Source organism: Stenella coeruleoalba, assembly GCF_951394435.1.
Source record: "Stenella coeruleoalba genome assembly, chromosome: 5".
In the NCBI taxonomy this organism is placed as follows: domain Eukaryota; kingdom Metazoa; phylum Chordata; class Mammalia; order Artiodactyla; family Delphinidae; genus Stenella; species Stenella coeruleoalba.
Window position 1 is genome coordinate 142585621 of NC_137150.1, and position 67675 is coordinate 142653295.

At 59.9% G+C, this 67675-nt stretch overlaps 2 protein-coding genes across 9 annotated transcripts; both read left to right on the plus strand.

Annotated features, from left to right (window-relative positions):
• Nucleotides 1–1759: 1759 nt before the first annotated feature.
• Nucleotides 1760–18356, plus strand: PWP2 (PWP2 small subunit processome component). Of its 5 annotated transcripts, none has more exons than XR_013828516.1 (22): nt 1760–1833; nt 3380–3492; nt 4605–4699; nt 4970–5069; nt 5876–6019; nt 6897–7032; nt 7209–7414; nt 7725–7868; nt 8533–8603; nt 8934–9070; nt 9421–9569; nt 9729–9876; nt 10125–10275; nt 10912–11092; nt 12095–12242; nt 12819–12927; nt 13470–13535; nt 14002–14220; nt 14373–14523; nt 14672–14746; nt 14908–15311; nt 16443–18356. XR_013828516.1 is itself a non-coding variant. In XM_079922626.1 (21 exons), the coding sequence occupies exons 1-21, from the start codon at nt 1816–1818 to the stop codon at nt 16480–16482; spliced, it is 2601 nt and encodes an 866-aa protein (XP_079778752.1). In that variant the 5' UTR covers nt 1760–1815; the 3' UTR covers nt 16483–18356. The 5 variants fall into 5 exon arrangements, 3 of the variants coding, with proteins under 3 accessions (XP_079778752.1, XP_079778751.1, XP_079778753.1); XR_013828517.1 differs by having other exon boundaries at nt 14908–15512; nt 16443–16484; XM_079922626.1 differs by lacking the exon at nt 14908–15311.
• A 238-nt stretch (nt 18357–18594) lies between these two features.
• GATD3 (glutamine amidotransferase class 1 domain containing 3) lies at nt 18595–30146 on the plus strand. Of its 4 annotated transcripts, XM_079922657.1 has the most exons (7): nt 18604–19233; nt 19424–19476; nt 20890–21003; nt 21913–22032; nt 24362–24454; nt 27029–27184; nt 28346–30144. In XM_079922657.1, the coding sequence occupies exons 1-7, from the start codon at nt 18790–18792 to the stop codon at nt 28473–28475; spliced, it is 1110 nt and encodes a 369-aa protein (XP_079778783.1). In that variant the 5' UTR covers nt 18604–18789; the 3' UTR covers nt 28476–30144. The 4 variants fall into 4 exon arrangements, with proteins under 4 accessions (XP_079778782.1, XP_079778780.1, XP_079778781.1 ...); XM_079922654.1 differs by lacking the exon at nt 24362–24454 and having other exon boundaries at nt 18599–19233; nt 28346–30145; XM_079922655.1 differs by lacking the exon at nt 21913–22032 and having other exon boundaries at nt 18599–19233; nt 28346–30145.
• Nucleotides 30147–67675: the final 37529 nt, after the last annotated feature.

The window sequence follows — 67675 nt, forward strand, 5'->3', positions numbered from 1 at the left end:
TTGTGCTGGGTTCTGATCCCAGGATGAAATTCTCTAACTACTTACATATTTAGAGGAGAAAAAAATGGAGGGGAAATCCAAAATGTTTATGGTAGTTTCTTATGTCTGGAAATTGAATGAAGTCAAATTTATCGCAGGTTTGTTTTTTACCCCCTAATTACCCAAAAGATCTTTTGCAATCTAAGTTACGTGAGTGCCTCTGTTGTTGTTTTTAACAGAAATGAAGAATATCACCTAAAACTTCGTCTTTTTTTTTTTTTAACTAAAAGGCGGTAATTGGATTTTTGTTTTGCTTAAAATAAGGCTTATGTGTTTGAGACAAGCTAAGCTGGTTTCGTTGGTAAAGGTGTAGCAGCTGTTAAACAATTGTGAAGCCAGGTACTGAGTGTGCATCTAAGAAGCAGAATATGCAGCCACTTTACACATATCTGTGGAAGATGTAAATAGTAGCAAATGAAAAAGAAAATAGGTTATGATTTTGGTGAATTTCATAGGGTCTCCTGTGATTGGAAAAATTATAACTCTTCTGATTGTAATGTGGAAATTGTATTTAATCTGAAAATGACTTCTACCTACAGTTCCATTGTCAGCCCAGCCTGTAGTGGGTCGGGTTCCCATATTCGTCTTAGCTGATGGGGCTGGGTATCCCATAAAGGGTTAGTGGAGAAAAGACACACAGGCTTCTAGTCCATTTTTCTTTAGTGTTTAAAGTTGAGTTATAAAATGAAATGAAACACTCCAGGTGTGTACATAAAATGAAAACTTATACAACTTTTTATAAAAGAACAAACTAGGCTGATCAAAGTGTTTTATTGTCAACTGTGATCTTTAAAAGAAATCTCCTGTGTGATTTCAAAATTTGATTTTTCATGAAAATGCCCCTTTCTCTAAATGTATTCATCCTGTGCGTCCGGCTCTAAGACCCAAAAGCGTTGTTGATGGTTTGCTGGGATTCTGTGGCTGGAAAAGGTGACAAGTTGGTGACTTTGATACTGCAGGTATTAACTCCATTTTCATGGTTTACTATGAAAGTCATTTTTCACATTATTCTGTAATATATTGTTAGACTAAAGCCATTGTATTAAGACTGTTTAAAATGTAAGCATTATAATTCTGAAAATACACATTTTAAGAAGAAACTTGCTGCTGTGAACTTGATTCTTTTGCTGTGGAGTGTGAAAATTGAGTGTCTAAAGTTAAAGAACTTTCTTGTTTTCTTTCCATAATCCTTGTTCTTGACTCGTAAGCACAGATTATTTACTTTTGGGGGAGCATTAGGGATTTTTTTCACAACTTATTACCCAGTAGCTTACTAGAAGTAAGACATTTCAGTGTTCAGAGTTCTCGAGTTTTTTGTGGACCTATTTGCCAGCCTGAAGTTTGACAAGGTAAAACTGCCTCTGTCATGTTTGGTAGCATCGCTAATACAATTTCTTTTCTTCGGAAAAGGTTTTCAGTTTATTCAGTCTCGTTGTTTTGGTCCCCACTTCATAATCGAGGCAAACGGATAAGCGTGGGGTTGGACCTTCTCACCCTCCTCGGTGCCTGAATGGCTCGTCAAGGCCCGGCCCAAGCCCGTGAAGATCCAAGCCTGGACTGCGGTGGGCGGTGCGGGCGGGCAGGAACCCACGCCTCCGGGGCGGGGCCGGCGGGCTGGGGCTCCGCCTCGGGGGCGGGCCCGGCGGGCTGGGGCCCAGCCTCCGACGGCGCAGCTCTTCCGGGCCCCGTGGGGCCGCTCTCCTGCCCCGGAAGTGCTTACTGCGGGCCGGGAGGTGGGGCGCAGAGGCTACAAGCAACACACGTGTGGCGGCCGCAATGAAGTTCGCGTACCGGGTGAGTGCGGGCCGGGGGTGGTGCTGGGTCCTTAGCCCGGGGTTCCGGTGGGGTCGCTGCCCGAGACTGCTCCTTCGGGCCAGGGAGCCGGGCCTGGGCGGGCTGGGTCCGGCAGCACCGGTTGGTCCCTCACCGTGCAGCCTGAGACAGGCCGGGCGAGGGGCCGCAGCGCCCTGGACTGGGACCGAGCGGCGGGCGTGGGCGGGAGGAGCAGGAACGCTGCGGGAGGGTCCGGCTGAGCTCCGGGAGGGCAGCGGAAACCAGCCCGGACGGAAGTCCTGGTTCCCGGAGCCCGCAGCGCGCGACGTGGGGAGGACGCGGGGACAGAGGGAGGGGAGACAGGCGCCGAGCCCCCTGGAGCGCTTCTGCATCTTCCCCACGTCTCGGGACCCTTGGCACAGCGGGCCACCCGCGGGTTTGGAGCTCTGGGCGTTTGCGCGGCCCCGCCCGCTGCTGCCACTCCCCTGAAGGCTGTTCCTCCGCAGGGCCGCCGCCTCCGGCCTTTCCCCCTCCGTCGGGTCCCAGCTCCTTACAGACTTGGTCTGGCTCTGGCCACAGCGCGGGCCTCCAGCAGCTCCACCCCACACCCACGCTGCCCCCACCCAACCTGGTCTTCCCGCTCGGACTGCTTCCCCACTGTGACCCAAACCTCCTGCTGACCGGCTCCTCTCGGGCCCAATTTCCTCCGCGCTCTCCTTTCCTTGGGTCATCTCCCCAGTTCCGACACCATTGCCTTCTGTGTGGAATGGCACCAAAGGCTCACCGACTCCCTGCATCTCCTGTGGCTCCCAGGGTCGCGTGACCTTCGAAAAAGGGGATCGATCATGGTTCACCTCTGCTTAAAACACTGGCTGACCAGGCTCTCCTTGTGGCCTCCTTGTGGCCTCCTTGGGGTTCCCAGGGCCCTGCCTGCCTGCAGCTGCAGATGCTCCTTGTCATCTGGGTTCCAGCTCAGATGGCCCCTCTGAGGGTCCTTCCCTGACCACCCTCTGAAGTTCCTCTCCCTCTCCTGCCTGGAATGCGGGGTTGGCTGTCTGGGCAGCACGGCACCCTTGCAATCACAGCTCTGTCTCCATCGCCCGCCTGCCCGATGTGGAACCTGAGGGTGGCTGATGGTTGAATGAATGAATGAATGGATGGGCTGCAGCAGGTTACCCTGTTCAGGAAGTCTTGAACCCAGGATGCACTTGGGACGCTGTTCCGTTGTCACAGCTGTTCTCTTCCTGCAACGTGGGTCCTGTCCTGTCCTCCACCCGGCAGACACCCTGTCTGGACGCTTCCCCGCGCTCACCATGCCCCTTACCCACCCCAGCGGGAACTCAGGGCCCCTGGGAACTGGGCTCACTTTCTCCTCTCTCTTGCTCAGGGCCTGGCCTTGCGGGTGCCCAGGAAGTGTCCCAGGGGGTGAGAGGTGGCTAGCGGGACCCCAGGAATGATCAGGGAGCCTGCGGGGGTCTCTGCGCCATCTCTTTGGCTGGAGGCCTCGCTTAGCCCTTTCCCGGAGTTGTATTTCCTTTGTGTTAAGACAGCTTTGTTTTCTTTTCAGTTTTCAAATTTGCTGGGGACAGTCTATCGGTGTGGAAACTTAAATTTTACGTGTGATGGAAATTCAGTTATCAGTCCCGTGGGAAACAGAGTCACTGTGTTCGACCTAAAAAAGTAAGTTCACTGAAATGACGTTAACAGCTGTGATCATTGTAGTTGGCAGGTAAAAACACAGTGTTTTCCTCCCCTCTCTTTTTAATAGCGCACCTGTTGCTATTAAGCAGGCGATGGAGACAGAGCCCCGATAGGGGACTGCGGGATTTACATAGTGCCGACGGGTCAGCAGTGGGGCTGGCAGTAGGGATCCTGGTTTCTTCCTTCTCGTCTGTCAGCTGAACCCCATGTAATGAGGTTGTTGCTGTTCCCTTCAGGGTAGTAGCTGCGTGTCGCTTGGCTGAAACGTTTGGGAGGGGGTGCCTGGGGCGTGGGAGCCGCCCTGGACTACGGGCCGGCGGCGTGCTTGCCGGGACCGGCTCTGTGTGCTCAGGTTCACTCTGTCTCCTTATGAGCAAGTACGTGGCTCCATTTCTGTCTTCTCGGGGGGAGGCTGTCACCCCTTTGCAGACATGTGTGGCCTGGGCGAGACCCTCCTGTCGCAGAGGCTGCCTGGGTCTCTGCAGGCCTCCGTTTCTGAGTCTGTAAGATGGGGCCGTAGTCCTTGCTTTCGAGTTGTTTCCTGAAGTGCAGGACCAGCTGCTGGCGGGGTCATCACCGGTGTGGGTAGTGATGGTGCTAGCTAGAGGAATGACCACGTGGGGGCACTATATAATAAAGGACAAAATTAGAATGTAATCCGGCGGTTGTTTACTTTTACTTAGCTCTCCATTTTCCTGTGTTTTTGCATTTCTGCAAAAAGCTTTACCCGCAGGGCATGCTGTCCCTGAGCTTACCCTCCCGTTGGACAGCTGGCTTGTTTCTGGTTTCCTGACTCTATGTTCCCAGGGTCCTCTCAGGATGAGGTCCTGGAAGCAAAATTGACACGTCCGAAACACACTTTTAAGGTTTTTACATGCTTAGCGAAATTTTCTCCAGGACGTTGTCTTACTTCTCCTCCCTCTCGAGGGGGGGGCGGTTGAGGAGTCCGGGGCTCTGGCAGGCCTGGAGGGGCGGGGGGACGGGTGCAGGGGGGCGCTGCTGGTCCGGGCTGGCCCGGCCCCCCACCCCCGCCTGACGGCACAAGAGCAGCAGCTCAGCTCTGGTTTTTTCTCTGGTTTCTTGTTTCCCAGCAACAAGTCCGACACTCTGCCCCTGGCCACTCGGTACAACATCAAGTGTGTGGGGGTCTCCCCGGACGGGCGCCTTGCCATCATTGTTGATGAAGGTAACCGCCCTCGGCCAACAGGTGGCGATGGCATGGGGTGGTGGCTGCGGGCCGGGTGTCCAGCTGACCCGAGGCCGACAATAAGACCCCTGGGGGTCCAGGCCCGCATGGTCCCCTCGGCTGCTTCCGTGTCTGGGGCCCCGGTGGGCCTCGGGCGGGCATGCGGGGTGTCCTCCCTGGCCGTGTGCCGCCGGCACCGCGGGGCTGGGCCTCAAGACCTGATGCCTGCGTGTGACGTGCGGGGCCTCCCTCTGCTCTCCCTTCCCGCAGGGGGCAACGCGCTGCTTGCCAGCCTGGTCTGCAGGGCCGTGCTGCACCACTTCCACTTCAAGGGCGCTGTGCACAGCGTCTCCTTCTCCCCCGATGGCAGGTACGCACCTGCGGGAGGGGCGGGAGCTGTCGAGCTGCAGGCTCCCTCGCGCCTGGTGGGCTCGGACATCACTGCGGCGGCCACAGACGGTCCCCGAGCCCGTGCCCCTCTGGGTCCCCCTCTGGATCCGGGCTGCACAGGCCCCTCCTCTCCTCCCCCAGGGCTGGTGCTCACACCTCGAGTGGCAGGTTCTGTAGATTCTCGTCCAGAACCGTCTCCAGGGAAGCTGTGCCCCCAGACACCGGGTCATGGAGGAGCCCTGGCGCTGAGCGGCACTAACCCGCGGCCTTGACCCCGCTGGGAGGAGCACGTGGGGAGTCCCGGGCCTGCCCTGGGCTCCAGGGCTGTGGGGAGGGGGACTGTTCCCGGCTGCAGAGGCCCAGCTGGCCGGCTGTGCCGTGTAAGGGGCGGCTACCCCATGTACACCCTCAGCGACCCTGGAGAAGGTGTCCTGGGCAGGGGCCGCGCCCGGGTCCTGTCACAGGGCCTGTCTGTGTCTTGCGTTCGGTTCCTCCCGGGGCTGTCTGAGCTTGGTCTGGCCTTGGTGACCACCCCCTGGGCCGGCGGGACAACCTGAGGGGCCTCTGCTCCGGGGCAGAGGTGTGGCAGCGCCCGGGGTCTGTCCACTGCTTCCTTGACTCTGTCCGCCCGGAGAAGGGGGAACTCGGGGCCCGCGAGAGGCAGGGTTAGGGCTTGCCACCTGCAGGGCTGGCCTCGGAGCAGGAGAGCGGCCCTGTCCGGAGCTCTGGGCTGGGCTCGGGGCCCTCACTGGCATTGGATGTTGACGCCACCCGCTTCTGCGGCAGGAAATTTGTCATCACCAAAGGCAACCTTGCTCAGATGTACCACGCCCCTGGGAGGAAGCGGGAATTCAACGCGTTTGTTCTGGACAAAACCTACTTCGGGCCATACGACGAGACCACGTGCATTGACTGGACAGACGACTCCCGGTGAGGCCTGGTCGGGGTGGGGCTGGGCATAGGAGGGGCCTGAGGGGAACATGTAAACAGCACCTTGTTGGGGAACTCGGGGTGACTTGTCGCATCCCCGTCTTGTTTTCAAATGGTCTCTCACGAGCCTCGTGTGGCATGGGGCACAGGCCTGGCTCCTGGGTCTGAGGTCTGTCTGGCCCTTGTCACCAGAAACCAGAGCAGAGTGCGGCCCTGGATGAGGACCGCGATAAGCCAGCATGCTGTGGCCCAGCTTTCGGGGCAGCTTGGGCAGGAGGAGAGCTGGCGGGCATCGCCCAGCCTGGCTGCCGGGCCAGACTGGCCCAGCTGTCCCTGAGAGGGGCTGGCTGTGTATCGGCTGCCCTGGGTTCTGGGCGCCGGGAGTGGGAGGGGAGGCTGGTGGTGGCTGCCACTTCATACACCAGGAGGGCTGTTCTCACGTGGTTGGCCATGGTGCGGGGCACGCAGCCCCCAGGCGCGCAGGGCATCCGCAGGAGACGCGGGTGGGCTCCTCGGGGGTGGGTTTGCGGGGAGGACTGGGCGCCCCATAGCCAAGCCTTCCTGCCCTTCCGCGGGTCCTGGGATCGAGGGCGGGTCAGGGAGGCATGAGGAACAGGGTCCCCAGGCAGCCCCCCACGGGCTCAGTGGTCGGTTCTCAGGCTCCCCTGGGCTGCCCCCCGCCGGGCGACTGCTTTGTTCGGAGGGACAGTGACACACGTGCAGTGAGGCTCCTGGTCCCGGGAGAAGCACAGGTGGGTGCAGCAGACCAGAGCTGTCCCCGCCTGGAGCCTTGGGCGTCTCCCCTGTGCCCGGGGACCCCACGGGGAGGCTGACACCTGCAAGCCCGAGGCTGAGCTGCGACTCCCCTGTCCCCCAGGTGCTTTGCGGTCGGGAGCAAAGACATGTCCACGTGGGTGTTTGGGGCCGAGCGGTGGGACAACCTCATCTACTACGCGCTGGGGGGACACAAGGACGCCATCGTGGGCTGCTTCTTCGAGTCCAGCAGCCTGGACGTACGTCCCCGGTCACAGCCTCGAGTGGGCGCTGGGCCCTCCCCTGAGGCTGCTCCCGGTTCCCTGGGGAGGCTGGGGCCGCGGTAGCCGGGGCAGGCTTGGGAGGTGTCTGTGCGGCCTGGGCCGCCGTGGGCTGGGGGTCAGGGTGACCCAGGGTCTCGCGTCTCCCTCCGCAGCTGTACACACTCAGCCAGGACGGCGCCCTGTGCGTGTGGCAGTGTGACACCCCCCCTGAGGGCCTGAGGCTGAAAGCCCCCGCGGGCTGGAAGGCGGACCTGCTGCAGAGGGAGGACGGGGCGGAGAGGGAGACCACCGTCCACGGGAAGGCCGCGCCGACTGCCGAGGAACAGCAGGGGAAAGTGAAGTACTCGCGGGCGGCCAAGTAGGTCTCCCGCCTGCACGGGGTGGGCCTTGCGCCCTCTGGGGCCGCGTTGTGATTCCTGCCCCGGGGCCCCAGGCGGAGGTGGGCGGGTGAGGAGTCGGGGGTACCTGGGGAAGTGCGGTCCCAGGCAGAGCAAGGGTCAGGAGCTGGGAGCGCAGAGCTGCGAGTGTGAGGACGCAGTAGGTCATCCTCAGGACGAGGGCATTGCCGTCAGGCTGCCCTCTGCACGCCCTGGGGGTCGGGGTGGGGCTGTGAGACCAGGCGGGCTTTCTGGGCCTCTTCCCACAGTTCTCGTGTCCCTGCCTGCTAGGTACTTCTTCAATAAAGAAGGAGATTTCAACCATCTGACAGCTGCAGCATATCACAAGAAGGTCCACCTCTTGGTCACTGGTTTTGCTTCTGGAATCTTCCACCTTCACGAGCTCCCCGAGTTCAACCTCATCCACTCCCTGAGGTCTGCGATTCTGCTCTGTGTGGTCACGTGTGTGCATGCGTGTGTGTGCGCGCACGTGTGCGTGTGTGTGCATGCGTGTGTGTGCATGCGTGTGTGTCTGTGTGTGTGTCTGTGTGTGCGCGCGCGCGCGCACTCTCAGTCCACCAGCGGGCAGTGGGGGAAGGTGGAAGCCGTACTGTGCCCGTCTGGACCGAGGGCCGTGGAGTGGCTGCCAGCCGCACAGATGGCTTCCCAGGACACTTGTGCCTTCCTCTCTCCTGGATTAGAGAGATTGGGGGCGCTGCTGCCCTGCCCCCATCTCAGACGTGCAGTCCCCTCGGCCCCATCCACCCCTCCAGTCAGAGGGAGCTTTGGCTCCACGTGTAGATCACATTGTGTTTATTTCCTGTTCTCATTTTTCTTCTCCTGCATCTTTGGAACGTTGAGAAAACTAAAAGCACTGGTTTCCCAAAGTCACGCAGCTTCGAGCTTTTGAATGTAGGGCGAGAAAACTCTGGGTTTTCTGATGCACTCAGTGAAGTGAATCGTCTGTGTCTAGTAAACGGGTGGGGAGGAAGTGGGTGCTGCTAGCGGGGAGGCCTGGCCCTGTCCTCACTCGCATGGCCACCCCGGGGAAGGAGTGGGGGCCCTTGCTGTGCTGACCGAGCCCCGCGTTTCTCCGCAGCGTCTCGGATCAGAGGGTCTCGTCCATCGCCATCAACGGCTCTGGGGACTGGATTGCCTTCGGGTGCTCAGGTTGGTACCAGGGTTTGTGAGGATAGGAGCGGGACTCTTCCTCCGGGAAGCCTGCCGGCCATCCCGCCTCCCCCCAAGGCGCCGCGCCAGGCCAGCAGCCAGGTGGCTCCCTACGGAGGAGCAGCCGCTGAAGCTTCCTGCACAAGGGCTCCTCTGAGCCCTGAGTCCCGTTGCCGCCTGGATTCTGGCCTCCCTCGGCAGCGCCTGGCCTGTCGCCTGGGCCTCTGGCGTCTCCGTGCTGGGGCCCCTCGTTCACGCGGAGGCTGACGGCACCTGCCTCAGGCCGAGACGGGCGAGCGGTGTCACGAGCGGTCCCCGTGTGCCCCGCAGGCCTGGGCCAGCTGCTGGTGTGGGAGTGGCAGAGCGAGTCCTACGTGCTCAAGCAGCAGGGCCACTTCAACAGCATGGTGTCCCTGGCCTACTCCCCCGACGGGCAGTACATTGTGACCGGCGGGGACGACAGCAAGGTGGGCCGCGGGGGTGGCGAGGGCGAGCCCGCGGGGTCCTGTCCCCGTTCTGCTGGGCTGGCTGAGGCGGGGTGCAGCCCGTGGCCAGGCCCTGACGTGGGGTTCGGCCTGGAGCTCCAGAGCCCACCCCGCCTCATCTGGCTTCCTGAGAAGCCGTTTGCAGACTTGCCCGGTCTGAGTGGAGAGGCTTGGGGTGTCCCTTTTTGGCTCTGTTTTCTGGGCATGTCTAAGGGGTCCGTGGTGCCAGCGGCCGCTCTCAGATGCGGGAGGCTGCCCCCCGCAGCGCCCCAGTCCTCGCTCGCAGGGGCACCCCCGTGGGGTGTCCTGAGCCATGGCGCTACCCGCCACAGGTCAAGGTGTGGAACACCCTCAGCGGCTTCTGCTTCATCACTTTCACGGAGCACTCGAGTGGGGTCACCGGCGTGACCTTCACCTCCACTGGCTACGTCATTGTGACCTCTTCCATGGACGGGACCGTGCGCGCCTTTGACCTTCACAGGTGACCTTCCTGCGGGGAGGCCTGCCCCGCAGCCTCTCCCCATGTGCTGGGCTGTGAGAGCGAGGCTGAAGGTTCTGGGCTCGTCGGTCAGACACAGGGTGAGGCCCACGAGAGCTCGTGGGCCCCCGGGATCGTCCCGACCGGGCTCTCCTCCCGCAGGTACCGCAACTTCCGCACCTTCACGTCCCCGCGCCCCACCCAGTTCTCCTGTGTGGCCGTGAACTCAAGTGGGGACATCGTCTCTGCTGGGGCCCAGGACTCTTTTGAGATCCTCATCTGGTCCATGCAGACGGGCAGGCTCCTCGACGTAAGGGCCGCGAGTCCAGGAGCTGTGCTCTTGGCTGGGGGCTGGGGTGTGGGGAGGGGGCCTGGCTGACCTGAGAGGAGTGGGGGACAGAGTCACATCCCGGGCACGGGCAGCACCGTTTACACGCGTTTTCCTGGGCGGGCTCCCCTTCCTGGCCCACACCGCAGCCCAGCGGCCACAGCCTCTGCACCCCGGGGCGGCCCGCTGGGCGTCTCTCGTCCTCAGAGCTCTTTTCTGAACGGCCGTAGGTTTTGTCCGGCCACGAGGGGCCCATCAGTGGTCTGTGTTTTAACCCAATGAAGTCAGTCTTGGCCAGCGCCTCCTGGGACAGGACGGTGCGTCTGTGGGACATGGCGGACAGCTGGAGGACCACAGAGACGCTGGCCCTCACGTCCGACGGTAAGCGGCTGCCAGGCACCGGGGGGAAGGCCCGGTCTCGGGCGCGTGGTTGGAATAACCCAGGGCTCCGAGCGCCGTGGGCTGTTGGGGTTGGCGGCCTGGTTTTGTCACTTGGCATCAGGCTCCCCCAGGGGAGCAAGCCGGGGGCCCTGCTGTAGCAGCTTCCTGGGCCTGAGGCCCTGTCCTGGAGTCCCACCGCCTGCGCTTGGGGGCAAAGTGTCCTGGTGCGCAGCCGGCCGGGCTGCAGAGCTGATGGGTCACAGCGAAGGCTGCGCTGCCCGTGTCTGGCCCTCACGGAACCCGGTCGTTGGCCCCGCGGCCTGTGGTCTCTGTGGTGGTCTCTGCTTCCTGCCACCCGACCTGGCTCTGGTTCCGGCTTTTAGCCACTGGCCCCCTGCGTCTTCCGGGGGCCTCTGTACCACCCCCGCCTCCAGCTAGTCCATCTCTGGCCCGCCCGTGACCTCCACGTGACGCCTCCCGCCCAGAGCCCTCCACTGGGCCGCCCCTGCTTTGTTATGCCTTGTGCGCGTCCTGTGGCCCCCAGGCCCTCAGGGTGCCGGGACGAGGGCAGCTCAGTGTGGCCCATCAGCCGGAGCCCAGGGTCTTCCTCGGCCCTAATTCCGCGCCTCTTCTCAGCTCTGGCCGTGACCTTTCGCCCTGACGGTGCCGAGCTGGCTGTGGCCACGCTGAACTCGCAGATCACCTTTTGGGATCCCGAAAACGCGGTGCAGACGGGCTCCATCGAGGGCAGGCATGACCTCAAGACGGGCAGGAAGGAGCTGGACAAGATCACTGCCAAGCACGCAGCCAAGGGGAAGTGAGTGCTCGGGGGGGCTGTCCTGGAGCCCAGGGCTCCTCAGCGGGGCCCCCAGAGGGAGCAGAGTGTTGGCGGGGTCCGTGTGGATGAACAGGCTGCTGCATCCTCCCACCCCGAGGACCAGCACCTGTGGCCCGTTTTCAGTTGTCTCAGGTGCATCCCTGCCAGTGTCATTGCCAGGCCCCCTAGTGACTCTGTTTCACTTTTTGAGGACGCCTCCACCCCGACTGTTTGCATCCCCTCAGGGCAGGGGCTTCCACTGTGCCCACATCATTGGCAGTGCTCCTTCCTGCCTGTTCTTAAGAGTCCCCGCTGTTCTGGCGGGTGTGAGCGGGTGCCTCCTAGTTCCAGTTTGCATCTCCCTGAGCAGTGATGACCTTGGCATCTTTTCACGTGCCGATGGACCATTTGTGTGTGGGCTCTGAGCACTTTTTCTCCAGAGCCTCTGCCTGTTCTCATGGGCCGTCTGTATCGCCGAGTTGTAAGAGCTCTTTGTGTACCTGAGACTCGAGACCCCTATCAGATGCACACTTCGCAAGTATCTTCTTCCTCCCGTGGCTCGTCTCCACTTTCTCGAAGGTGTTGTTTGAAGCACGTTTTTAATTGTGACAAAGGCCCACTTACATATTTTTTCCTTTGTCACTTGTGCTCTCGGTGTTGTATCTAAGAATCTTCTGCCTGACCCAAGGTCACCGTCTCAGGTCCTGTGAGCCAGCAGGGCAGTGAGCGCCAGGTTTCTGGTTCTGCGGGCCTGAGTAGACGCCCCTGTGAGCGCCGCCGTGAGCGGGGCAGGCGGGCCCCTCCCCGCGGCCCTTCTGGGAGCCGCCCTGCCTCTCGGAAGCTGCAGCGTTGCCCCTCCTCCAGGGGCCGTGCTGCCCAGAGGAGCCTGGTGACTGGGCCATGGTTCTGACCCTGCGGGGTTTAGGCCAGAGCCCTGGAGGATGCTGGGGAGGGTGCTGTTTGGCCCTCTGGGCGGCAGCTGAGGCCGCGTCCCCTCTGCAGGGCCTTCACCACCCTGTGCTACTCTGCGGACGGCCAGAGCATCCTGGCGGGAGGGATGTCCAAGTTTGTGTGCATCTATCACGTCAAGGAGCAGATTCTCAGGAAGAAGTTCGAGATCTCCTGCAACCTCTCTCTGGACGCCATGGAGGTGAGCGAGCGCCGCAAGGCCGCAGAGCAGGGCCCGGGGGCTGCACGGGACCCCTGTGTGGGCCCTGCTGCGAACGCCCCGGGCTGCCCGGCCTCGCCCGTGGCCCTGCTCACGGCCCGGCTCACGGGGACCTGGGGGGGGCCTCTGGACGGGTGTGCCTGCCGGCGTTCACCTGCTCTGACTCCCCTGCCGGGCGAGGGGCTTCTGCGTGCGGCTGTAAGCCCGCCCCCTCCTGGGTGTTCCGGGGTGGGCTGTCCTCGTCATGTCCAAGGGCACGTGCAGCAGGACGGGCTGTGGCAGGTGGCAGCAGACGGCACCCCACGTGCGGCTCCCTCGCAGGTTCACGCGCGCCCTTCGTTCGGCTGTCGGGTTAGAGAATCCGCCCACCACGGGGCTGGCTGCGGGAGCCCAGGGGAGGCGCCGCCCTGTCCTGTCTCGGGCTCCCTGTGCCCCGTGGGGTTCCAGGCAGGGCTGGCCGCCCCCCCGCCTGTGTTGGTGGCACAGGAGGGAGCTGGGGCAGACGAGCACACGCTCCCTGCACCTCCCGCAGTGAGATGTCCGGGTTTCGCCCTTTAGGAATTTTTGAACCGAAGGAAGATGACAGAGTTTGGCAACCTGGCGCTCATCGACCAAGATGCCATGGAGGAGGGCGGGGTCCTGATACCATTGCCGGGCGTAAAGAAGGGTGAGCAGAGGGTCCTACTGTGTCCCCCTGGCCAGGGCACGGCAGGCCGCCCTGCTCACCGCCTGCTTTTCCTGGGGGATAGCAGGCGGTGTTGCTCTCGTCGGGGCTGCAGCGATTGACGTCCAGGAACTCTGGCGCTGGTGGCCAGGGCGCAGGGTCCCCCCCTGCGAGTGGCTGGGCATCTGGCCGGTGCCCAGCCCTGTGCCTTGCGCCTGTCCCCATGTGGACTTCAGGGCAAGCCCAGTGTCGGGCTGGCAGCCTCCCCGGCCTGAGGGCCTTGAGGGGCTGGAACCACCTACCTCACAGCCTTGGCTGGGCAGGGCTTTTCTCCGGAACGGACAAGCCGGCTGCTGGCTAGGCCGGAGCCCAGAGAGCGCCCGCCCTGACGGCTCGTCCGGGGAGGCCTGTAGCGCCCGTGAAGCAGCACCTGAGGCCCCGACACGGGGCTGCTGCCTCTGCTGGCTCTGCAGGGCGGGCCTCCCTTCGTGGGGCGAGTGGTGAGGGATGTGCTGCCCTGTGACCGGCGGTGCCTCTGTTCCCAGGTGACATGAGCTCTCGGCACTTCAAACCTGAGATCAGGGTGACTTCGCTCCGCTTCTCTCCCACCGGTGCGCCCTGGGTGTCAGGTCATTGATGTGGGAGGGGTGGGCTTGGTCCCTTCCGGGCCTGCGGTGTGCGCGGTGGGCCTGGCAGCCCCCTCCTGGGGCGAGGGCAGCACAGAGCCTCTGGCTGGCTCTGGGCACCGTCGACCCCCGGGGGGGTAAGACGTGGCCATCTCTGTCCCTGCTGGCGGACGGCCGTGGGAGCTGTGGGGAGGTGGGCACCTGCCCTGAGCGCCTGCTCGTGTGCCTGTGGGGCCGACCCAGGAGTGTCCGGTGGAGGAGGGAGAGGACGGGGCTGCAGCGGCTGATCCTCACGGGGTGCTCCTTCCCCAGGGGCCGGCGTCCCCCAGGCTTCCTCCCCCTTGTTGTACTCAGGACCCCGGGGACGTACTCAATACCTGTTCTTCAAAAAATGGGGAAAAGCGGAAATAAACGTTCAGGAAGCCTCTGTTAAGTCTGCTTGATTTCCCAGGGCGCTGCTGGGCGGCCACCACCACCGAGGGGCTCCTCATCTACTCCCTGGACGCCCGGATGCTCTTCGACCCGTTCGAGCTGGACACCAGCGTCACGCCCGTGCAGATCCGGGCGGCGCTGTGCCAGCGGGACTTCACCAGGGCCATCCTCATGGCCTTCCGGCTCAACGAGAGGAAGCTGCTGCAGGAGGCCCTGGAGTCGGTGCCCTGGGACGAGAGTGAGCCCGGGCCAGGGCTGGGGGGGCCCGCGGGGCCGAGGGGGCCCTGCGGCCACACACGGCGGCCAGGTGTCTGCACGTGCAGAGCTGTGGGCGCGTCTCTCCGGACAGGTTCTTTGCGGGCTGAGTGGGACTTCCTCCTTCTCTTCCAGTTGAGGTCATCAGCTCCTCCCTGCCTGACTTGTACGTGGAGAAGGCGCTGGAATTCTTAGCTTCATCCTTCGAAGAGTCTCGCCATCTCGAATTCTACCTCATATGGACTCAGAAGCTGCTTATGGCCCACGGACAGAAGCTCAAGTGCAGGTACGGCCCGCCGCTCCCTCGGCCACGGTCGCTGGGTCAGCTGCCTGTGTGGGTGCACAGGCCGGGGAGGCTCTACGCGCGCACAGCGTGGAGCAGGTCCGGGCGGCCTCGTGGTGGCCGCCCACGCTGAGGGACGTGTCCTTTGCAGAGTGGGGACACTGCTGCCGGCAGTTCAGTTCCTTCAGAAGAGCATCCAGCGCCACTGGGACGACGTCTCCAAACTGTACGTGTCTCGGGAGTGGCTGATGGGCAGGGTGGGGCGTCCACTGTCACCAGCAGGTTCCGGTTGGTTCCACGCCAGGGCCGCCCTCTGTGTTGTCTGATTTGGGGACAGAAGGCCCCAGCGTCGGTCTGACTAACGTGAGCCCTGCGTGCCCTCGGCAGCTGTGACTGGAACCGCTACAACCTACAGTACGCGCTGGCCGTCTCTCAGCAGCGGGGCCTGAAGCGGCCCTCTGAGCCGCCGGGCAGCGGGCAGGAGGCAGACGCGCCCGAGGGCGACGACGACAGCCTGCACCTGCTCAGGAGAGGACCTGGGGCTGGAGACGGGCCGCTGGCCTAGAGCTGGCCGCCTGCAGCCCTGCTGGCTTCGGCTGGGACGTTGGGCAAGGTGGGACCTCCACCGCGGGGGGCAGCGGGGACGCAAGGGCACTGCTGCCAGGACTCGCTCTTCTGCAGGAACCAAACGCGGCCACGGGGTCAGTGCGTGAGCTGACGGGTCCCTGGCAGGCGCGGGCTTGGCACCCAGGGCCCAGGAGCGTCTGCCGTCGAAAGCACCTTGCGGAGAGGTGAATGGGCTCACATGTATAGACTCAAACTTTGTATGAGTTTTTATGTTTTTAATATAAAGCTTTGATAACGTGTATCTCTACAACGTAGGTATTAAGTCTGACCTCTGAATTTGAAATGTTTGTAATGTATCCTGGTGTGATTGTCGTGCTGGGGGATCAGGGCCACCTGCCTGCTGGCACCTCTGTGCCGGGGAACAGGTGAGCAGGGCAGGTGGTTCGCCCTCACGGCCCAGCCTAGGCTGCCAGCCCCATCGTCCCTGCACAGGGTCTGGCAGGGAACATCTGCTTGACTCTGACCTTGGAGAGGGGGCTGGGGCTGGGGCTGGGCCTGGACAGGCTTCCCAGGGAGACCCATCAAACCTGCTGGCCAACTCTGAGAGGAAGACTCCATCCTGCGATGCCCCTCGGGAAGGGTCACTGTGAGGGCAGCCTAGGCCACAGCCAGGCCCCTGGTCCCTTGAGCTACAGCTTCCAGGGTCAGGACACAGGGCCCAGCCTGCAGGTCACCAGAGTGCGGCCACGAGTCACTGGACCATTATTAGTATGGATGGCGGGCAGGTTCTTGCTAGTCTGGTGGGGCTGTGTGCTCTTCTATCTGCTTATGAAACTCATGTGCTATCTTGGGATGGAGTCATTTCCTTTGTAAACATAATGACGTCTATCAGAGCCTCTACTCTTCTTGGGTATCAAGGTAGAAAATAAATACATTGATAGTCGTGTATTTTCAGATGCAAATAACTCATCTGTAAACTATCCCCGTGGTCCTGAAAGGAACTGGGATGGACCCTGTTTTTCTCCTCCTTCCATCTTCCTGCCAGGGGTTGTCACACACCGAGCTTGGGACCCAAACACTCTGACTCACCTCTCAAAAGCGACTGCAGCAGGGGGTGAAAGGCAGTGTTGGGTCTGTCATCCTAACCCCCAGCTGGGGAAAGATACTCTCAGCCCTGCCAGCCCTCTCCCAGGCTCCCCCACTAATGGTTAAAGGAGGACTATATAATATAACCTTGACCTTCCTCTAGAGGCTACCCTAAATACCCACTCCTGAAGCAAAGTTCTCGTGTAATTTGACCTCCCCTTGCACCCCCTACAGTTCACTTAACGATGTACTTAAATGCCTCCCTACAGAGCTCGGACCACCGTTCATCCACAAGCCAGGACACCCTAGCAAGTGGGAGCCACTGAAAACTATAACCTTCCAACTTGTAACTATTCTGTGGAGGAGTCCAAAATGAGTCAGCAGAGGAACTGACCCAAACCAAAGATGGTCTAGCCTTCCAGGGATACTCCCAACTTGCCTGGAGGGCCTTAGAACACACTGGCTACCAAGAGCCCATCAAATGGCAAGGATGGGTTTAAGCACACCAAAATAAGAGTTGGTGTCATAGGCCCCCAACAAAGAGGCCTGCAGCCCACCAGACCCTGCGAGCTGGCCCCGCTCTCACGTCACTCACGTGCCACTAACGCACCTTCGGCCCCAGCCCGTCGGCCTCTGCGGAAACACACGTGGATGACGATGTGGACACCAGGAGGATGTGTTCCTCTGTGGGGCCCGGAGAGCCACAACCTGAAGGAAATGTCCCCAGCAAAGCCCAGTGGGGTCCCGGGAAAAATAAGACGGAATCCAGGGGATATGGTCCAACCTCTTCTGTGTTTATTCTAGTTTTACTTGCCTGTAGGGGGCCGGGTGCAGAGGCTTCCCACCTAACATGTCGGATTAGCGTTCCCAGTGCAAAGCGGCTCTGCGTGACAGCCAGACTGGGTGAGCCGTGTGCAGAAGTGCTGCACCCGCCTGACCCACAATGACTCCACCCCTCCCTCTGCCAGAACCCTATAAAGCAGCACCCCCCCGGGCCTTTCAGGGGAGACCCCGTGCTGTAGAGCAAGCTCCCATCTCTCCATTCTTCGGTCAAAGAATGAAGCTTTCCTTTGCTTCTCAACTGAACTTGGTCTCTGTCTACTGGCGCGAGCGACACTGGGCAGAAGGACACTTATTGGTGCCCGACTCAAGAGGGTCGGTAACGTGTCCGCCCCAGGAGAGCAGACAAAAGGAAGGTGGCCTCAGACTTGATAATCACGGGCACAGGCTTAGCACCAGGATGAGCAGCCCCACGGGGAAGGGGGTACCTATCACGAGGCCACCCTCCAAAATCTACCTGCCTCAGTGGAGGAACTGGCCAAAACGCCAGCCTCTAGTTAGACTGACCAAAGATCATGGTGAGTTCCATAGCCACTGTAGCAACGGATAACAGAACAGCCTTCGGTTACCCCCTGGCACAACAAGGCGGCGCCTGTGTGGCTGCAACACCTGCTGGTGCATGTGGACCAATACCACATACCACCCAGTGTAAAGGAAATAACAGCAACAGGCCAGCTGGTGACACAGCATTGGTAATGGCGCCCCGGAGGCATGGGGTTCTATACAGGGCTTTCTCCTCGGTAAGTCGGCCGTTTACTCCATCCACTGACACTTCCTTTAGTCACAGCGCTACTGATTCTTCTGTTGGGCCTATAGTTCTTAACTTTCATGTCAAGTTTGTCTCTCAAAGACTGCAGGCCACCAGATTATTCCTCTGTCGTGTCAACCCTGAATTGGGGGCATACCAACACCTCCAACAGTCCAGTTTGAATACCCTAGAATGTGTACAGCTAGACGTCAAGCTGTTTCATTCCTCAAGCCCCTGCTGGGCCTTCGCCCTTAGCAGAAAGCGGCTAGAGCGGTAGTCACCCCTCATCCCTCAAGACTGAGCAATGATCCAAAGACAGGCATGGACTGAAATCACCACCTGTGAGTTACAAGGCTACAAGTATCTACAAGGTAGAAACAAAATGACATAGAGAACACCAAGCTCCTGCAGAGGACCAGGGAAACAAACTTGCTGACAGCCCCGCCGACCGAGCGTTGCGCAGGCACACTGAAGGGCTAGAACGAGGAGGGACTACAATAGTGACCTTTAGACGTCACGGGCCAAAACCCCACTGCATGTTACACCCCGCACCGCCAATTTGCACCTGCGACCGGTCAGAGGCGTAACTAGCAGCCCCAGCGCCTGCGCAGGAGAGCTCTTGATACTTACGCTGAAACTTACACTAACTTTCCACCAATCATATCCGAGCTCCCCTCCCCTTCTTGCTCCCTACTTCCTGATAAATAGCCCCTCAGCGGCCCCCGGGGACACAAATCTGAGCTTCGCACCGCACCTCTACGCCCGTTCTTGCGTGGCCCTCCTGTGATAAACCTCTTTCTCTGCAAAGACCTGGCCTCGTATCTGGCCTTCCCTCTGCACAACCAGATGGGTTACAAAAGGACCCACGTCAACAGAAAGGCGAAGAGCAGGAGGGGAGGGGCGCCGGGCCGCTGCAGCGGGAGGGCCTCACTCCGGCCTGGACTCAGCGGCCGGGAAAGGGGGGCGCAGATGAGAACTGGACACTTGGGCACCGGCCACTCGGTGTCGCGGAGTCACGTTGAGGCCTCATGACGACACAAGTTAACTCCAGAGCCCGTATCTCAGCACAGCGCTTCTCGGCAACCGCGACCCTGCGCGCCTCCCGGCGACGCCGCCGCGGGGCGGGACGGGGGCGGTGCCCAAAGCCGCGTGGACCTGCTGCGGAACCAGGAGCTCTTGCCGGGCTGAGCGCGAGCCACGGGCGACTGCGCAGGCGCGGCCCCGCCCACCGGCGCGCTCGCGGGCGGGCGGCGGCAGTGCGCAGGCGCGGCTCCGCTCACCGTGACCCTGCGACCCCGGTGTCCTCGCGCAGGATGGCGGCCCTCCGGGCTCTGGTGGCGTCCAGGCTAGCGGTGACCGCCGCCTTCGCGCCGCGCCCCGGCCTGTGTGCGCTGCCGTTCGGCGGAGCGGCGCAGTCCCCGCGCGCGGCCTTCCACGCCTCCGCGCCGCGCCCCGTGGCCAGGGTCGCAGTGGTGAGCGGACGGGCGGGGCGCCGAGGTCGGCCTTCCCACCCTCCCCGTGCCCGCGGGCGGCCCCTCCGACCCCCAGCGCCTCCCTCGCGCTGACCTCCCTCTCCCCCAGGTCGGCCCCTCCCCTTGCGGGAGGCGGTCGGCCCGCCCGGTGGACCGCGTGACCCCCGTGACCGGCCCTCCATCCCTGCAGGTGCTGTCCGGATGCGGGGTCTACGACGGGACAGAGCTCCATGAGGCCTCATCGTAAGCCCCTGGGCGGCTCGCCCTCGGGAGGGGCGGTCCCCCTTTTCCTGAACCGTTCGGAGAAGCCTTCCTGCTGGTTAGGAAGGCAGAGAGGACAGCTGGACCAGACTCAGGGCGGCGCGAAGGACAACGTTTAAACTCAATGCGTGTAACGTACAGGAAGATATAAAATGAGCTTTTTTGTATCACCTGTGATACTAAACACAGCGCTAACCACTTAACATTTGTTCTGCTGTTTTTCCACACCCACGTGTTGTACACATTGGGATCAAACGGTCCTGCGTGTTGGAAATCAGAGAGCTCTTCTCCGTCTTTACAGCATGATTTTTAAGGGCTGTGCAGTGACCTCGCCGTAGACCGATGTCATTGGGGTAGCCTGCCAGCTGTTGCCAAGTAGTTTGTCCTTTGATCGATTTACTTAAAAAGTTCCTGTGAGCAGGACCGTAGGGGCTGTCAGGTTCAGAGTTAGTTGAAGGGGAGAGTTAGGTGGTGGTTGGGGAACACACCCCTCCCAATTGCGGGGCCTCGCTGGTCCCCGGAGGAGCCTGAGGCTGGTGTCTGGGGGTGGCCGCTGGGCGTGGCCAGCGGGTGCTGGCGGTGGCTGGACAGAGAGTGAACTTTAGAGCGTTCTGGGCTGGTGGGTGGAGAGGGCCAGGAGTTTCCTGATGGGGGCTGAGCAGGGTGGGGCAGGAGAGAGGAGGCAGTGAGGAATAGCCAGCAGCTTGAAACCTCCCGGGCAGAGCAAGGAGTTGTAGGTCGAGTGCCCGCGAGGTTCCGAGGAGCTGAACCCCAGTCCAGGGGTCCCAGCCCTACCAGGGGACAGCTGTGATCTGTCTTGGGGTCTCGTGTCTCCTCTTTCTCTGGAAGTGGGTACTGACAGCACTGCCAGGGACAGGTTTCGTGCCAGTGTTTGGACTCGGACCTGCCGCAGAGCAACCCTTGGTAGATGCTGGCATCCGTAGCAGCCCCCAGGGTTGCGTGGGTGTCTCCTATCCCCATGAGGGGAAGGTTGGGGAGACCAGGAGCTGAACTCACTTTGGAGACTAAAAGCCCTCCTCAACCCCTCGAGGCCATTGTGGATTGGCCCATGGGAGGAAGAACACCCAGAAGGAGCCTGGGAATGCAGACATCCAGGCTGTGACAGTTGCCGGGTCACCCGTCCCTACGGCCTGGTTTGTAAAGGGAGCTTGGGGGCGGCTAGCTGGTCTCCACAGGCCAGTTCAGTGACAGCGAACTCAAATAGAGGGCATTGGGGTCGTTAGCAAGCCAGTCGTGACTTTTTGCAAAGCAAGGAGGTTGTTAACCTATGTGAGAAAAGTATAGCTGTCAGTCACCTAAAACACTATTTTTAAACACCCGGTGGCAGGTAAAGCTGGGCCAGGCACATGTCTGGTCTGATTCCCTCCTGTGCAGGATACTGGTTCACCTGAGCCGTGCGGGGGCCGAGGTCCAGATCTTCGCTCCTGACATCCCTCAGATGCACGTGATTGACCACACCAAGGGGCAGCCTTCTGAGGGCGAAACCAGGTACGGGCCCCTCCTCGTTGTCCTTGAACGTGCACAGGTTGAAACTCCCCAAGAACGTGCGCGCGGTTGCTTCGTCTTAGCTGGGAGCCGAGTCCGCGTTTAAGGGGATCTGGCAGCAGTGGTCCTGACGCTGTGCCGGACCCCAGGACGTCCCTCGCCGTCCAGCACTGTTGGAGCAGTGGAGGAAGGTTCCCCCTGAGTGAGCTCCTCGCGCCTTCGTTCTCACCGAATGCCCGTGCGTTCATTTGGTCTCAATCCTCGTCCACCCGTTTGCACCCACGTATCTGTGAGCAGCTCCCACCAGCATTTCTGTTCCCGAGGGGAGTGCGGCCCTGGCCTCACATCCGCTGAGACCCACCTCCCCGCTCCAGCCTGGCCCAGACTGCAGGGCGATGGCCCCTGGGGGCTGTGGTTCCCAGGTGCCCTCCAGCGGGTGCAGACAGTGAGAGACGGGGCGGTGGGAAGGAGCCGCGGTGCCGTCTCCTGGGGCTGCGGCCCAGTCAGGACCCGGGCCCTGGGCCGCGCAGCCGGGGCTGGGAGGAGCTCCCTCTGCGGCCGGTCCGGGGCTGCCTCACTCGTCCCTCAGAGTTGCTTCTTAACGCTGCCCCCGCGGTTCCATCACCGTCCGTTCCCAGCGCCACATGCTCCCTGGTGGCCCTGCCTGACACAGGAGTCCGGGTGACTAGGCGTGGTGGTTCGGAAGCGCCCATCTGAAAGGGCTCCAGGGGACGTTTCGAGCACAGACCGGCTGTGGTCACTGTCGCTGTGGCGCCTTTTCTGGGGAGCAACCCGCACCGCCTGTGAGCCGGGAGAACAGGTCCTCTTGTCTCGTGGAGGCTCCTTCCTGCCCCGTTCTCCCATCTGTCCACACACTGAACCTGCTGGGGGCCTCTCTCTGCTCTTCCCCAGGAATGTTCTGACTGAGTCCGCGAGGATCGCCCGCGGCAAGATCACCGACCTGGCCAAACTCAGCGCTGCTAACCACGACGCGGCCGTCTTCCCTGGGGGCTTCGGAGCCGCCAAAAACCTGTACGTGTTTCGGCTCGGGGCTCTCCTGCTTTTCCTCTGGACTGTTAGACGGGGATGCGGTGGTGATGGGAGCAGCTCTTGGGGGGTCTGGCCCAGCGACGACGCAGCTGCCCCATGACAGGGAACCCTGGTGGGAGGAGACTCCTGGGACCTGGCCATCCAGGTGTGGTGCTAGGGTCTCGTCACATCAGAACCCGTCCGTGTACGTGTTCCCTGCAGACACCTGCTCTCCTGTGGACCTTGCAGCGCGGAAAAGTGCCTTTCTGGTTGGGCCGTTGGGAGGATGGTCCTGACCGGAGGAAGGGAGATCTTTTTTTTTGCTGTTTGGGTTGTTGCCACGGTAACTGGACCTCAAGCCTAGGAGGCCGTCACACCGCAGCTGTGATGTACTTTGGGTTTCAGGTTCTCTTTTTGTTCTCTCGTTCCTTTCTTTCTTCTCCGCGTTTCATGGAAATTCTCTTGCGCTGGCCTTGCTGGCCCAGCACGTCCCTTCCGACGTGGCGCGGGGCTGCTGCTCCCGTGACGGAGGGGGCTCGAGGGCTGCAGGAAAGCACCCAGCAGCTGCGCCCCGCGGCTTTGGGGCTTTAAACACGGGGCAGCATGCGTCACAGCCTGGACTACGTGCGTTTTGGTCAGTTGACCGCTTGGTCATTGAGGTTCCCGCAGCAGCGCGAGGGCCTCCCAGCTGGCGCTCTGTCTGTCCGGGCGCCGTGCACCCAGGAGCGGGGGCAGAGGCGGTTACGTTCCCTGAGGTCCACCTCTGCACTTGGTCCTTCCGCGTCCTTACATCTTGAGGCTCCTTTCTGCTTCCAGCCGTCACCAGAGCACCTCTTTTCTCCACGTTCCCACTGGTTTTCCCACAGTCCTTCCTCCCGCCTGGACCCCTGCCCTGCCTCGTGTCCACTCCCTCTCCCAGACCAGCCTGGGAGTGCTTTCCCTGCATCGCCATCCTCCTGAGCCCCCTGGTGGGAGATGGCGGATCACAGTCTGCGTCGGCTGGCCTTGTCCTTCTTACGGGACCGGGTTTCTTTCTCTGAAAGATGAGCTGGATTCACAGACCCTGTGCCTTCTCTCAGCCCTTAGACCTCGCCTGGTGTGAGGGTAGCTTGAGGGTGCGTTGGGGTTATGTCCCTGGTGTGGCTGACACCCTGCCTCGGGTGACTTAGTGGTGGTGCGTCTCGGTGTACAAGGAAGCAGGGCCTTGGGTCAGCATCCGTGTCTGTGGCCTCCCAGACCCCTGGGGGAAGCTGGGATTTCTGGCCGCTGGTCCCAGTCTTTCTGACCTTTCCAGAGGAAAGGCCGGCTCATCAGCGGTCTGTGCGGCGCACAGGGGGCAGCAGGCGAGGTCTGTATGACACATTCACTGTGGAAGCCCAGTTCTTCCTGCTTGGGACCCCAGGATCACCTGTGGCAATGCTGCCAGCTTTTCATTTTCCGAGAGAGTCACATATATGTCTGCGTTAAAAATCCAACCAGATGGTAGCCTCTCGTTCTGCACTTGGCGTCTTTCACTTAACGCTGAGGCTTGTCCCTTAAACGTCTGGCAGCCGCACACACAGATCCCGTTGTGTAGGCGACCCAGTGCTGACGGGACTCCCGGACTTCCCGTTCTCTCTTTTGTCTTACACCTTTTGGAGGTACGACTGACGTACATGTGTTTAAAGTATGTAACCTGAGAAACCGCTTCAGGGTAGCCGGCATCCCTCACACGCACAGGTTGTCCCGTCGTGTGCGACGCACGGGGTGCCCGGGGCAGAGGCGTCAACCCCGTGAACGAGGCGGAGGAAGCCCGGGATGGGGCTCCTGGCTGAGAGGCGTGGCCTTTGAAATTTGATGGGTCTGAGTTTGCCTTCCAAAGAGACAATACTGGTGTGAGCCCGCCGACCGGGAGGGAGGCCGTTCCAGACCCCCCCGCGGTCCTGCTGTGGTGAAAGAGACGGCCTCTTGTTTGGTTTGGGTTTCTCTTCCTTGTTAGTGAAGGGCAGCATCTGTCGCTGGTTTGGGGCCAATGGCACGTCCTGCTGTTCCTGGGTGGGCCGAGCTCACGGCCCGAGCGCCTGCGTGTCAGCTTCCCCTTCACCTCTGCTGGCCTCCCTGCCTTTAACCTCCCACGCTGCTTTATGTTTCAAAAAATAGAAAAAAATACACATGTGTACGTGTAATTACGTGAAAGGCCGTGCACACGTACTTGCACACACGTGTCACTTTCTGCAGTTGCTGAGAAGTTCGTGGAGCACGCAGGATCCCGGGGGGTGGGGAGTGGGGCTGGGGCTCCCCAGGCAGGCAGGTGTTGAGCCCTGCGGTCTAAGGAAGCCTCTTCTCGTGGCAGGAGCACGTTCGCCGTAGACGGGGGCGACTGCAAGGTGAATAAAGACGTGGAACGCGTCCTGAAGGAGTTCCACCAGGCCGGGAAGCCCATCGGGTACGTGTGGCCCAGCGGGCCCGGCAGTGGTGGAGGGAGGGCGGTGGCCGAGGCCGTGGCTCACAGCCAGGAGCTGGCGCCTGGAGCTGTGTGGTCTTGGAGACCCTCAGCCCCTTTTCTTGTTATAACTGAGGGGGTTTCGTGTGATCTCACAGGCGCCTTCCTGCTCTGAAAATTCTGTGGTCGTGTGGTTTCGTTAATTTCTCCTGATGACTTAGGAGGGGAGGGGATGATCCTCTCAGGGTCTAGAAGGTTCCCAAGTCCTTCCGTGGCCCCCAGCCTTTGCCAGTCCTCCCCATGCCTGGCCTCCGCCTTCCCGTCCTGGCTTGGAGCACCCCTCAGCTAGCTGACCCCTGTCCTTCCTCATGCCACGGCTGCCGTGAGCACCATTCCCGACCCCTGTCGCTCTCAGCTGCCCTTCCTTGGGGACCGGATCCTGCGGTGGCCACACACTGGGCCCACATTCACGGGCCCAGCCACTGCTCACAGCCTGGCCCGGGGTCCTCGGCCTGGCAGACGGGCGAGGCCAGTCGTAACCCACACCAGGAGGCGCTTGCGGACGAGTGGCGGCGACCCCACCGTCAGACCTGCTTGTCAGGCTGCCCGTCCCACGAGCGTCCTGGGGGGGGCCCCTCAGTGCTGCTGTACCACGGGCGTCGGCGCACGGCGCTGGTGCTGGGGCGTGTGGGTCGCACGCTTTGGAGTCATCCCTGGCTGGGGAAGTCCTCCCAGGAGCACAGCGGTGCACAGATGCACTAAGAACAAAATCTGCCGGGCTTTCCATCACATGGCTGCTCGCTGCCTCCCGTTGGAAACTGGAGAAGAATGAGGGTGTTAGAGCATTGGGTCTGAACGGGGCACAGAGGCTGCAGAGGACAGTCCCCCAGGGGCAGCGTCCTTCCCAGACCTGTGGCCACTCACTGGAGGCCCTGCCCACTCAGCGTTGCAGGCACCCCCACCAGCGGCCGTAGCCCAGGGGCATACCTGCCCTCGCAGCGCCCAGCCTATCACCTCCTGGGGACCCGCTGGGGCAGCACCGGTGTGTGGGGGCGAGCACCCGGGGCGGGGACCCAGCTCCCTTTCTCTAAAAAGTCAGCACGACAAACGGGACAGAAGCCCAGCAGATTGGCCACCTCACGGCAGGCACCCTGTCCACTTGAGTGAACAGGCGCCTCTCAGCTGAGCTGGAGAAGAACCCAGGTCACCCTGGGGTGGAGGGTGCGGGACGGTGACACGGTCCTGTACCGGCTGCCGTGTCACTGGGCAGCTCCGTTCAGCCCCTCGTGCGGCAGGCTACGCGTCTGTCTCTAAAAGCAGCAGCGCTGTCTGGCCGCGTGCAGAACGCCCTTTCCGGGTCGGGGCACCTCGCGCCCCCCTTCCGGGCCGCCCGTCACTCCTTGACCTCGTCAGAAGCACGGACAGAGCGAGGGGTCCAGCCGGCTCTGCTGCCGGGCCCGTGCTTCCCTCCGCGCAGTGCGGTAGCCCCCGGCCAAGGACGGGCAGGCAGCCCAGCCTTCGTCTCGGGCGTCGCCCGCAGAGTCAGGTGCCTGGGGACCTGCTGACGTGACAGATTCCCGAGATGGCCGTTGCGATGACGCTCACCTGCTCGGGGCTGAGGGGGTTTGTCTCGTGGTCCCTGAACAGAAGTTGTGGCAGTTGTCTCGGCACTGAACGAGCGTGTAGGTGTGTTCTCACCACGTTGTGTTGCGGTCAGCTCAGAGGACCAGTTGAGCAGACGGGGTGGTGGGCGCAGCCGGAGGGGTGTGGACCCCAGGGGAGGGGGACCGGCCCGGCTGGGGCAGCTGTGGCAGGCGTCACGCGTGTTCTCGCGGGGGGCAGGGCCCTGGTGACGCCCTGGCTGCTGGGGGCCTCCGTGTTGGCTGATCCAGGGGCCCAGGAGTTGCCGGGTGGGGCCCCCGGTGAAGAGCAGGACCTCGGAGGAGCCCCGAGGGCAGGCGTCCGGCATGGACCTGCAGGGCTTGGACGCCTCCGGGCAGCCTGCTCACGGGGACTTGGGGAGGGTTTGGCACGCCGCCAGGACAGGGCCCCTGGCTCCGCACCGGCAGGTCAGGCGAGGCTGCTGCTTGGACCGTGTCCCCCAGCCCCCTGCGTCCCCTCCAGAGAAGGGGATGGGTCTCAGCCGGTCAGTACAGCTGGGCTTCTCAGTTGCTGTGCGACAAACCACCCTAGAGCTTGGGCCGGAGACAGCGCCGCCGTCTGTGGCCTTCTCTCCGGGTGGACCTTTGCACCCTGGGCACCGTGTCAGGTGCCTGTGCGTGTCTGGCAGCCGGGGCTCAGCTGGCTGCCCTCCGCCGCTCTCCAGCCTGACGCCGGGTGCCTGGAGGCCGCCCCATGCTCCACTGGTCACAACTGCCACGGGCAGCCCAGGGGCAGGGGCAGGCTCCAGCCCGCGGAGCTGGCAGAGGCTCTGGCACTGGGTGTTCCGTCCCCACGGCATTGGTGTCTGTGCCCTTTTCTGAGGCTGACCGCATTCTCTAAGCATGACTTGCTGGGCCCCCGGCCTGGCGGCCACATTCACAGCCCTGAGCTGATCCTCCTTTCCTCGCCTTTCAGCTTGTGCTGCATCGCTCCCGTCCTCGCGGCCAAAGTGCTCAGAAGCGTCGAGGTCACCGTGGGCCACGAGCAGGAGGAAGGCGGCAGGTGGCCGCACGCTGGGACCGCGCAGGTCATCAAAGCCCTGGGTGCCAAGCACTGCGTGACAGGAGTGACCATATCCTTCCAGCAGCGGGGGCGACGTGGGACACCGCCCTCTGGCCCCTCGGGGCCACCCTGGGGTGCTGCACAGCCGGGGCGACCAGGGCATGTGCGTGGGGGGGCGTAGCACCCGAGGCTGCGACCCCTCCGCCACGCAGTGGTCACGTTCCCAAGTCCCCGCAGTGACGCTGGCTGAGCTCAGCACACCCCAGGCGGGGGGCTCGGTGGGTCGGGTGAGGAGACGGCCGTGGCTCGCGGCGGGGGGGTAGGGCGCTGCCTGTGGCGGAGGGAGAGTGAGGACCCGGTGCCGGGCCAAAGGCCGGGGTGGAAGGCGCGAGGGCTGCTTGTCCTTATCTGGTGGCAGTCCCCTGGGTGGCCCAGACGGAGGGCCACCCCCGGCAGCCTTGTCGCCCCCATTCTTCCTGCAAGCGGGTCCTCTGTGTCCTGAGGTCACCAGGGTGCGCTGCGGCTGTAGAGAGCCTCAGAGCACAGGCTACCCGCCTTCCAGCTCTGCGCCTGGACCCGAGGGTCTCCACGGGGGCCGGAGTCAGCAGCAGAATGGCGCGGGGCCCCAGGAGGCGCAGGAGACCAGCCCGTTACCCTCCGGGCGTCTGTCCTGGCCGGGGCGCGCTCCTCGGTGTGTCTCTACTTGCAGGCAGTTTCAGGCGTGAATGTCCCTCCCCTTCCAGCACAGAGCGGCCAGCCCCAGACGTGGGGCTTGGCGTTGGCTCAGGAAGCAGGTCTCAGGGAGGAGGTGAGGCGCCTCTGTGCTGAGGCTGGGGCCCGGGTCCGGTTGCCCCGTGCTCACAGCGGGCGTTCGGACAAGCCTCTAGTGCAGTCTCCCGACGCGAAGGATGGCAGTGCTGCGCTGCCTTCAGGGTGGCCCCGGGGCCCCGGCTGGTGCTCGGGCGTCAGGCCCGCGTCTGCAGCCATGGGTCCCGTGAGGCCCCCTGCTGGGACGTGTGTTAGGAAGCAGCCCGTGGGTCAGGTTCCAGGGTCTTCAGTTAAAGTAGCGCAGGGGGTGCAGAAAACCCCTTCCAGGTGGCGCTGGGGTGGGGGTGGGGTGCGCGTCTGGGAGGGGGTGGGGGTGGGGCGCGCGTCTGGGAGGGTGGGCGGCGCCTGACGCCACGCGCCGTCTGCTCCAGCTGTGCAGTGTTCTTCCGTAACCTGTGTGCACGAGGCTCACGTGGACCGGAAGAACAAGGTGGTCACGACCCCGGCCTTCATGTGTGACACGGCCTTCCACCACATTCACGACGGGCTCGGGGCCATGGTGAGCAAGGTGCTGGAACTCGCCAGCAAGTGAGGCCCTCGGAGCGGGGCTGCTCGCCTGTCAGCTTGGAACCGCGCAGGAATTGATTTCTTCGCTTAAACCTGCAGGCATTTTCTTTGTAAGGAGGGCGCTCGCGATACGCTCGGGGTCAGGGGTAGACTCCCTCTCAAGGAGTGAGGCCGGGGCGGCAGGGCCCACCGTCTGAGGGGCGCTGGCACCTGGCCTCGTGTGCAGCTTCCAGCTTGAGGTCAAGTCTGCCTTCCTGCGCCAGCAGGAGGGCGAGAGAGGACGGCAGTCCTAGGCCGGGCTCGCGTCAGAGCACCTCACTCAGTATTTGGAAGGAAACAATCTTTAAGTTTGTAAATCTAATAATCAGGAAACCAGAATACCACCTCATCGACAATTAAAGCTTCTCTAACCTGGAGTGGGCACGTATTAATTAGAACAGTCCGCAGCTTTCTAGAGCAGGCAGGCCCTTTGGGGAGAGGAAACTTCTTTCCGAAACAGACATGGGCAGTTCTGTTCCAGGCCCCCTGAGCCCAGCAGGTGAGGGTCACACACGAGGCTCCGTACCTTAGGCTCAGGTCTCTTTGTTTCAGGAAGGGAGGGTGCAGGAGCTCAGCCTGTGTGGACCTGCAGGTGGGCCCAGGCCCCGGGAGGGGGCGTGGGCCGTGCGGGAGGAGCGATGAAGCGTGAGCCGGCAGGCTGGCTGGCGCCTTTCTGTGGGCGTGTGGCTTCTGTCCTGGGACGGCTCGCGGGGGGCTTCGCCCGTCACAGCGCAGCCCCGCTGGCCTGTCCTCCGTGACCCAGGGTGGCGCCCCGGGTGCTCGGAGCCGCCACGTCATCTGATCCTGAGAAAGGTGCCGGGGCCGACGCAGCGGGCTGTTCAGTTGGGTCCAGTCCACGCTGAGCTGTGGCCTGGTGGCCTGGGGGTGGAGTGCAGTCACAGGTCGCCCACGCCGCCCCTCACCCTGCCCCACCGACGGACACGCCTCTAGCAGTTTTCCAGGGTCTGAGGGAGCTCGGGGAGGGCCGGGCCTGTGGAAGGAGCCGTAGAGCCTGAGACCACGCCCACCTGATCCGCTTAGCTCCCTGGGTATCTCACGTCTGCCAGTCTTCCCTGCACTGCACGGCAACTCTGTTCTCTGGTGGCCTGTCCTCCTCCCACGACGCTGGGTCCCATGGGACACAAGCCCCTGAGGCACACCTGCAGGCACCAGCCACACTGGCCAGCATCATCCTTGCTCAAGAGAGCCTTGCAGGGCCCATCAGAGGTGAGGTTAACAGCTCATCCTAAGAAGTTTGTTCACTGAAACATTTTGTGCAGATTTGTGTGTGTGTGTGTGTGTGTGTGTGTACATGCACGTGCACGTAGAAGAATGCAAAATCACAGGTGTGCACCTCGGTGAGTTTTCATGGAATGACCTGCCATCTGGATCCAAAGACCACAGCATCACCAGCCCAGGTCCGCTCGGCACCAGGGGGATGCCCAGGCGATGGTGTGTGTCCTGGCTGCGTGACTTTCTTTTACAGCAGCGCTTCTGGAGGGTTCTCCCCTGGCCGTCCGTGTCCCGTGAGCGTGGCCCCTGGGCTCCGGGTGTGGACCCTGGGCTCCGGGGGTGGGGTGGTGTGTTCAGCTCCCGTGTGCCTCGCCCCGGGTACGGGCATCTGGCCCTTGGGTCTGTTGGACCTTCTGTTTTCATTCCTGCCACCTCGGTGGCTGTGGAAGGTGTTCCCGTGGTTTTCTCCGGCCTCTCCCTCATGTCCGCTGAGGCCCCATCTCCTCTCTGTTTATTTCCTGGCCCTTTGGGGACCCTCTTTGGCAAAGCGTCTGTTGGAGTTTCGGGCCGTTCGCTCTCGGTTGTCTGTCCGTGTTTGGTGATTGGAGCTGCTTTGTGCTCTGGTTGTAGGTCCTTCGTCAGTTCAGTGGGTCGCACGTGTTTTCTCCCACTTTGTCTTTTCGTTCCGAGTGGTCTTGATGAGCAGATCCTCCTGATTTAATGTTGGCCTGTTGATCACCCTTCACCGTTTGTGTTTTTTTGTCTTTCTGTGGAAGAAAACTCCTTCCCGCAGGAATGAGGGCATTTTCCTGTGTCATCCTCGTGTTAACGGTCGTTTCGCCTCTGTGTTTAGATCAGCGGTTCGTCTAGAATTGGTGTTGATGAGTCATTCTGCTCTGCATTTGATTCATCGCTTCTGGAAATGCCAGGGAATGTGCCCACAGAGCAGAGTGGGCTTCAGTGGCCCGAGAGGTGTCACTGCGAGGCCACCTGGAGCCCCGCTTGCTGGAGTTTATCTCACAGGCGCGGGGCGGGGGCGGTCTCAGGGGCAGTGGGGCATCAGTGCCCGAGGGGTGGAGACCCACAGGGAGCAGGCTGCCTGGATTCCAGCTCCTCTGCTGCCACCTGCTGGGACCCGGCCAGAGGGCAGGCGGCTGGAGGGGGGGCAGACTCACAAGGAAGTCCCCAGAGAATGCGTAGTCACTCGGTGTCACCTCGCAGCTCCCTGTTGTCCACCCTGGACTTTCCCACACGAAACGCCTGGTCGCCCGGTCCAGGATGGCCACCGCGGGGTGAAGTCCGGTGACAGCCAACACGCTGTCCTGTCGGCATTGCATCTGCCCGCCTAACCCTGGCGCCAGTCCTGGGTGGGGGTCCCCGAAGGGGGGGCCTGGGTCAGGCAGAAGGACCGGCAGAGAACCTGGCTCTGGAAATGTCTGAAACGTTCCAAAGCCCGAGAGGGGCCCCAGCAGCCCAGAGCCAGAGGGAGTCCAGGCACGAATTCACTTGACGAGGATTGAGCGCCAGCTTCTTGCCAGCAAGCGTCGCAGAGCTGGGGGTGGGGGGGAGGGGACGGGGACACGACCCTGCACTCCCGGGGCCCGGGCTGGGGGATGGCGGGTCCGCGAGCAGGTGAGCCAGGGGCCTGAGGGTATCGGGGGACCCGCCGGGCAGGAGGGTGGTCAGGGAAGGGACAGGCACCATCTCAGCAAGGACCAGAGGCAGAGTGAGCAGGTGGCAGAGTGAGCAGCAGGCCCGACGGGGATGGGCCTGGGGAGCTCAAGGACAGCCGGGGCGTGTGGGTACCTGGAGGCTCCTTGGTGGGGACCAGGCTGCCGGGGGCGCTGCAGAGCCGTCCTTGGGTCTGGTGCAGGCTCCCAGGGTTGACCAGGCCTGGCTGGGTGGCCTCCTCCTGCGGGCACCACGGGCACCGCGGGGACAGGGCTGGTCATCTGCCTGTGGCCCTCCTGGACCCCACCGTCCCTGCCCTTTCCCCTGTCTGATTGGGCCCCTTCGTGGGCACCTCTTCAGTGCCCCTGCAGGCCCTTCCACCTGGAAAGCCTGGCCCCCCGTCTGTATCGCCAGCCCCCTCGGCCCTCAGCTCCCTGCCCCAGGGCCCCTCTGCAGAGGACTTGCCACAGCTCACGGTCTGTGGCCTGTGTGTGCGCACGCCCACGTGTGCATGCGTGTGAGGCTCGCTGACCCGCGTGGGGTTCACTCGGAGGCCCCGTGCCGCCCTCACCTCAGCTGCAGGCCGTCCAGCGGAGCTGGACGACACCTGCCCTTCCACAGCTTCCTATTCCTGCAAGACTTCCTTGATAACACGTTTTTGGGTTTGTTTTAGATAAACTTTACTCTTTAGAGCAGTCTTAGGTTCAAAGAAGAGTTGACTGGATAGTACAGAGAGTTCCCATACCTTCCCCCACCTCGCCCCACACACAGCCTCACCCGTTGTCAGCATCCCCACCGAATGGCGCGTCTGTTACAGTCGATGGGCCTGCGCGGATGCGTCGCCATCACCCTGAGTCCACAGGTTACGTGGGGCTCACTCTCGGTGTGTGCGTCCCACGGGTTTAGACAGACGTGTGATGACACTTACCCACCACTGTAGTATCGTGCAGACTAGTTTGCTCCAGAAATCTGGGCCCCACCTGTGCATCCCTCCCGTCTTCCCACCCCTGGCAGCCACTGATCTTTTTACTGTCTCCGTAGTTGTGCCTTTTCCGGGGTGTCCTATGGTTGGAATCATATAGTATGAAGCCTTTCAGGTTGGCTTCTTTCACTTAGTCTGTACATTTAAGTTTCCTGCGTGGCTTTTCTTGACTCGATAGCTCATTTCTTTCTAACGTTGTAATGATACACCATTGTCTGAATGGACCACAGTTTATCCATGTGCCTACTGAGTGACGTGTTGGTTGCTTCCAAGTTTTGGCAATTATGAAAAAAGCTGATGTAAACACGTGTGTGCAGGTTTTTGTGTGGACGTCATTTTTAGCTCCTTTGGGTGAATACCCAGGAGCACAGCTGCTGAATTGCATGGTGAGAGTGTGTTTAGTTTGCAAGAGACCACCAGTCAGCCTTCCCCAGTGGCTGCACCATTTTGCATTCCCACCAGCAATGAACGAGGCCTTCACGTCCTCCCCAGCATTGGGTGTTGTCAGGGTGTGGGATTTTGGCCACACTAATAGGTGCTGGGTGGTAGCTTATTTGATTTTCCCTCTCCTAATGATGTTATGACGTGGAGCATCTTTTCATATACTTGTTTGCCATCTGTATATCTTCTTTGATGAAGTGTCTTTCCAGGTCTTTTGATCTGTTTGAAAATCTGTTCATTTTCTTTTTGTTACATTTTGAGAATTGTTTGTATGTTTTGGGTAACAGCCTTTTCTCAGATATCTCTTCTGCAATGGTTTTTCTCAGCCTGTGGCTTGTCTTCTCATTGTCTTGACTGTGTCTTTGTAGAGCGGAAGTGTTTGAGGTTTTTTTGTCTTTTGGCCGCACCGTGTGGCATGCGGGATCTTAGTTCCCCGACCAGGAATTGAACCTGGGCCCTCGGCAGTGAAAGCGCAGAGTCCTAACCACTGGGCCGGCAGGGAATTTCTGGGAATGTTCAGTGTTAATGAAGTCCAGCTTATCAGTTCTTTCTTTCATGGCTCATGCCTTTATGCCTTTGGTGTTACATCTAAGAAGGCATCGCCATATCCAGGTTCACCTAGGGCTTCGCTAATGTTCTAGAAGTTTTACGGTTTTGCATTTTATGTTTATGCCTGTGATCCATTTTGAGTTAGTTTCTGTGAGGAGTGTGAAGTCTCTGTCCAGATGCGTTGTTTCGCATGTGGCACCCAGTTGTTCCAACACCTCTCGTTATCTTTGCTCCATTGCGTTGCCTTTGCTGTTTTGTCAAAGATCAGTTGGTTTATGTGGGTCTGTTTACGTGGGTCTATTTCTGGCCTCTATTCTGTTGCATTGATCTAGTTCTCTGTTCTGTTACCCATCCTACACTGTCTTCATTACTGTAGCTTTGTAGTAAGTCTTGAAGTCAAGTTGTTCTCCTTCCGTATTGTGTTGTACATTAACCTTGTGTCCTGCAACCTTGCTGTAATTGCTTCTTTGTTCCCAGGAGGCTTTTTGTTGATTCTTGTCATCTGTGAATAAAGACACTTTTATGTCTTCCTTCTCCATCTGAATAACTTTTATTTCTTTTTTTTTTTGGCGGTATGCTGGCCTCTCACTGTTGTGGCCTCTCCTGTTGCGGAGCACAGGCTCCAGACACGCAGGCTCAGCGGCCGTGGCTCACGGGCCCAGCCGCTCCACGGCATGCGGGATCTTCCTAGACTGGGGCACGAACCCGTGTCCCCTGCATCGGCAGGCGGACTCTCAACCACTGCGCCACCAGGGAAGCCCTCTTTGTCTGGTTTTGATATTAGAGTGACGCTGGGCCTCATAGAATGAGTTAGCAAGTATTCCTTCTGCTTCTGTCTTCTGGAAGAGATTGTAGAGAATTGGTAGAATTTTTTCTCTAAATGTTTGGTAGAATTCACCACTGAACCTATCTGGGATTGGTACCTTCTGTTTTGGAAGATTATTTAGTAATTGATTCAATTCCTTTAATAGATAAAGGTCTATTCAGATTGTCTGTTTCTTTTTATGTAGTTTTGGTGGATGTGTCTTTCAAGGAATTGGTCAATTTTATCAAGGTTAATTTGTGAGTATAGATTGTTCATAGTATTCCTTTATTATCTTTTTAATGTTTATGGGATCTGTAGTGATGTTTCCTCTTTCATTTCTCATATTAGTAATTTGCATCTTTTTTGTTTTCTTTTTAGTTAGCTTGGCTAGAGGCTTATCAATATTACTGATTTTTCCAAAGAAGAACCAGCTTTTGGTCTCATTGGTTTTTCTCTATTAACTTAACTGTTTTCAATTTCACTGATTTCTGCTCTGATTTTTATTATTTCTTTTCTCCTGCTTGCTTTGGATTTATAATTTGCTTTTCTTTTTTTAGTTTCCTAAGGTAGAAGCTTAGATGATTAATTTTAGATCTTTCTTCTTTTCTAATATATGTATTCAATGGTATAAATTTCCCTCTGAGCACTGCGTTAGCTACAGCCCACAAATTTTAAGTTGTATTCTCATTTTCACTTAGTTCAAAATATTTTTAAGTTTCTCTTGAGATTTCTTCTTTGATCCATGTATTATTTAGAAGTGTGTTGTTTAATCTCCAAGTATTTGGGGCTTTTCCAGCTGTCTTTGCAGTTTAATTTCACTGTGGTCTAAGAGTATGATTTTTATTCTTTTAAATTCGTTGAGATGTGTCTTTCGGCCCAGAATGTGGTCTGTCTTTGTGAAGGTTCCATGTGAGCTTGAGAAGAATGTGTGTCCTGCTGTTGTTGATTGAAGTCGTCTATAAACGACAGTTATATCCTGATGACTGGCGGTGGTTAGCTCCACTGTGCCCTTACTGGTCCTCTGCCTGCTGGATATGACCATTTCTGAGACAGGGGTGTCAAAGTCTTCAACTATCTATTTCTCCTTGCAGTTTTATCACTTTTTGCCTTATGTTGTCTGATGCTCTGTTGTAAGGTGCATACACGTTCAGGATCGTTAAGTCCTCCTGGAAAGCTGACCCTTCATCGCTGTGCAGCGCCCCTCACTGTCCCTGATCCCTCTCCTTGCTTTGAAGTCTGCTCTGTCTGAAATTAATACAGCTAATCGTGCTTTCTTTGGATTAGTATTCACGTGGTAAATCTTTCTCCGTCCATTAATTTTAATCTATATGTGTCTTTATGTTTAAAGTAGGCTTTTTGTAGGCTACATGTAGTTGGGTCTGACCGTCTCTGTGTTTTAATGGCTGTATTTTGGCCTTTGGTCTTTGTTCCTGTTCAGTCTTCTGCTCCTTTTCCGCCTTGTATGGTTCTCACTGAGCATTTTCCATGATTCCAGTTTCCCTCTGTCCACAGCGTATATCAGTTCTACTTCTTTTTTACTTGTTTCGGTAACTGCTTTAGAGTTTGCAGTCAGTTTGCACCTCTTCCGCGTCTACTTTCAGAGAACCCTGTGCCGTCTCGTGGGTGGAGCATCCCCACCCCCGCCCCCGCCCTTGGTCCAGGGCTGCCCTCCACTTCGCTCGTCCGTGAGCCACAATCACTGGTCACATTGCTGCTGTTATTCTTTTGAACGAACTGCCATCTGTTAGCTCTGCCGAGAAAAAGGAAAATAAAATTTCAGTTCCGCAGGGTGTAGGGTTCTAGGTGGGCTTTTCTCCCAGTGTCTCACTCGACTCTGTCCTTGCTTCCGTGGTCTCTGAGGAGACGTCACATGGAATTCTTGTCTTTGCTCCTCTGCAGGTGGGTGAGGCTGGCTGCTTCCGGGATTTTTCCTTTATCTTGCTTTTCTGCACTTTGACTGTGATGTGCCTGGTTCTAGGTTCTTGGCTGATGTCACCTGTGCTGCGACAGGGGTGAGATTTAGCCCCTGGGCCCCGCACCCACGTCAGGCGGACGGTTCTGGAATTGGCCCTGGCCTTGGGCCAGCGCTGCTGCACGCTGGGTACCTCTGCAGGAGGCGGGGTGCAGTGTTGGAAGCTCTGTCTGTTCTGTTGTGTTTTTTTAAATATGTATTTATTCACTTATTTATTTGGTTGCACTGGGTCTTAGTTGCGGCAGACAGGCTCCTTAGTTGCGGCACGTGGGCTCTTTAGTTGTGGCACACAAACTCTTAGTTGCAGCGTGCATGTGGGATGACCAGGGATTGAACCCGGGCCCCCTGCATTGGGAGCGCAGTGCCACCAGGGAAGTCCCGCTCTGTCTGTTCCTGACAGACCTGGAAACACTCCTGTGAGAAAGGAGTGGGTGGGTGCTGGGGGAGGGGCACGCTGGCTTTGGAGAGCTGCCACGGCTGCCTTGGTGAGGGGCGGGTGGCAGGCGGGTACCGTGTGTGCCCAGTCCTTTAGCCCCGCCCGGGCCCAGAGCCGGGCCTCGGAGATGCGGAGCACGACGCCTGAGGTTCCGTGCTCGGTGGTGGGCTGCGGTGTCTGCACTGCACGCCTTTGTAACTGCAAGTCTGGCAGCTGCACGGACAGTGACTGTAGGCGTGAGAGGCCCTGGGGGAGACCAGCCCGCATTGCCCGCTTGCAGAGCCATGATCGGTGAAAGGATGGTTGTCTTAAGCCACTAGGTTTCTGTGGCGGTTTGTCACACAGCAGGAGGTAACTGGTACACACATCCCGTAGGCTGGGCTAGAGGCCCGTCCAGCATGCTGCCCACGCTCAGCTCCCCTGACGTGAGGTCTGTCCCCTGGCCCGTCTCCCCACAGACGGGGCTGTTGCTCACACGGAGTCTGAGCCCCCGGCACAGGGCCTGGGTCAGGAATGCGCTGAGCCAGGGTCTGCGGCGTGAGCGAGTGGCGTGAATACCCCACGGCTCCCACAGCTGCCCACAGGCGCCTTCCCCAACCTGACGAGGCAGCAGGGGTGGGATCTGGAATGGTCTGTGCCGAATGTCAGCGGGTCCCCAGACACCTGTACATCGGGTGGGTGGTCAGAGGGAAGGCCGGGGCCCGGCCCGTCTGTGGCTGGGGTGCAGCAGAGGCCGCGCACCTCTGGTCCACGAAGGGACAGATGGTCTGTGACTTCGGTGAGCACCACACCTGCCCGGGGGGGCTCGGGCCTATCCTGCCCGCGTGGTTGGCCCTACCCACCAGAGCCTGCCCCTGCCGCGGCTGTGCCATATGCGTGCCCTCCAGGCGGGGCTCTGAGGGTCAGGGGGAGGGGCCTCACCTGCAGCCAGGTTGCTGGGCGAGTCCCAGTGAAGCGAGTGGTGAGGGACTTCGGAGGGTCACAGATGTGGTGAAAATGCAAAGCCACTGTCCATCCAAGAGACAAGTAGGGTGGCTTCACTCCAGAAGGAGGAAATACCTGAGGGTGTGTGTGCTCGGGGCTCATCCATGTGTGGACGGGAGCTGCCGGGGTGGGCGCCAGGTGTTCTAGAACAGGTGTCCCCAGCGAGGCAGGCCCAGCTCCCCGGATGCCCATGCAGGTGGCCACAGGCTCTGCAGTCAGGTCCGGCGGCCCCATGCGAGTCCTCTGGGGACTGAGGTCAGGTGTTTGGATATCCAGGAGGGAGACGGGTTTCCCAGGTAGACGTCTGGCACAAGCTTGAGCGGTGGAGGACGTCGGGCGCTCTGTGATCCGCTGGTGCCGCCGGAGGAAGACCGGCGCCATGAGCGCACGAGCCCCGTGGCCACCAGCAGCATCACCCCGGCGCCCAGGGCGCCGCTGGGCAAAGCCTGGACCCTGATGCCTCCTCCCGCGTGACCTCAGGCAGGTCGCGTGACTGCTGAGGCCGCGGAGAGATGGAGGTGACACTGCCTGCTCACGGGGGCTTGAGAGGACTTGGTGTGTGTGTGTGTGTGTAGGTGTGGGGCTGTGGCTGGTATGTCGGTGTGCGTGTGTTGGAGTGTGTGTATGTGCATGTGTGTATAGGTGCGTATGTCCGTGTGGGGGCTCGTATGTGCAGGTGTGTGTGGATGTTGGCGCATGTATGCGTGTAGGTGTGTGTGCACACGTGTTGTGCGTGGGCACGAATGTGTGCACATATGTCAGCGTCGGGGCAAAGTCAGGGAGATGCCAGCCTGTAGGCATTGCAGAAACGGTAGTTACTTTTTCTCTCGCAGCATGAGTTACCTTCTTAGGAAACCACTACAGCCACAAGAAAACCAATCACCATTCAGTCATTCGAGCCCCTGGTCCTGGCGGCCAAGTGCAGCAGAACCTTGTGTGGGGCGCAGGGTGGGGGAGGGGTGTCACTTCTGACCTCAGGACCCAGCTTTCCCTGTTGCTGTGACAGCAGCAGTCCAGAGCCCCACCCCCGCCTCTCCGCTGCTCAGCAGGGCTTTCGCGGCTCCTGGGGACCGCGGCTAGGCTGGTCCCCACCTCTCTGCCTGGAGGGGAGGGGGACTCGGGGGGCTGGCTGTGCTGAAACCACGAGCGTCCTGGCCCCCCAAGGGGTGGAGGTGATCTACTCCTCCGTGATGGGCCCTGGCCCAGCCCCCAGGGGCCCTTGAAGGCGCGGGCCCAGCCTCCTGCCTCCAGACTGTGGGCCGTGGGGCCTCGAGGTACCCGGTTTGGAGCTCTGGCTCTGATCCCTGCCCATCGTTTCCCACACGGGGACAGCGGTCCGCCCTGGCCTTTGTGGTCTGCGCTCCAGCCGCTTGGATCTCGTGTCTCCGCTGCCTGCCCCTCCCACAATGTGCAGCCTTACTTCTGGCTCCAGAGGGTGTTCCCGCTGGGGGCCGAGGCCCAGGGACACGGTGGGGGAGTTGGGAAGAATTTATGGAATTCAAATATCATAACCTGTGGCTTCTTTTAAAAACTGTTCTCTTCAATATTTTCTGTCTCATTTTCATGCTTCCCTGCACTTCCTGGTTTGGGCTGAGGTCAGATAGCAGAAGTACTAAAATACACCGAGTGTCTCTTGGTGCTCGGATCCGGCCCCGAACAGGAAGTTCCGTGAGACTTCTCGCCGGAAGGCTCCGCGTCCACTGTGGGCTCTGTGCGCGTGACCTGGGGTCCTACAGGGACACTGGGCTCTCAGCCCAAGGGGCCCATCCCTGGCTTGGGGACGACACCAGTACCTCAGAGGAATCAAAGGGGAAGTTTGGGAGCCGCTCATCTCTGGCCGTCGTAACAGACATCACGGATGGGGCGGCTTACACAACAGAAGTTCACGCTCACAGCTGAGGCTGGAGGTCTGAGATCAGGTCGTCAACAGGGTCCCTCTATGGCCTCCCTCCTGGACATGCTGTGGCCGTCCCCTCCCTGTGTCCCCATGCGGTCGTCCCTCTGTGCGTCTGTGTCCCGACCTTCCCTTTTCATAAGGACACCAGTCAGGTGGAATTGCACCCACCCCAGTGACCTCATTGTAACTTAGTCACCTCTTTAAAGGCGTAACCTCCAGAAGCGGTCACATTCTGAGGTGCTGGGGGCCAGGCTCCAACAGGTGGATTTAGGGTACACACGTCAGCCCATAAGACCGTCTTTATTTGCTTGTTTATTTATTTATTTTTGGCTGCGTTGGGTCTTCGTTGCTGCACACGGGCTTTCTCTAGTTGCGGCGAGCGGGGGCTACTCTTCGTTGCGGTGCGCAGGCTTCTCATTGCGGTGGCTTCTCTTGTTGCGGAGCACGGTCTCTAGGCGCGCGGGCTTCAGTAGTTGTGGTACGTGGGTTCAGTAGTTGTGGAGCGCGGGCTCTAGAGCGCGGTCTTAGTAGTTGTCACGCACGGACTTCGTTGCTCTGCGGTGTGTGGGATCTTCCCAGACCAGGGATTGAACCCTGGTCCCCTTTATTGGCAGGCGGATTCTTAACCACTGTGCCACCAGGGAAGCCCCCAGACCGTCTTTTTTAAAAAGTCAATCCAGGGCTGAAGGTGCGGCCGTTGAGCGCCTCGGGTCAGGCAGTGCCCCTCTAACAGCAGAGCTCATTCTGGATCGGTCTCTGAATGAGGCTGCCATCTGGGACCCTCCTGACAGGCTCGTGGGGCCCCTGCCTGAAGCCGGCCCGGGCATAGCCCAGGACGCAGGGCACAAAGGCTCCAGCTCCCCGGCCCCCGGGCTTTCGTGGGGAGAAATCCCTTTACAGGGATTGTTGTTGCTTATAATTGTTACCACTTGAGCTGTTTTGAAGCGTACGGTTCAGTGGTGACAAGGACAGTCCCAGTGCCGTGCGGCCCCCAGAGTCAGTTCCGGGCCCCCAGACGCCACCCGGTAGCCGCCTGCCTGCCTGCCCGCCTGCCTGGAGGACTCGTCCACTCCGGGGGGACGTGGGTTTTGGATCCTGGAACACCCTCCTGAGCAGGTTCTCAGAGAAGAAATTAAGAAAGAGGCTGCCTGGGTGCCGGGTCCCACCTCTGCCCGACCGGTGGGTGGGGCCTCGGCCTCCGGAGCGCGTTCTGCCCCTCCCCCCTGGTCCGAGCAGTGCTGCCTGATGCCCGTTTTGTCCCCAGAGCCCACTCTCTCGTGGCCGCCCCCCCCCCAGGGCTGGGACATGACCCCGCGGTGCCCACAGGGGTTTCCTCTTCTCAGCCGGGACTCCCACTGGCTGCCCTAGGCCACCTCCAGAAGCCACCTGAGACATGGTGGCCGAGGGATTTCTGGAGGAGGGGCACACAGGTGGGCAGACTGATGGGGAGGCCATTATGGCAGGTCTGAGGTCATCACTGGCCCCCTGGGCCCTGGAGGGCCTCGAGCCCCAGCTGACAAGGTGGGCGGGGCTTCCTTACCCCAGCCCCGCCCAACAGGGACACGGGTTCCCAGATGCCTCCGCCCAGACGGGAGCCCAGGTGGGTGGGTGTCTGGGGGCACGAAAGGACGGAGGAGCCGGGAGGGGGTCTGGGAGAGCGCCACCCCTCCGGCAGCCCTGGGCCCGTGCTGTCCCTGGGTGGGAGCTACCTGGTCCTCTCACCCACTGGCCCCTCCTGCAGGGCGGAGCCGGCACTGAGTCTGGAGCTGTGGCGGTTGACAGCCAGCGTCACAGCCCCGGCTTGGTCTGGAGGAGGAAGTTGGTCTCCGGAGCCGGTTGGGGATTTTGAAGGGGGATTTCCATCCAGGCGCCAGCTTTTATGGAGGTGCTAGATGGCTCTGGACGGTCAGCCCCTCTCTATTTTTTATTTTTTTATTTAGCTGTGCCTGCTCTTAGTTGCAGCACGTGGGATCTTCGCTGCCACGTGTAGGATCCTTGCTTGCAGCCTGCGGCATCTAATTCCCTGACCAGGGCTCAAACCCAGGCTCCCTGCGTTGGGAGCGTGGAATCCTAGCCGCTAGACCGCCAGGGAAGTCCCCAGGTCAGTCCCTTATCAAGTGAGTCACCTTAGAGCTTAGAGTCACGGCTGCAGCATCTCAGGTCCCGTGCTGTGCCTGGGGCGGGGGGGCTCGTCCAGGCTCCTGAAGGAGGACAGAAGGCAAGGCCTCCCCGGCCCAGCTCCCCAGCCCCTCCAGCAGGCTGATGCCCGTCTGTTGTTCATTTTATGTGTCAGCTATGCCTTGGGGTGCCCAGATTAAACAGGGTTTCTGGGCACGTCGGAGGGGGCGTTCGCCCTCTTTCCCCCGGTCACAGCCCAGCCAGACAACAGGAAGCCAGAGCAGACACGAGGACCCCGTGGAGCCTCCAGCCTGGGCTCGGCAGCCCCTCGCCGGCCATGTCTCGGGACGCCAGGGCTCGCGGCACTGTCCCGATGAAGGGCTCGCCCGATGCCCCACGGCCACAGTGGGCAGCTGCTGTCCCCCTCGGGCCTCTCGGGATGCTGAGCCGGGTGAAGGGGGTCTTCGAGCTGTGAGGGCGGGCGGTGGGGGGCACTGCCCCTCGCCGAGGTGGGTGCCTGTCCGGAGGTGGTGGCTGTGCCGCCCTTTGCCCAGATGGACACGGAGGCGGTCCTCACTGTGGACAGGCCCTTAATTAACCTGGTCGCGATAGGGAAGAGCCCAGCCACGACACCAGCGTGGGAAGCTGAGGGAGGGCCGTCCAGGGGCTCTCCCGACAGCTGAGCTGCCCACACCGTCTGGTTCAACCATGTTGTTACCGTCGGAGGTGCCCGAAGCAGCCTCGTCGTGTTCAGTGTCTTTCGTGCGCGTAGACTTGAGTGCCCGACGCAGCCTGGTTGACAAGCCCTGTGCTCTCGTGGCCTTTCTGACATTCCTGCCGGGACGTGGGGACTTTTGGACAGCCCCGTGGTGCTTTTTCAAGGGGCGTTGACATAAAACTCCCTCCCCCGCCCCATTATAACTGACATTGGGGTGGTTTAGAATTTTCCTGATTAAAATAATGTTGGGAAGGACGTTTGGCCTCTAAGGCTTTTTCCTCAGGGTGTTTTCTCGGAACCAGGGTTGCGGGATCGTGGGTATGAACGTTTCACAGGCAAGCTGCAGGGTGGGGAGGTTCCCACGTGAGGGCTGCTCGTCGGAGGACGTTTCCAACGTGATGGGCCTGCCGGGGTCCTGGGGGGCTGGGCATCCTCAGACTGGGCAGCAAGCCCCCCAGGCCTTCCGTGGGGCTTCTGCAGAGGTGCCCTTCTCCTGGGAGCCCCTGCACCAGGCCGCTGTGTCGTGGCCATGGCCAGTGGCTTGCGCCGGGAGTCCCCATGGCACGTTTCCTGTCCAGCCCCACGGCCTGGGTGGGTGGTGCACGGGGGTCGCTGCCTCTCAGGTGGGGCCCCTTTCTTCGTACTGGTCTAAGAGGGGCCAGGTTATGAGCACGCCAAGTCGACATTGTCTGCACGTGTGGGTGGGTGGCGGGCCAGTAAGTGAAGGCGACACTTCCAGGCAGGAGCAGAGGGCAGGCGGGGGCGCACGGGACCCGGGCCAGGTCCCGCCTCCTGGGCCTCCAGCCCCGTCACCGCGTTTGTTGTGGCCCACCGTCGCCCCCAGCTTCAGGCAGGCCAGAGTAGGCTTGGGGCTCTGCGCCCTGGAGGCCCTGGGTGGCTGCCCCAGGCCCCGGCCCTCAGGGTCCCCTCCTCCCATGAGCCTTTCTCTTGGAAGCTTCGGCCAATCGTGGTGCCTCCCCACCGCCCATCCCCCTTCACTGTGTCTCCCAGCCCCACCTGCTGTCCTCTTCTGGGTGCCCTTGCCTCGTGCCCACCCCCATCCAGCCTCAGCCTCTGTCCAGGGACAGATATGTTCCTTCCTTTTCACACTGTGACCAAGAGCCTGGAGCTGGACAAACCAGCCAGGCTCCTCTGTGCCCCCCACTGGGACCCCCCGCCACCTTGCGCTTCCGAGTCCGTCCCTGCCCAGTCCAGTCATAGCAGGAACCCTGCAGGGTCCGTTTGGCATCTGGGGAGAACCCCGCCCTCTGTAGGTGGCGCATCTCCCCTCCCCCGCCATCCCCCAAGGTGTCCTGTCCACTCGGGGGTCTCTGAGCAGCGAACCCCCCCTGTCTCTGCGGTGCTCGGGCTGAGCCGTGGTCCTGAGTGACTTCCTTCCCATGTTAACAAGCGTTGGAAGGCTTTCTCCCTCTGGGTCATAAATCACAACTGGCCCCCGACCCCAAGTCCTTTTCCAGGCGTCCGTCCCGAGCCCAGCAGCTGGCACTGAGCTGGTTTGGTTCCCATGTCACATCCGAGCACTTCCTGGAGCCCCAGGGTTGGGGTGAGGACGAGGGATGGCCTGGCTGGAGGGCACACAGTGAGGGGAAGCCCCGGGATGCTGGGCCAGCCCGGGACGGCCAGGTCCACAGCACACCCCCTTTGGGGGCGTGGGTGTGGTGTCCAGCACGCATCCTAGCAGGCGGCCCTTCCTGTGCAGGAAAACGCAGGTTAAACGGAGCTGAACAGGCGTCTTTATTGGAGAACGTCTCAGGCCCTACGCGTGGCCCTACGCTTGCTTCCCAGGGACGTGCCTCGCAGGGTCGTGGGCCCCGCTGACCCCGCCGACCCCGCCGACCCTCTTCTTTGCCCATATCTTGCTCCAGTCGTGTTCATGGAGACCTGCCCCGGGGAACTCTGTCCTGGGAACTGAACTAAAAGTGTTGGCATCCCGAACGGCCGGCCCCCCCACCCCTCGGCTGTGGGCTCGCTGGGGGGCGCTCTCCGACCCTCAGTCCCCCGAAGGTGCTGGGCCAGCAGACACGTCTGCCCCACAGCTGGGCACAGTCCAGGCGCGGCTGCTTTTCTGTGGAAGGAGTATATTCATCCCAGATCCTGTAGAGGGTTGAATTGTGGCCCCCCTCCAAAAGATACGTCCACCTGGACCCCATTTTGGAAGTAGGGTCTTTGCAAAGGTGATTAAATTAAGGACCTTGTGATGAGATGGTCCTGATTACTGGGGTCAGCCCTGAATCCAGTGACAGGTGTCCCTATAAGAAGTGCATGGGGAGAGGAGGAGGCTGTGTAACGACAGAGGCTGGACAGGAGTGATGTGGCCACAAGCCAAGGACGCCTGGGGCCACCGGGAGCCGGAGGAGGGGCTGGAGCAGCTTCTCCCTGAGTCTCCAGAGGGAACCAACCCTGCAGACACCTTGGTTTTGGACTTCCGGCCTCCTGAATGTGAGGGGATGAATTTCTGTGGCCTGAAGCCACCAAGGGTGTGGTAATTGGTTACAGCACCTCTAGGGAACCGATAGGACACTGAATGGAGACCCAGACCCCCAGGCCCGCTCAGATGAGGCGTGGCCACTTCTTCACTAAGCAGCGGATCCCAGATGCTGTTGAGCACAGAGTCCCTGGAATCTTCCTGAAAAGCAGACTGACTCAGTGACCGGGTGGCCGACACTGGGTTTCCCACTGGTTCCGGTGTCTCCGTGCTGGTGGGCTCTGGGCCACGAGTGGCCGGGAAGGAAACCATTTGTTACAGAACCTCTGACACAACTGGGAGCTTCCCAGAGTGCCCTGGGGGACCCGCCCTCACGGCCCTGCTTGGATTGGCCGGGGCCTGGGCTGGGCAGCAGGGTGTTCAAAGCTCCCCGGGGCTCCCTGTGTACAGCCAGGCTGGGAACCCCGTGCGCGGCAGCCCCAGTCCTGACGCTGAGGATGGCGGGTGCCCACCTGCACCTGGAGACCAGTGTCCCCGCAGGAGCTGCCTGCATTCAAGGAGGGGCGGGGGGTCCTAACACAATCTAGAACCAGCCAAAGGGATGTGACTCAGCGGAACACAGCCAGGTCACGGGAAGGTCAGGGCCTGACCCTGAAGCCAGAGACGCACGTCAGGGAGGGAGCTGGGTGCCTGCCGGCAGCTCCCTGGTCGGCTCTGTCTCCCAGAGTCCACAGGGTCCACCAGGTCCGAGGACAGGCAAGGCCTGAGGCAGGGGCGGGGCCGCTGCGTGGGGACCTGTCGCCATCAGTCGGGGTTTGCAGTGGGATCGTTGCCGAGTGCGGGGACGGGCGGACGAACTCTTGTCCAGCCCGGGGCCTCAGCCTCGTGTGTGCAGTCGCCCAGGGAGTGAGCCACTCCCCTACCAGAAGGTTCCTCTCAGTGACGTCAGCACGAGACTTCCCGTCCGCCTCGGCTGTTGAACTTGGACCACAGGCCGTCTTCTGTTGCGAAACAAAGGCCTTCATTGCTGCCTGACCAGGTGCCCTCAACCCTCCGGGACCAACCCCGCAGGGAGCCTGGCTCCTGAGAGGAGTGACCTGAGGGCCACTCCCTCCCTGACCTGACCTGACCCTCGGTGCCTCCACCAGGGAACTTCAAGTGTGGATTCCGAATGTCTGCATCGGCGAAGTCACCACCACGGAGGGATGGGAGGGGTGGGATGCTCTGTGCCGAGAGGCTGCATCGAACCCCTGCTGTCCCCCCACCCCAGGGCTCAGAGCCAGTGGCCTCCGGCGCCCGGCGCCAGCAGAGGGTGGCCGCTGCCTCCGTCTCTCCACTTGCCCGCAGTGGCCTGAGGCAGGGGCACAGGAAATGCCTCCCGTTCTGAAGGGTTTCGGACCCTGGGGACCACACCAAGGCCATCCTTGTGGTGTGACCAGTGTGACCAAGGACAGCCTGTCCTCAACGCCGTGCAGTGACTCACTAGGAAGCACCGGGCCTGGGGGGCTTGGGGCCGCCCCCTGCCGGGACCCCTGCCCTCCCCACAGTGGGGTCCACCTGGCTCAGAGTGGCGTCCCCACGAGCCTGGGGAGGGGACCCCCAGTTCCTGGGTCCAGTGCTCCGTCAGCCTCTTTCAGTACCTCTCTCCCCCACACCCTGCTGCCCTGAGTCCCCATGCGTCCAGGCCCCCCTCAGCCCTGGGTCCCCATGCGTCTGGGTGCCCCTCTGAGCCCCGACCCCTCGTCGCCAGCCAGCACCAGCTCAGCCACGGCCTGACTGTGCTCAGTCCACCTCCACCCCCGGGAGAGGCGAGCTGCCGGTCACCTCCAGAGGGGAGAGGACGTCCCTCCAGAGAGGGGATGAGGCCCGCGGTGGTGAGGCTACAGGGGCAGGTGGGTGGAGTGGTGGGGAACCCTCGGCGGGCTGCTTCACGGAACCCCTTCTCCTCGTCCTCAGAAGGGCCCCCGCCCTTCCAGGAGAGCAGCCCTGTGGGAGGCCTGGCTGGAGGCTAGGGGGCCGTGATGCTGAGCGGGGCGCCCGCCCTGCAGACCCCCGCACCGCCCCCAGGTGCCCGGGGTGACTGCAGCCGCAAGCCAGGCCCTGGCCCTGTGACGGCCACCTGCCCGGCCCCACAGGCCCCTCCAGCTTTGGATGAGCAAGGAATGGAGAGCACAGGCCGCAGGACTCGGGGTGGACGAGGCAGTTGCCCCTGGAGGGAAGTGGAGAGAAGCCCCGGGGCTCTGAGCCGCGGGCAGCTGGCTGTGCGTGTTCCGGCCACAGGGCCTGCCGCCCTCAGAGCTGGGCATCGGGCCATGGTCTCGGAATACTGCGGACGTGCTGGGAGGATGCTGGGCGCTGGGACGCAAACTGCAGGACCCCTGAGTGGGCAGCTTTCAGACTCAGGAGGGCAGAGGGGAAGTCCCCCCCGGCCCTGCGGTGGCCCCAGCTCCGTTTCCCTTCCCCCTGAGCCCCTGCCGTTCACAGGCTGCCGCCGCGTGAGCAGGGCTGGCGTGCCTGGGACTTCTCTCCAGGAAGGGCCCTGGAGCCAGAGAGGAGTCAGCTGGAAGTTTTCTCCAGTGCTTTGTTGTGAAAACTTTTTTTGGAACCAATATTTCCTTTTTTAAAATTGTGGGAAGATATAATAATGTGAAACTTACCATCTTCACCATTTCACAGTGTCCAGCTCAGTGGCATTCAGTCCATTCACACTGTTGGGGAGCCATCACCACCGTCCGTCTCCAGAACTTTCCATCTTCCCAAACTGAGGCTCCGCCCCCATGAAGCACTCCCTCCCGTCCCCTCCCCGGACCCCAGCCCCCACCGTCCTGCTGTCTGTCCCTACGAATCTGGCTCCTCCTGGGACCTCGTGTAAGTGGATCAGAGAGCGTTTGTCTTTCTGTGTCTGGCTTATGTCATTAGCATAATGTCCTCGAGCTTCACCCATGTCGTGGCAGGTATCAGAACGCCCTTCCTTTTTCAGGCTGAATACTATTCCACTGTGTGGATGGACCACATTTCCTTTATCCATCCATCTGCCCGTGGACACTTGAGTTGTTTCCACCCCTTGGCTATTGTGGGTAATGCTGCTATGAACACAGGTGTACAAATACCTGTTTGAGACCCTGCTTTCAGTTCTTTTGGGTCTGTGCCTAGAAGTGGGATATGGAAATTCTCTTTAATTCTTTGAGGAACCACCATCCTGTTTTCTACGGCGGCTGCACCATTTTACAGTCTGACCAACAATTCGAATTCGTCCACATCCTCACCAACACTTGTGTTTCTGTTTCTGTCTTTGTGTTTATGTCATAACCTTCCTAACGGGGATGTGTTGTGAAAACTGCCAAGTGTCTAGAAAGTTTGAAGACCGGGAGACTGAATGCCCACATCCTTTATCCCAAGAAAACAGTTACCAAGTTCACTTTACCTCTTTCGATATCAACATACATGTTGTTTTTGGATGTACCATTTTAAAAGCAAGCTGTAGACATTTGGACACCAGATCCCTCCGCAGACTCCTGGGATAAGGAGAACGATACCATAGCGACCTCGACGCCCTCAGGACACCCGTGGCAGCAGCCGCCCTCCACCCCCACGGATACCCGCCAGCCCGCGCACGGGCACAGCCAGCCTCGGGCTATGCTGTCTTCCTGATGACACTCCCTTAGCTGTGGACAGTGTCCGCGCTCTGGATCTGTCTCACTGCTCCCCTGCAGCTTCCAGCTTGCCTGCTCTCTCCTGCCTGGTTCCCGTAACCTGGAGGTTGGCTCTAGAGTGGCCGTTCTTCATCTTCACTTTGCCCCCAGGAGATATTTGCCAACACTCAGGAGACGTTTGTGGCCATCGCTCCAGAGGGGGTGCTGTTCAACGCCCTGCAACGTGTAGGGCAGCCCCACAAAGGTCAGCCGCGCTGCAGGTGAGAACCCCTGGTCTGGAGGCTGCCGAGCTCCAGGTCAGACGCCTCGGCCAGGTCTTTGCAGCGAGTGCAGGAGGGCAGCAGAGACGGAGCGCCTGTGACCCCTCCCCTGGGGCAAGCGCTCCGCCCCTGCTGACTCCTAAGTCACCTGGGGCCCTGCTTCAGCCCGGAGAGATACCTGGTCCCTAGGAACCCTTCACCTGGTGGCTTCCGCCGCAGCCTCCATCCGAGGAGGGGTGGGTGTGGTCGCACTGGGGCCGCAGGTAGCGATGCTGTCACTTCATCAGCGCCTCTGCGTTTATTGGCTGACGTTCCTCTACAGAAGAGCCTCCTTTGTCTCCCTTCCTCCAGTCTCTCTGGCTTTTGTGTTGAGATTTAGCCATAGAGTTTTTAAAATATCTCCCTGGATTTATGGATTTTCATTCATTCGAAGTGTCACAGTGAATCACCGCCATTCTTCTGTTTGATGCTCAGAGCACACAGTGTGGCCGCTGGGCTCGCCCCCCACGGTCCCAGGGGGCGAGCACCTTCCTCCCCGCCACACCTTTGCTCCCCGCTCAGGCTCGGGTCCACACCTGCCTGCTTCCTTTCAGGAGGGAAAGGATTTTGAAATCGAGGCCCAGGCAAGATCAGATGCCTCTGGTGTCACTGTTTCTCAACCGTTCCACCGAACTAGCCTAGAATATAGAGCACAGAGTAAACACGCACGGGTGAGCGCGTGCACGGCGGCCTTGCCACATAAGCGTAACGTCAGGAGGACTCGACTGCGTTGGCTGCCTGGTGGCCGTGTTACCTTTTTCTTGCACTGAGACTCTCGGTTTCTAAGAGCTTCACGATATTACTCAGTTGCTTCAGCTCACAGGCCTGGGTCCCACGGTAGCCTCAGTCTCCGGCGTGGAGGCAGGGCTGGACTTCCTCGTGGTTCCTTGTGCGCAGCGCGGGCCCCACTGACGAGCGGCGGCCGGAAGCATATGCTCAGAGCTGCCTGCAGGGGCTCTTCCCCAGGCTGGGGTGTCAGCATTCTGAAGAATGTTTGACGTTCAGCCATGTTTCCTCAAAATACCAAAAGCAACGCTTTGCACACAGACGTCTTTCCGCTCTTGAAAATGTTTTGACATCTGAAGTGTCCTAGGATGTCGTGAAGAGCTGGCCGGTGCTGGCCTTTCTCCTGCCAAGCTGCACGCTTCCCTCGGGGGGGCGTTTCCCACTGGTCGCCTGGTCAGGGCCCACAGTACTGAGGTGGGGGCCGGGCAGGGGCCCCTCTCTCTGAACGAGCTCCATTTTCCGCGCTGTGTGGCCTGGGGCAAGCCGCCCACCTCCCTGGGCCTCGACTTCCTCACTTGTGAAACGGGGAAAGTAAGGAAGCTGCTTCCTGAGGCGCTTGGGGGTTGGGGGGAATCAGGTCGCTGCTGCAGGCGAGGGGCACGGGGGCCTCCAGCCGTGAGCTCTGGCACGTGAGGATTGGCCGGGCCACCAGGGAGTGGACTCCGTGGGACGGGTCAGGGTCTGCTCACGTCCAAACGTGGCAGGTATCTACCGCCACTGCCTGCAGGAGGACGCCAGCCCCGTGCCAAGGATGCGCCCGCCGGGGTGCAGACGGAACTAAGGGCACAGGCTGGAGGGACGACGGCGGGGCGAGCCATGTGGGGCGGGGGGCGGGGGGCTGCGTTCAGGCGGCAGCGTCCGAAGGTCACCCTGGAGTCAGGGAGGGACGGTGGGAAGTGGCATCTAGAGGGTCGCCCAGCTGCCGTGCGGGGGGCCTGGGGAGGCCAAGCAGGGCGTGGAGAGGGGACCAGCGGTGGTCAGCAGGGCCGAGAAGACCAGCAGCAGGGCTGGTTCTGGGGTGATGGGGGCCGGGTTCTCACCCCAGGTGACATCAGGGTGGAGGGAGCCCCACAGCCCATCCACAGGTTGGACGCGGGTTTGGAGATTTCCCTGGGGGAGGAGCGGCAGGAGGGGGCTGGCTGCCACAGGGGAGCGGCCGGTCCCCCGCAGGCGGTGGCCCCGGGGCAGGGCTCGGACGGGACCCCAACTGTGCCGGGGCCCAGGAGGAGCGGCTGTTGAGACTGCGGTGGTGGAGCGAGGTCCATCGCTGAGCAGACGCTGGTTAGTGGGGTCACGTAGGGAGAACCCGAGCGTGTTCCACGTGGGCCCCACACTCTGAGGGGACCCTGGTCCCAAGGGCAGGGACAGAGCGGGAGGGGTGAGGACGGAGCTAGGATGGGCGCCGGCCAGCGGGCAGTGCGGGGGCACACGCTGACCACGGCCTCTAGGGGCAGTGGTGAGGCCTGGGCTTTCTCCCTTGGTGAAGGGGCGTCCCCTCCTCCCTTCCTTCAGGACTGTGGCCTCCACGCACCGCCCCGGTCCACAGGAACCCCACGGGCGAGTGCGTGGGGACTCCGGAGCTCCAGCCATGCCGGCTGCCCTGTGCTCTCCGGAGCTGGCGGGCAGCCCGGGCCCAGGACACCGGCCATGCCTCGGCATTGGGGCGTGGCCCCGCTGTGCCCCTTTATCGCAGCCCTGCACCCCGCCTCGCAGCCTGGCTTGTGGTCCGTGCGCTGACCTCCAGCCTCTGGGGCTGCACCGGGTGGGGCAGGGCCTCCCGGGGTGAGAGCACCTGCCGCTTGTCACTCTGCCAGGCGCGCCCGCTGGCCCCTCCTCGTCATCCCCCTCCAGGTGCCCCAGGTCCCCCTCCAGCACGCCACCCGCTGAGCTCGGAGCCCTCCTTCCGCAGCCGCCCAGCCCCCGTGCCTTTGAGCCCCGCCTCGGCCACCTGAGGTTGGGGACGTGCTCCGCGCCTCTGCTCTCGGCCGCCCCGCACTCCCCAGCGTTGGGCTCACCCCCCAGAGGGCGACCAACTCTCGGGCCCTCAGGTCCGTGGGCCACGCCCACGTCTGGACTGAGGGCAGCGCGGAGGCCGGGAGGCCAGCGCCAGGCGCAGGGGTGAGGCCCGGCGGAGGCCGCCTCCTGGGCCCTCTGGTGTCACAAGGGCTGGCGGCCGCGCGGTCCCTCGCCCTCTGCCCTCGGAGGAGCTGTGGCCCTGCACTCAGGAGCCCTGCAGGGCTCTGCGGGCCTGGCTTGCCCAACCTGGCCTGGAGCCCACTTTCCCTCGTTGACTGTGGTCTGGGACTTTCCTGGTCAGGCTCCTTTACCACAGAGACACTCCTGGGGAAACCCCGTGTGAAAGTGGGGTCACCAGGTCAGCCAGCGGCACGGGGAGAGTGTTGGCCTGCCGGCGTCCTGGGGTACCCGCCTGGGTCAGGGCCCCCAGAGCGCCTGTCTCTGGGGTGTGACGCAAGCTGTTCAGGGGAAACATGTTGTGCTCGAGCATTTAGCGCCCCCAGTCCTGGGGGTGCGCTGGGCGCTGGCGTGGGGTGTCCTGTCCCCCAGTCCTGGGGCGCGCTGGGTGCTGGCCTGGGGGGTGGCCCCGCTCCTCCTCTGCGGGTGCAGCCTCGTCGGCCCCCCTCTGGAAGCTCCGGGCTCTGTGGCTGCAGCAGGATCTGGTGGCAGGCAGCAGGGCGAGGGGAGGACACGTGACGGGCACGGCGCTGCCCGCCAGACTCCTCAGACACATGGGGAAGAAATCCCCGTTCCCACTTGGGCTGAAATAAGCCCTTGAAAATGTCGGCGGGAGCGGGACTTTGTTGGGACTTTCCTGGGAAGCGGCCTGGGACTTGCCCTGACTTTTTGTTCCTCCACGTGGGAGCCCCTGACACAGGCGGCAGAGGAATCGAGCTGCTCTTGCTGAGCCCCTGGCCGGCCCGGCACCGGGCAGCGTGGACGCTGTGGCCGAGCGCGTGCCCGCGCGCCGCCCACCTCTGCTCCCGGCGGCCAGGGGCGCGTGTGCTGAGTGCCACGTCCCTGCAGAGGCGGGCCCTGAACTGTTGGTCAGTGAGGCTGGCGGCGGTCGTCACAGGGGCACATGCTCAGAGCCAGACCAGCAGCCTGGGCTTCAGCCCTCCTGGCCGTGGGAGCAGGCAGGTCCCCGCCGGGCCTCCCCCCGGCCGGGCCTCAGTTTCCTCCAGTAGAACCTGCAGCTTCTGGTCGCTGTGGTGGGGAAGGGTTCCGGTGCGCAGCAGGCCCCCGGGACTCCATCCACTCTGGCCCAGGGCCCCCAGCACTTGCCTGCGGCTCCCCGCCCAGCCAGCAGCAGAGCGCCCAGCGTACACGCGGCATCCTGGCACCTGGGGAGGGGGGGGGCAGGTAGGTTGGGTGCTCCGGCCGTGGGAGAGTGGGTATCGCATCCCTGGCCGTGGGCAGCCAGACATAGTGCCCTACCGGCCTCGAGCCTCAGGCGAGGGAGGGGTGGGTCCAGGGGGCAGCAGGCGTGACTTCTCGGGGACCAGCAGCCTCCTCCCAGGCAGCGTTCCTCGGGGCCAGCATCTGCCTGATTTCTCTAAAGGAACCGACTCGCATTAGAATTTGGACAGATGACATTCCTTTAAACCCGGGGCGATCTGGGAGACCCCCGTGTGCCCCGAGGGTGGCTCAGACAAGCCTGCTGGAGGTCGGGTACTCGCCTGGGTCCCCCTGCCCAGCCCTGGACCCCGCAGCGCCTCGGGCCCATCTCTTTTCAGGTGGTTCGTCGCGCACCTGTATTGATTTATACGTATTACGCATCATTGAGAAACGTCGGGTACAGCATTGCCCTCCTTCCTCCGCAGAGTCCGTGGACTCAGGACGGGTCTTTCATTTGCAGACGACAGGACACAGTCCACCTGCAGTGGTTCTGCAGGTGGGAGTTCCCACCGCACTACTGGCTGCCCCGTGAGCCAGAGCTGGTGCCAAGGGTCCGTGCCCGGCGTGGTCCACGGGCTGCTCTCTGGGCCCAAAGACCGCCGCCCCGCTTTCTGCCGAGCAGGGCGCCCGGGCCACCCGCAGCATCGCCTTCAGCACTTGGAGACGGAACTCAGACACAATGAAACCCGGACAGGTGACTTCTCAGTGTGACATTCGTGACCAGGGACGGTGTGCTGGCCCTGCAGCTGTGACAGGAAGTTAGATGTCACCCGCGTTTTAGTGCAGGTTCGCTCCCAGACCAAGCACTTTGCAGTGCGTTGAAAATGTTATCCCTGGGCTTCCCTGGTGGCGCAGTGGTTAAGAAGCCGCCTACCAATGCAGGGGACACGGGTTCGAGCCCTGGTCCGGGAAGATCCCACATGCTGCAGAGCAACTAAGCCCGTGCGCCACAACTACCGAGCCTGCGCTCTAGAGTCCGTGAGCCACAACTACTGAGCCCACGTGCCACAACTAATGAAGCCCGCGTGCCTAGAGCCCGTGCTCCCCAACAAGAGAAGCCACCGCAATGAGAGGCCTGCGCACTGCAAGGAAGAGTAGCCCCTGCTCGCCGCAACTAGAAAAAGAAAGCCCGCGTGCAGCAACAAAGACCCAACGCAGCCAAAAATAACTAACTACATAAATAAATTAAAAAGAAATGTTATCCCTTATAAAAATACAAGTTCTTACAGAAGTGACATAAGCGATGTACGTCACTTGTTGAGTGGAGGCTGACAGTGGCCTTTTTATATTTAGATTATACTTTATTAAATAAAGCTGTCGTGACATGCAGATAGGAAATTAACTCTTTTTTTTTTTTTAGCCTAAACTCATGTCTTTATTGAAAACGGCAACATGGTAAAGGGGTTTGTGAGCCAGAAAGGCAGGGGGACAGAGCTGGGTGCCGGGGCTCCTGGGGCTGCTGGCGGGGCCTGGCGTGTGAGGGCGGCGTGAGGGCAAGCGCGGCCCTGGGGTCACCGTCTGGCGGAGACGGCTGCTGGCTGCAGGCTGGGGAGGCCGAGGGGTCTGACTGGGGGCCGAGCTCCTTTCCCGCGCTCTCCATCCTGAAAGCTTCCTCGTCCCTGCCCCAGGGACCAGTCAGGGAGGGGACGTGCCCCTAGGGGACTGGTGAGCTGTCCACCCGAGGGTCCTGAAGGTCCGTCCTGGAGTCTGGGAAACTGCTCCTGGGGCAGCAGAACCCCAGAGTGAGGACGGGAGAGATGGGGAACCTCCACGTAGACCAGGCAGCTGAACTGCCAGCTGCCACCCCCAGCCTGTCCCCACCTTCAGCCAGGGACACAGCCGCAGACAGAGCCATGGAACCGCCAGCCACTACCCCTCACCTGTCGCCGCCCCCCGGGACCCTCGGCCTGCCCTGCTCGTCAGTCAGGGACCTCCAGCCCTGCCTGCTCTGTCCCCGGCTTGCGCTGCGGCCGTAGGGCGGGGGGCGGAAATGAGCGCTGATTCCCTGTCGTATTTAACAGGCTTCCTGTCCTCACTGGCACAGTGAGCATCTCTGTTACGTCGTTTAATGTGACCGACCCTGGGTTAACTGAAACATCTCTGGAGTCCAGGCAGCAGCAGTAACAGCTGGCGCTGGCTGGCCACAAAGTGGGTGATTTGGGGTTCTTCTCCGTGCTCTTGTAGACTTTCCAAATTCCCCACAAAGTGCATCAGAAAGAATATCATGTATCCCAACAGCCGTGGAAAGGCGTGTCTTGAAGCCGCACACGTCCGCGTTTGTGGCGTGACCTCACAGGAGCAGGCGCGTCTCTGAACACAGGCCGGGTTCCCGTGCCCGACGCTCACGTCCAGTGCGTTGTGCCACGCCGGGAACGCGGGCCCCTCCGCAGGTGTGCGGCGGCAGGTGGTTTCCCGAGCCCGGGCGGAATGGCCGGGTGTCCGTCCGCCCGCAGAGTCCTCTCTAGACCCTCCCAGAGCTGGTGCCACTGCGCCCCGTGCAGAGCCAGGAGCCCACACGCAGCCAGGCCCGTCCCGCCTTCACGCGGGCTTCCTGCAAAAAGGAAAACTTCTAGATGAGAAAGCTGAGGCTGGGGGACTGGAAGGGGGAGTCGATCACATTTCCAGTTACTTCGATGGGCAGGAAGGAGACTCCAGGACAAGTGGCTCTGTGTGGTCGACAGAGGAGCTGAAACGCCCCCTCCCATCCCCCGCCCGTCTGGTCCTGGGGAGGGAGGCAGCACCCCCGAGGTGTGGCGGCCGCGGTCTCCCGGCCCTAGACTTCTGAGGCCCGCATGCATTTACGTGCAGGTGCATGTGCCCTTGTGTCCATGCGTGCGTGCGTGCGTGCGTGCGTGTGTGTGTGGATTCACATTACTCAGAAACTCTGCTCCAGGAGGGAGGCATCTTTATTTGGAGGCTGTCATGGGCCCAGCAGACCAGAGGTAACCGAGGTATAACAAACAGGTGCTGGGGAAGCTTGGAGAACAGCAGCCTTCCCACAGGTTTCTTGCCCTGAACCAGCAGTGCTTGCCCAGAGGGGCTGCCTGGGGGGCCCTCAGCAGCGCCCCCCGCCACTGCCAAGACAGGCCAAGCGCAAATCAGCCCCCTCCTGCCACTGCCCTGGAGAAAGCCTGGGGCTGCAGGCGCCAGCCAGGGTGCCAGGAAGGCCTGGGGAAGGAGGCCCGCTGGCCCTGGCGCCCAAGGTCGAGAGTGGGCAGACGCCTTCCTCTTTCCCAGCAAGCAGGTAGCGCCTGCTTGGGGGCCCCCAGGGCTGGAGGAGGCTCGCGCACTTCCTCGCTGAGCCCGTGCTCACGGGGGGGGGGGGGGGGGAATGTTCTGGAAGCTAGTCTCCACGTGCTGCGTGTGGAGTTTCCCAGGCGGCAGGCTCAGAGAAAGTAAACACAGCTAGGCTTGCCGGGAGGAAACGAGCTGCCCCAGTGGCCTGGCCGGGGCTTCCCGTGCTCCTGTGACTCCTGGCCAAGACCCACACCTTCTCCCAGCGCTTCCTCAAACACCTGAGTTTGGGTCCGTCCACGCAGCACGTCGGGGAGACGGCAGCTCTGGGACAGAGGCGACGGCTGCACAGGTCTGTGGATTCTTGGTGCCCCTGAGTAAACAGTTAAAATGGTGAATTCACGTGGTGTGTATTTTACCACAATAAAAACGAATGAGTAAATGGGAGAAGCCGCAGGCACTTATCAGCTCGCCCTGTAGGTGGCAAGTCCAGCCCGGCATGGCTGGGTCCTGCACGAGGTCGCCGGCGAGGCCTGTGCTGGCCGGGCTGCGACCTCGGCTGGAGCTCGGGGCCCCTCCCACGCTCACTGCCGTCACTGGCGGAACTCAGGTCCTTGCGGTCGCAGGACCGAGAGCCCCATTTTCCTGCTAGCTGCTGGGCAGGAGCTGCTCTCTGACCTGGACGTCGTCCTGGGTCCTTTCCTGGTGGCCCTCCGTCCCGCAGCCAGCAGCAGCCCGTCGACTCCCGCGGGGAGAACTCTCTGCTCTCGAAGGGCTTGTGTCCCGAGGCCCCCCGAGCCTCTCCCTAATGAAGGTCCGCGGGGTTGTAACGTAATCACAGGCTCGGGTCTCTGCCAAGTGTCCAGACCAGTGGGGAGCGTGGGCCTGAGACCCCCCGTCCCCTCGCTGTCGGGGCGCTGGGGTCAGCTTGCTGTCCCTCCAGCCTGAGTCCTTCCAGACCTTCTCAGGACGGACTGCGCCTGAGTCACGGGAGCCCGTGAGACGCAGGTGCAGCTCGGGGGTCCGGGGTTACCCTCCCACGGTGCCCAGGCTGCCAGCCACATCCCTGAGCAGTGCGTCCAGAGCTCGCACCTGTGTCAGCCCCTCCCCACGGGCACTATCCGACCCCACCCCCGACCCGGGGCCCACGAGCGCCCCCTGCCCTCCCGGGCTGAGCTTAATGCGGCCCTGGTCGGAATATGGCTCCGCCCACCAGCTGCCGTGCTCAGGAGGCTGTGTCTGTGTGCGTGTCTGTGAGTGTGTGTGATGTCTGCTTGTATCTATGTGTCTGTGTTGTGTGTGCATCTGTGTGTGTGCTTGTATCTGTGTGTGTCTGTGTGTGTGTGTCGGCTTGTATCTGTGTGTGTGTCTGCTTGTATCTGTGTGTGTCTGTGTGTGTGTGTGGGCTTGTATCTGTGAGTGTCTGTGCCTGCTTGTTCTGTGTCTGTGTGTGTGTCTGCTTGTATCTGTGTGTGTCTGTGTGTGTGTGTCTGCTTGTATCTGTATCTGTGTTGTGTGTGCATCTGTGTGTGTGTCTGCTTGTATCTGTGTGTGTCTGTGTGTGTGTCTGCTTATATCTGTGTGTGTCTGTGTGTGTGTGTCGGCTTGTATCTGTGAGTGTCTGTGTGTGTGTCTGCTTGTTCTCTGTGTGTCTGCTTGTATCTGTGTCTGTGTTGTGTGTGCATCTGTGTGTGTGTCTGTGTCTGCTTGTATCTGTGAGTGTGTGCATGCGTACGGGTGTGTGCGGCTGCAGCCCGTGCAGACCCCGGGGTGGCAGAATAGTGCTGGTGGCATGTTCCGGTCCCGACGACACCGCTAGGCAGGGCAGAGCAGGAATTAGCTGGTAATCAGCCCACATGGACCCCACGATCCCCGAGATCTGCCCCCTGCCCTTTGGGGAGAGCAGGACCTGAGCGGCTCCCAGGAGCCTGGGCTGCATGCAGGGTGGACCCGTGCAGGCCTGCAGGCCGAGGCCCATGGGTGGGGTGGTCCCAGGGGAGCGGGAGGCCCCCAGCTTCCGCTGTGTCGCTGCTCCTGGCTCGGACCCTCTGTGCCACCGCCCCTCTGCAGCAGAGCCTGGTTGCGTGAGCGTCTTTCTGACGCTTTTTAACCGTATCTGCTGTACCACTCAGGGTTCACTTCCCCCGCTATTTTATTGAGGAGCAGTTGACACCCGTCAGGGCTCCCGGCTGCAGGCAGTGGAGGCTCACTCGGCCTCACAGGGCTCTGGGGCCAGCGGGGAGGCAGGAGGGGCCCGGGCCTGGGCCGCCCACCAAGCGCTGCCCAGATGGCCTGCTTCTGGAGCACATGCCCCAGACCCCCGGTTGGGCACAGGGATGTCCAGTGGCCAAACTCAGGCCCCAGGCGGGGCGCACTGGGCCTTTCCGCGGCCTCGAGCCTGCGTCTGCAGGATGCCAGCAGCTTAGCTGTGGGCAGCAGCCTGTCCGTCTGCACAACCGCACGTCCCAGTTACATGGTGCGGTTGGCGTGGCCCATGCGACGTGGACAGAAAGACTAAGGACCTCGGGTCCCTGATGGCCCCGTGGACGACTCTGTGCCAGCTGTGGTGCCCGCCCCACTTCCTGGTGCAGGAGAAGAAGTAACCACCCCCCCCCCCGCCCCAGTCTGAGCAGCCCTGGTCTTACCTTGGTGCCTCCTGGGCGAACCCTGCAGCTTGTGCCCCATCGCCACGGGTTTGAGCTTAGCCTGCAGGGGATTCCAGCCCTAGCCCTGCTCAGAGTCACCCACTGATGCCCACGGAGAAGGGGCAGTCTGGCCACCTGGAGCCCTGCCATGTTCCACCCCCCAGGCTGAACAAACAGATGCCATTGTGGCAGCCGCTGGGTTTTGGGGTGTCTGTTGCAGAGCAGCGGATAAGCAGAGCACAGCCAACAATCACATTTGTGAAGAAGGGAGGCTGCCTTCAGGGGCCGTGTGCTGACGTCTCCTTGGATCTGGTCTCTGCTTTCATCCTGCCAGGGCTTCTGGGGCCCCGGCCCCCCACACGCTGGCCAGACCTGACCCTCGCCCCGCCCCTGCCCACTGGAGTGTTTACACCGTGGAAAGAGGCAGATGCTAAAGATCAAGGCTTTCCTCCCAGGAGAGGCAGTGTGGTCCCTGAGCAGCAGAGCCTGGCGGTCCTCGCCGGCCCCCCTCCAGGGACACGTGTGGCTTTCTGTCCACCTCTCCCCTAGCCTGGTGCTTGCGGACGTGCTGTGCTGGCCTCAGGGGCCGAGTTTGGAGGTGCTGCTCTGTGACCCAGGGAGGGACGGGTGCAGTCGTGTGGAGGGAGCCGTTTGGGGAAAGCGAGGGGCGTGAGCCGCGCTTGGAGAAACCGTGTGTTGGTGGCGAGTCCGCCGTCCCTGCTCGGTCGTTTCCGAAACATGATTCAATGAAGGAAGCTTCTGTTGGGCCCACACCACCTCGGGGTGTGGGAGTGGGGGACCCGTGAGGTGCTGGGGGCCTCAGTGGAGTTCATCAGCTAAAGTGGCCCCTGGCCAGGGTCCCACCCCGTCCGGCCATCGCGCTGCTCACCCGCGCGGGGACTGAGGCCCAGCGGCCGCAGAGCCATGCAGGAGTCAGGCCAGCCACTTCGGAGCTGCAAGGCCACAACGACGGAGCCGGCGCCAGGGAGGGTGGCGGCACGGCCCCCAGCCTCACGCACACCTGCCCTGCCGGTGTGCTGCTGCTCTGTGGACTCTTCACCAGTGGCCGCGAGTGGTCTTTGGACAGGCGGCTGGCAGGCCAGGGGCTGTCACTGTCGCGTGCGGTGAGCTGGCATCACTGGCTGAAGCTCGAGCCTGAAGTCGGCCTTCACCCCACAAGGTGACGACTGGATTTCGTGTCTCTACCTGTGGTACAAGTCCACAGATATCAGCTACGGGGCCCTCTTGCCAAAACTATTTAACTTGAGTCTAACAGGCCTTCAGAGCGAACTTCCAGCTGCAGGAATGACAAGGGACAGGACAACCAGCGACCAGGCAAACCCAGGCAGGGGGCTTTTCCCGGACACTGGCGCTCGCTCCGCACATCAGTGTCATGGAAATGGCATGTGGTCTGGGAACACCATGCCCGGGGCTGTCACGATCCGTGTGCGGTCTGGATCAAGTCCTCTTCGAGAGACACCAGCTGTGGAAGACATTCTTGGGCAGTTTGGGAAATCAGGACGTGAACTGGGGATTAGACATTATGAAAGAATTTGTCCTGATTTTGTTAAGGTGATGATATTCTTTGTTTATGGGAGAAATATTTGTATTATTTTAGAGATGCAAACGGAAGTGCTTCAGGGAGGAGTGGCATGATGTCTGTGGTGTGCTATCAAATTCCTCAGCATTAATTAAGTAGAAAGAAGATATGCCAGCATTCAGGGTGAGATTAATGCCTTTGGGGGCCCCCTTACCCCTGCTCCAACTATGTAATTCAGAATGAAACTTTGTTTTTTTGAAATGTAATAATAAACATACACACAAATGGTAGAAATAACTCACGTTACGTGAGGTAAGATTAGGTGATTCACTCTTCAGAAAAGAAGATATTTGTCTCTCCTTATAATTTCTTCAACCACGTAATTTTTAAAGGATTGATAAGGCATGATGTTTAATTTTATGTGTCAGTTTGACTGGGCCACGGTACTCAGATAGTTGGCCAAACACATCTGGATCTTGCCATGAAGATTTTTTTTAGATGAGATTAACATTAAGTCAGTGCTTTGCGTGGAGCAGACTGCCCTCCAAAATGTGGGTGGGCCTCATCTCATCAGTTGAAGGCCGTAAGAGAAAACACACGGAGGTCCCCTGAGGAGGAAGGAGCTCTGCCTCCAGATGGCCCTCCAGACTCGAGCTGTAGCACCGACTCTTCCTGGGGCTCTGGCCACCCTGCAGATTTTGGACTTGCCAGCCTCCACAAGCACATGAGCCGACTCCTTAAAATAAATCCCTCTCTTCCTCTCTCTGCATAGCTATATAGCAGTATAGTTATAGGTATGGATAGGGACCTAGCCATGGACATATCCCCTATTGGCTCTGTTTCTCTGCAGAACCCTGTCTCATACACAAGAGAAATGGGTAGACTGAATGTTACAAGAAGCTGAAATCCGCCAGAAAGTATGGAGGGACCTGGCAGGAGGGAGGCGGCTGAGCTAAGGGTGCAGGTCACGGGAGTGGGATGGGGACCGGCGTTCCTTCTTATATGACCTGTGTCAAAGGACACTGGGGTGGGCAGGGGACCCTGAGACTCTGGTGCTAGCTGTGACCATGACAGCATCCCCGCCACTCCCAGGTTCTACCTACCAGATTATGCCTGTCTGCTAGGAAGTGAGACCCCCGAGAGCCATCGTTCCTTGAAAGGTGAAGGTTTTAGCTTTTAGTTCTTTTGTAATTTTTGGATTTTGTTCACAAATTCTACTTGAACTTCACTCGAGCTTCAGTCACTCGATTCCCCCGTTCACCATTTCCTGCTTTTGCCCTTACCTGTTTGTGGGTCTTTATTTTGAGTCACCTCTTGTTTGCCTGGGTAATTTTTTGAGTTGGTTTTTCAGGAAGGGAATGTTCTTAGCACAATTTCTGAGCCCCTGGTGCCTGAGAACCGTTTTTTCTGTTGCCTGCACACGTGCAGAAGGTCACCCCACAGTGACCTGGCTGGGTACAGAAGTTGGGGCTTGCAGCCGTGGCGCCGTGGCCATCCTCTGTTGTCTCCTGCTGCTTGTGCAGAACTCTCTTGGGCCACTCTGAGTTCCTTTGTGTGTGCTTGCCTGATGTTGTATACTTGAGATTCGCACCAGACTGTCATTCATTTTTCTTGGTACCCAGGGAGACTGTTTGTTAAATGGGTTGAGATTGGTCTTCATTTCAAGAAAGTTTCTTCTACTGTATCTTTGATTTTACTGTCTCTGCTCTTTTTGTTCATGTTTCTTCCTCTGGAAAAGCAATTCTGTACCTGGCGAGTGTCTAGCTTTTGTCTTCAAATGTCCTTTCAACTCACGACTTTGTCTTTATTCCACACTGTTTCCCTAGTTCATCTGCTCTCCTCTCAATGGACATCTGTCTGTCCACCAACTTGCGCTCAATTTCAGTCGATTTCATCTGCATCTCAGCCCTTATTTCCTACATTAAAGGATTTCTTAAATTTTATTGACTGAAAATAATAGCCTGGATGTATTATTCTTCCTTCAGAATTTTTTTTCACGAGTAGGTGCTGTGTTTTCCTGGGTTTATGAAACAGAATAATGAACGGTTCCGTGCTGGTTTTGTTTTTCTTTATACTCTGCTCCCTGGACAACCAGAACTCAGGGAGGCTGGTGTTTCCCCCGACACAGGGGGCAGGTCTTCCTGACTCTCCTCCATTTGCATTTGGTGGCTACATTCCTGGCTCCTGCTGTCACTTTGTGGCCAGTGTTTGCAGCTGCTCCGGGGACGGGGTAGAGGTGGGGCACCGGGAAATTCCATGGTTCTCTGTCCTGTGGACTGAAGCCCAGTGTGGGCCGGGTCCACTGCAGGCTGGGTCCACCCTCTGCCCTCCACTTGGGCCAGAAACTCCTCTGTACCGCCTGAGCCCTGCTCCATCAGGGAGCTTGTGCCCAGACTTCCAGCCCAACAGGCACAGACCCGGCTCTGACAGGTGCTGTCACTGGTGGGTTGGGGAAGCACTTTGCTGCTCGGCCCTGCCGTGAGCTTCCTGCTCAGCCACGTGTACCCGAGGTGCTGAGGTCCCCTGCCTGGGCCCTGGCTGCCCTCATAGCTCAGCCTCCACGCCAGGGGCTCTGGGGTCCCAGACGCCTCTCCCTCAGGTACTGTCATCTTCCTTTGAAACAGTCAGCTGGCACCAGCGTCCAGGAGGCCCCGGGTGAGGCCTCCGCCCACAGGCCCACCACGCCTGGGCTTCAGTCAATGGTGTGCCCGGGGTGCCCTGGCTCCACAGGCTGTGTGGTCTGTCTGCACTTTGGGGAGCTTTCCACCCAAGCAGGTGAGCCTGGGTGGGACAGGAGCAGGGCCCTTGTTGCTGTCAGTGGTCCCCCAGGTGTCCCTAAATTGCTGGCACAAGTTTGCTCCCGTGTACGGCCACTTGTCCCAGAACTTTGGGACCTGGAGACGTAGGAGGGGGAGGGCAGCCTGTAGACACAAGCCCTTGCGCACCCAGCTCCGGGACCCATGCCCCACGGGCCCAGGAGAGCCCGGCTCACACAGTTGCACAGGTGAAGGTGTGTCAGTGAGCCTGGACCCAGGGCTGGGGGTGCTTCTCCCCAAATGCACTGTGCTGTCCTTACCCGTCACACTTAAGCAGGCAGGTGAGAGGTCAGGAGCCCAAAGGGGAGCCTGGTCGCCTGGGTGGCTAGGTGTCCGGCCGTGGGCGAGCTCTGTAACCATTCGCTGCCTTGATTTCCCCACGTGGAACTTAGACGCAGTCATCCTGCCCCTCCAGCAGGTAAGCGGGAAGGGTCAAAGCCATTCTGCTCACTTTTACTATTATCGTGAGCACCAAATAAAGACGCCAACCACTCCGCGTCCTCCAAGGCCCCAGCGTGACCTTGGCTGGTGGGCTCTTAGCCCAGCCAGCCTGGCGTGCCGTTTGCTGGCCTCCTCGGAGGGGCCGGGAGGGGATGCGGCTACGGGGGAGAGAGGTGGTCTCTGACCTGCCCGTCCTCTGCCTAAACTCCCGTCCATGGACAGCCTGGCCCTGACCTCTGACCAGGGTGGGCACAGGGCCCAGAGGCCCATCAGACCCCTTCCTCAGGAACGTGGAGCCGCGGCTACAGCCACCCGCCCACGATGCCTGGACTGAGGGTGAAACGTTCTCAGATTGGGGGTGGCCCAAGTTCTCACCCTGCGGACTAGAGCAGGAGGGGGCGATGGGAGGGGGTGTCCTGCCCCAGAGAGGAGCAGAGAGAAGGGCTGAGACCAGAGTCCACGTGTTGGGCATGCCTGCCATCTGCTGCTTCCGGCCAGGGCTGGGACACCCCCGTCACCCTTCTCATGTATTCCCTGCCTGCATCTGCAAGACTGAGCTGTGTGCCGTGACCTGCAGCCAACCTGTCACAACCAAGAGCGAACCCTTCTCCTATCCTTTGGTCCCTCCAGCGACACGATGTTCTCCATCTCCCAGAAGTTTCCCAGCCCATCTGGACACAGGACTGCTTTTTCACCTCGCCCTGCCTTCACTGAGCCCCCTGGTAAGGCCCTTGGTGGAGGTCCTGTACTCCTGTCACTCACCCACCCCTGGCTCAGGCCACAGACACTCTCTGAATTCCCTCAGGCCTCCCAGGGGGCTTTTGTTCTCTGATGCTTAGCCTGGGCTCTCTGCATCTTCTTCCGTCGTTAACTTTTCTTCTTAATGATGACGGTTCTCCTGCTCCTGAGCCATCCTTGCATTGCTAACAGAAACGCTTTGGTGATCGTGTACGGTGATTGGCTACTTCGGCGCAATGCTCGATCCATTGGTAGAATCTTTTGACAACTGTTTGATCTAGAGTGTTGCATCGTAGACATAAGTGAAATAGCATCGTCTTCACGTCTATCTTTATGAAAGTTATGTTTTCACAAATTAAAGGAGGCTTTCCATCTTTTTTCTGTGGCCTGGAAAAGTTTACACAAGTTTGAAATATCTATTTAAAAAATAAATAAAATTTAGTTGAATTTGAAATTCAGGACTGGAATTTTTCCAAAGATAGATCTTTAGTCACCTTTCTAATGTCTTCTGTGGAAGTTGGACTTTATACATGTCCCAGTTCTTCTGGGATTGATTTTGGTAATTTCCGTTTTGCTAGGAGAGCAACCATTTCCTCCATATTTTCATGGGGATGGGCTTGACTCCCTCTTCTGCCCAGCCCCGCTTCCCTGCCCACCTCTCTACCACAACTCTGGGCAGGGGCCGTGGGTCCAGCTTGGGTCCGAGGTCTCCCTTTGGATTATGTCAGATTGTCACGTGGCTGTGCTTACTGATAGGATACTCTCACTTTGGAAGAAAACAGTGGGGTGTGTTTTCAGGGCAGGACAATAACAGACATTTTTAGGGCCAGGTGAGAAGGGCGTTGCTGTCTTAATCAGCAAATGCCGTTCCTACCCCACCACTTTGGAATAGTCTCCACCAGATATTATCTTATTTGAAAACTGGTTAATCAAGTTCAGGGCCAGCAAGCTTGGGTAATTTCCAGCCTCTTCCTCATGTGCAGTTCATGTCTTTTAAACACTGATTGTTATTCATCAGCTTTTTATTAAGGTTAAATTCCCTTTAAGGTCTTAAGTTCTATTATAATTTAATATATTCTTTTTTCTTTTGAAGCATTTCAAATACCTGACAAGAAGCATTTACACCACAAGCACACCAAACCTCTCAAACACTTAAATTACTCTTATTTATGTCATAAATGAAGCTTATAACAAATCAGGTTCACATGCACATTCTAATACTGTTTTACACACTTAAATTATTTCACATCTCTCAGCTTAAAATCACACCTCTAATGGAAATAATAGGTCATTCCTAAACTTAATTTTAAAGAGAACTAATGCAAGAACATTGATACAGGGCATTATTTCTATTAAATGTTTTTGTTGCTTCGCTCCATTATAGCTTAATGCTAACTGTGATACGTCTATAAAGAACTTGCTCCGTAAAGCTTAACATTCTATTATAAAATATATATGTAGTTGCGTTTAGCCTCTTTATTTTTTTAATTGTGGTAGAATGTATACAACATGAAATTTACCATTTTAACTCTTTTGAAGGTACAGTTCAGTGGCATCAGGTACGTTCACTTTGTTGTGTAGCCATCATTGCTGTCCATCTCCAGGACTTCTTCCTGTTGCAAAACTGAAACTCTACACCTGTTGCGCAATTCCCAGCCCCTGGCAACCACTGTTCTGGCTCCGTGAGTCTGGCTCCTCCAGGGACCTCAGGGAAGTGGATCATACACGACTGGTCCTTCTGTGTCTGGCTTATGTCACTGAGCATGATGTCCTCAAGGTTCACCCATGATGTAGCCGGTGTCAGAGTGTCCTTCCTTTTTAAGGCTGAATAATATTCCACTGTGTGGAAGGACCACATTTTGTTTATCCGTCATCACTGATGGGTGTGTTTACATTCCATCTTTTGCTTTTGTGAATACGCCGCTATGAACACGGGTGTGCAAATATCTATTCAAGTCTCTGCTTTCATTCCTTTGGAGTACACACCCAGAGGGGAGCTGCTGGATGATACGGTAATTCTGTGTTTAGCGTTTTGAGGAATCACGACACTATTCTCCACGGCAGCTGCACCATTTGACATTCTCACTGGTAGTGCACAGGGTTCCACTTTCTTCACATCTTTGCCTACACTTTGCTTTTGTTTCGTTTGTTGTTGTTGTTGTTTTAATAACAGCCATGCTGTTGGATACGAAGTGATAGTCCTCGTGTGGTTTTGACTTGCGTTTCCCCAGCGATTTGTGACTCTGAGCATCTTTTCATGTGCTTAGTGTCAATTTTTATATCTTCTTTGGAGAAATTCCTCTTCAAGTCCTGTGCCCATTTTTAAATCAGCGTTCATGGTTTTTTGTTGTTGTTTTAGAAGTTCTTTGTCTATTTTGTATCTTAGCCCCTTATCAGATACACGATTTGTAAATATGTCCCTCATTCTGTGGTTTGCCTTTTCACTCTGTTGATCGTGTCCTTTGACGCACAGTAGTTTTTAATTTTGATGTGATCTAATTTCTCTAGTTTATTTTCTTTTGTTGGTTTGTGCTTCTGGTGTCAGATCCCAGAAGCCATTGCCCAATCCAGTGTAGTGAAGACTTTCCTCTGTTTTATTTGAGAGTTTTACAGTTTTAATCCTACGTTTAGGTCTTTGGTCTGGTTTGAGAAAAGTTTTGTATGTTCCACGCGTGAGGTGAGGGCCCAGCTTCATTCTTTTGCTCGTGAATACGCTGGTGGGCTTCTTCAGGAAGAGGTAGCTGTGCTTTCTCACTGGAGACTTTCCTGCGTTCTAGCTTTGCTTGCCTCCAGCTGTGCTTCCGGCACGGTGTGGGCCTGGGACAGAGTCAATGTTTGATTAAGACCGTTTGTTTCATCTTGACTTGGATTTGCAAGTAAACACAGAGACGGCCCTAGACATCCTAAACCACTAGATGAGTCTCAGCTCAACACAATGCAAATCTGCATGCGGGTGGAGACCCGACGACGTCCTGCCGCTGCACCGGTTCCTTGCTTGCTCACTGGCAGCGGGAAGGCCGGATGAGGCGTGGGTTCTGGTCGCTCACACTGTGGTGCCCCCGGTCCCCCCATCCTGAGGCCGCCCCGCGGCCCCCTCCTGCCCGGCCTCCTCCCAAGCCAGCAGCAGACACGCAAGGGAAATGGGACGCTGAGAAAGGCTGAGAGCGGCGCGCAGCTCACTGGCCGGGTACGATGGCCGAGTTTGATGAGACAGAGAGCCCAACAGTGGCTTCTGAATGACGTTTCTCGTTCCTCTTCCTCTGCAAGGACTTGGGTTCCCTTCACCACGAGACACACCAGCCAGTCCCCTGGGCCTGCCGGCCCGCCCCTCCTCACTTGGCCATAGGCCTGGGCTGGTCCCTGCTGGG

Bases quoted from the DNA above. Each gene is read 5' to 3' on its own strand.
- PWP2 (XM_079922625.1), top strand. The intron at 7,415-7,724 runs GTAGGTCTCCCG...CCTGCCTGCTAG, and splicing joins AAGTACTCGCGGGCGGCCAA to GTACTTCTTCAATAAAGAAG. The intron at 10,276-10,911 runs GTAAGCGGCTGC...GCCTCTTCTCAG, and splicing joins GCTGGCCCTCACGTCCGACG to CTCTGGCCGTGACCTTTCGC.
- GATD3 (XM_079922657.1), top strand. From the start codon at position 18,790: ATGACGACACAAGTTAACTCCAGAGCCCGTATCTCAGCACAGCGCTTC. The intron at 19,477-20,889 runs GTAAGCCCCTGG...CCTCCTGTGCAG, and splicing joins GAGCTCCATGAGGCCTCATC to GATACTGGTTCACCTGAGCC. The intron at 27,185-28,345 runs CATATCCTTCCA...AACCTGTGTGCA, and splicing joins CACTGCGTGACAGGAGTGAC to CGAGGCTCACGTGGACCGGA.